Source organism: Engystomops pustulosus, chromosome 5 (genome assembly GCF_040894005.1).
Source record: "Engystomops pustulosus chromosome 5, aEngPut4.maternal, whole genome shotgun sequence".
NCBI classification, from domain to species: Eukaryota; Metazoa; Chordata; class Amphibia; order Anura; family Leptodactylidae; genus Engystomops; species Engystomops pustulosus.
Genome location: NC_092415.1, coordinates 39,776,150 through 39,848,238, shown reverse-complemented (window position 1 = coordinate 39,848,238; position 72,089 = coordinate 39,776,150). Strand labels below are relative to the sequence as shown.

The following is a 72,089-nucleotide window of genomic DNA, read 5'->3' as shown; positions in this document are numbered from 1 at the left end:
CTATGGTGATGGTAGAGTCGCCTCTCCTCTAGGTGTAGAGGAGGCCCCTGTCTATGGTGATGGTAGAACCTCCTCTCTGCTAGGTGTAGAGGAAGCCCCCTGTCTATGGTGATAGTAGAACCCCCTCTCCTCTAGGTGTAGAGGATGCCCCCTGTCTATGGTGATGGTAGAACTGTCTCTCCTCTAGGTGTAGAGGATGCTCCATGTCTGTGGTGATGGTAGAACCTCCTCTCCTCTAGGTGTAGAGGATGCCCCCTGTCTATGGTGATGGCAGAACCGCCTCTCCTCTAGGTGTAGAGGATGCCCCCTGTCTCCGGTGATGGTAGAACTGCCTCTCCTCTAGGTGTAGGTGATGCCCGCTGTCTATGGTGATGGTAGAACCGCCTCTCCTCTAGGTGTAGAGGATGTCCCCTGTCTATGGTGATGGTAGAATTACCTCTCCTCTAGGTGTAGAGGATGCCTCCTGTCTATGGTGATGGTAGAATCCCCTCTCCTCTAGGTCTAGAGGATACTCCCTGTCTATGGTGATAGTAGAACCGGCTCTCCTTTAGGTGTAGAGGATGCCCACTGTCTATGGTGATGGTAGAACCACCTCTCCTCTAGGCGTAGAGGATGCCCCCTGTCTATTGTGATCGTAGAGCCAGCTCTCCTCTAGGTGTAGAGGATGCCCCCTGTCTATGGTGATGGTAGAACTGTCTCTCCTCTAGGTGTAGAGGATACCCCCTGTCTATTGTGATCGTAGAGCCGCCTCTCTTCTAGGTGTAGAGGATGCCCCCTGTCTATGGTGATGGTAGAGTCGCCTCTCTTCTAGGTGTAGAGGATACCCCCTGTCTATGGTGATGGTAGAATTGCCTCTTCTATAGGTGTAGAGGATGCCCCCTGTCTATGGTGATTGTAGAACCTCCTCTCCTCTAGGTGTAGAGGATGTCCTCCATCTATGGTGATGGTAGAACCGCCTCTCCTCTAGGTGTAGAGGATGCCCCCTGTCTATGGTGATGGTAGAATTGCCTCTTCTATAGGTGTAGAGGATGCCCCTGTCTATGGTGATGGTGGAACCTCCTCTCCTCTAGGTGTAGGGGATGCTCCCTGTCTATGGTGATGGTAGAATCACCTCTCCTCCAGGCGTAGAGGATGCCCCCTTGTCCTGGTCAGGGGCCTTGGTATCAAAAGATCTTAAGAGAAATCCTTGTACTGTCCTTGTACATTATAATGAGGTCTCCTCAGTCGTCTTTTTGCTAAACTGAATAATCCCAAATTTTGTGATCTGTCATTGTATTTTTTTCGGCCAATTCCCTTAATAATCCAGGTTGCTCTCCTCTACTTCCATTCCATGTTCTTTTTATAAACTGGTGCCCAAAACTGTACACACTATTACATGTGTGGTCTGACCAGGGATTTTTACAAGGGCGGAACTATGTGATTTTAGTATCATCTGCAAATATTGAAATTTTAGTGTGTAAACCCACTACAATAAAAATATCAAAAAGAAGTGGCCCCAACACTGACCCCTGTGGCCTCCAATGGTAACGTCAACCCAGTCTGAGAATGCGCCATTTATGAAGACTCACCTACTATACAGAATACCTGAATACTTACACATTGTTCTATGTATATGAAGGCTCATCTACTATATAGAATACCTGAATACTTACACACTATCCCATGTACATGAGGGCTCACCTACTATACAGAATACCTGAATACTTACACACTATCCAATGTACATGAAGACTCACCTACTATACAGAATACCTGAATACTTACACACTATCCAATGTACATGAAGGCTCACCTACTATACAGAATACCTGAATACTTACACACTGTCCTATGTACATGAAGGCTCATCTACTATATAGAATACCTGAATACTTACACACTATCCCATGTACATGAGGCTCAGCTACTATACAGAATACCTGAATACTTACACACTGTCCTATGTACATGAAGACTCACCTACTGTACAGAATACCTAAATACTTACACAATATCCCATGTACATGAGGGCTCACCTACTATACAGAATACCTGAATACTTACACATTGTTCTATGTACATGAAGGCTCAGCTACTATATAGAATACCCGAATACTTACACACTATCCCATGTACAGGAGGGCTCACCTACTATACAGAATACCTGAATACTTACACACTATCCCATGTACAGGAGGGCTCACCTACTATACAGAATACCTGAATACTTACACACTGTCCCAAGTACATGAGGGCTCACCTACTGTACAGAATACCTGAATACTTACACACTATCCCATGTACATGAAGACTCACCTACTGTACAGAATACCTGAATACTTACACACTGTCCTATGTACATGAAGGCTCACCTACTATACAGAATACCTGAATACTTACACACTGTCCTATGTACATGAAGGCTCACCTACTGTACAGAATACCTGAATACTTACACACTATCCCATGTACATGAGGCTCAGATACTATACAGAATACCTGAATACTTACACACTGTCCTATGTACATGAAGGCTCACCTACTATATAGAATACCTGAATACTTACACACTATCCCATGTACATGAGGGCTCACCTACTATACAGAATACCTGAATACTTACACACTATCCTATGTACATGAAGGCTCACCTACTATACAGAATACCTGAATACTTACACACTATCCTATGTACATGAAGGCTCACCTACTATACAGAATACCTGAATACTTACACACTATCCTATGTACATGAAGGCTCATCTACTATACAGAATACCTGAATACTTATACACTATGCCATGTACATGAGGGCTCACCTACTATACAGAATACCCGAATACTTACACACTGTCCCAAGTACATGAGGGCTCACCTACTGTACAGAATACCTGAATACTTACACACTATCCTATGTACATGAGGCTCACCTACTATACAGAATACCTGAATACTTACACACTGTCCTATGTACATGAGGCTCACCTACTATACAGAATACCTGAATACTTACACATTGTTCTATGTATATGAAGGCTCACCTACTATACAGAATACCTGAATACTTACACACTGTCCCATGTACATGAGGCTCAGCTACTATACAGAATACCTGAATACTTACACACTATCCCATGTACATGAAGGCTCATCTACTATACAGAATACCTGAATACTTACACACTGTCCCAAGTACATGAGGGCTCACCTACTGTACAGAATACCTGAATACTTACACACTGTCCCAAGATAAATCTCTTCTTTTGTACTTACCTTGTCCCACAAGGGGACACTTGTATAATACACTGTAGTACTCATGTAGTGTGGTGTAGTATGCTGTCAGTCACTGACAGTCTTTCTAATTGAAATATAGTACAGAGGATTCACCGCCACAGAAACCTGGCACAGCCGATATACTTTTCATTAAGGGGTCAAAGATGGTTGTCAGGAGGTTAGATAAGAGTAGGGGGTCTTGTGAGGATAAGAGATTAATTATACCATCAGATCGGGTCATGTACTGAGGCCTACATGTCATGGTTAGTATTGAAATTCATTTCTTGTATAGTGAGGAGTCAGTGAAGGGACTGACAGAGGTGGATGAAATATGAGGAGAGATGGAGTGAAGAGGTGTTAGAGTATTAGCTAGGAGACTGCAGAGAAGAATGTTTTAGTCACCCAGGCGGGAAATGATGAGCAGATATTTTTGGTGGAGGTGGCAGAACATTCAGTAGTGAGGGCTTAAAGGAAATATACCATATATGGGAGATCTGGCCCAGTAGAGACCGTGGTAGCGGGGTGCTGTGATGCAGTTCAAGACAGTGACACCAAAGTTTAGTCCAAAACAGGTCTCGCCTGCGTTTATTGCAGCAGCAAGATAAAACAGCCTTACACTCAGGCATTAAATAAACAAAAATCCTACCCGTCAGGTTGCTAACTATACAGGTATTCCACTAACTCACCACTAAACAAAATCACTTGGCTGCTCCAGGCACAGAGGTCAGGGCTGTGTGCTCTCCAGCCTCCTTTCAGAGAGAGACCACACTCTCAGCTCTGCTAGGCAGCTTTATGCAGGCTGATTAGGCTGTTCCCACCACCTGTGTCCAAGGTGCTGGACACCACAACCTCAGCACTAAGGCCTTGCATAATAGGAAAACGTAGGGGAAACATACCGCCCATCCACAGTTAACCCCTTCAGTGTAACACATACCCTCCCCCTCTGTTTGACCCTGTGGGGGCGAACACTTTTGGCCATCAGACAGTGGGTACGCGACAGGGCATCGGCATTCCCATGCAGCTTTCCTGCTCTATGTTCTACTGTAAACTTGAAATTCTGCAACATTAGAAACCACCTTGTGACCCTGGTGTTCCTCTCTTTGGCCTGACTCATCCAGGTGAGGTAAACTGTCGCCCTATTAGGTAATATCTCAGGGATTCCAGAGCCCATTTAATCGTCAAGCACTCCCTCTCAACTATACTATAGTTCTTCTCAGGGGGTGTGAGCTTGCGGCTCAGGAATGTCACGGGATGTTCCTCACCCTCTACTACTTGGGACAGGACAGCCCCTAAGCCCACGTCAGAAGCGTCAGTCTGCACAATAAAGGTCTTGGTGAAGTTAGGGGTGATCAGTACCGGTCCCTCGCACAAAACCGTCTTAAGTCGCTGAAACGCCCCCTCAGCCTCTTCACTCCACTTTACCAATACCGATCTGCTACCCTTGGTCAGGTCAGTCAGGGGTGCCGCTATTGTCGCAAAATCGGGAATAAATCGGCGATAATAGCCCACTATGCCTAGGAAAGCCCTCACTTGCTTCTTGCTCATAGGTCGTGGCCACTGCTGTATCGCCTCCACTTTATTTACTTGGAGTTTGATGACCCCTCGCCCAATACGGTACCCCAGGTAACGGGCCTCTTCCAGACCAAGTGAACATTTTTGGGGGTTCGCTGTCAACCCTGCTGTCCTCAGAGAGTCTACCACTGCTTGTACCTTGGCTAGATGACTCTCCCAATCGTTACTATAGACTATGATGTCATCCAGGTAGGCCGAGGCATATCTCCGGTGAGGTTTTAGCACGAGATCCATTAACCTCTGGAATGTGGCGGGAGCCCCATGTAGCCCAAAGGGGAGTACCACATACTGATATAGCCCATCAGGAGTAACAAAAGCGGTCTTCTCTTTAGCCCTGTCAGTAAGGGGTACCTGCCAATACCCTTTCAACAGGTCAAGGGTGGAGAAGAACCTAGCCTGTCCAAGTCGTTCTATCAACTCGTCAACTCTGGGCATAGGATAAGAATCAAATTTGGACACCTCGTTCAACTTCCTAAAGTCATTGCAGAACCGTAGGGAACCATCAGGTTTGGGAATCAACACAATAGGACTCGACCAGTCACTTTTAGACTCCTCGATAACCCCCAGGTCTAACATCTGCCTGACTTCTTCGGATATGGCTAGCCGGGGCGCTTCAGGGACCCGGTAGGGTTTTTGGTGTACCCGGATGTGGGGTTCGGTTATGATGTCATGCTTGATGACTGAAGTACGACCCGGTAACTTAGAGAACACATCAACGTTTCGGAGCACAAACTCCTTCGCTTCCTGAATCTGGGCCCTGGAGAGGGACTCAGAGATCCGTACTTCAGGCACCTTGGCATCGGGTACACCTACCTCCGGTGTCACCTTCTTGGGAACAGGCGCTTTTTCTACTCCCACGGCCATCAGGGACTCTCTTTCCCTCCATGGCTTTAGGAGGTTCACGTGGTATATCTGTTCGGGTTTCCTCCTCCCCGGCTGAGATACCTTGTAGTTTACCTCCCCCACTTTCTCCATGACCTCATACGGACCTTGCCATATTGCCAAGAACTTACTCTCAACGGTGGGCACCAGAACTAGCACTCTGTCACCTGGGTTAAAGGTCCTGAGTCTGGCTGTTCTATTGTAGACCCTAGACTGGGCCTCTTGTGCCCTTGTCATGTGCTCCTTTACAAGGGGCATTACCGCCGCTATGCGGTCCTGCATAAGGGAGACTTTTCCAATCACACTATGGTGGGGGGTCCTCTCCTGTTCCCAGGTCTCCTTAGCTACATCCAAAAGCCCATGTGGGGAACGGCCATATAACAGCTCAAAGGGTGAGAAACCCGTGGAGGACTGGGGAACTTCACGTATGGCAAACATCAAATAAGGCAACAAACAATCCCAGTCCTTCCCATCTTTGCTGACCACCCTCTTTAGCATCCCCTTCAAGGTCTTGTTAAACCTCTCGACCAGGCCATCTGTCTGAGGATGATATACCGAGGTGCGGAGCTGTTTAACTTGGAGTAATTTACACATCTCCTTCATTACTCTAGACATGAATGGGGTTCCCTGGTCAGTCAAGATTTCCTTGGGGAGGCCTGTACGGGAGAATACCTGGAACAGTTCCCTAGCAATGTTTTTGGAGGAGGTGTTCCTTAACGGGATTGCCTCTGGATACCGGGTAGCGTAGTCCAGGATAACCAGGATGTACTGGTGCCCCCTTGTGGACTTGACTATGGGGCCAACCAAATCCATTGCAACCCGTTCAAACGGCACCTCTATGATTGGTAACGGTACCAGAGGACTCCTGAAGTGGGACACCGGGGCAGTTAGTTGGCACTCAGGGCAGGAGCTACAATACCGGTTTACCTCCTCCCACACCCCGGGCCAGAAAAATCTCTGCAGGATCCTCTCTCGGGTCTTCTCAGCACCTAAGTGCCCTCCCAGCACATGTTTATGTGCCAAATCTAGCACCAGCCTACAGTGAGATAGGGGTACTACAAGTTGCTCAACCTCCTCACCCCGTACCTGCTCAACCCTGTACAACAGTTCCCCAACAATCACCATTCGGGGGTATATTTTGTCAGCCCCTGGTATTTGGAGTACCCCATTTATCACCTTAACATTCTCCCGTGCTTTAAATAAGGTAGGGTCCTGTAGCTGTGCAGCCCCAAAATTTTCATGGGAAATCTCAAGGTCCGGCATGTCGGCCACCTCCTCGTGGCCCTCGACCTCACCAGCTAGGACCTCTAGGGGGGAGAATTCATCACATGGGGTCACCCCTACTGCTGGTGTGGGTACATTGGCCTCAAAGGGTTCAGGGGCCAAGGCCGGACACACCTGATGTCCATTATCTGCAACAGCCCCTGAGTTGGGTCTTCGTCTCCAGAGGTCCCAAAACACTGGTAAGTCTCTGCCGATAATAACCTCATGAAACAGGGTCCCCACCACCCCCACTTCATGGGTAATAGAACCACAAGGGGTATTGTAGGTTGATGACAGCAGTGGGATATTCGCGAGTGTCCCCATGTATACACAACACTCCCACTTTCCGCCCACTGTATATTCCAGGATCAACCAAAGTTCCCCGCACCAGGGTGACCAAACTCCCTGAGTCTAGCAAGGCTTCCACCGTGTGACCCCCGATTGTGACCATACACACTTGGGGTTCCGCATCCGTGACCGTCTCGGCGGCCAGAACCGGCCGGGCAAACAGTGACACTCGCCGGGTCTGGTTGCAGTCCATTGGCTCCACTGACAGTGGACAGTTGGCAGCAATATGGCCCATTTCATGGCATTGCCAGCACTGGATACGGCTATGACCTCTGTCACGAGCCTCACTGGGTTTCTGTGTATCCACGCCCCCCAACGAACCCCCTCCCAACCTGACCTGTCTCCCCTTTTCCACAGTAGCAGTCTTACCAGATGGTTTGGTGACCCTGCCACTGGCACTGCTTCGTGTGGGAGAGGTAAGTATAAGATCCTCCGTAGCCCGATATCTCTCTACTATGGACACAAGTTCCTCAGCTTTTGTGGGACCGGCCTGTCCAACCCACCGCTGGAGCCGAGAGGGCAGAGAACGGGTGAACTTGTCAAGAACCACTCTCTCTACCATCTGTGCTGGGGTGCAGTCCTCTGGTTGTAGCCACTTCCGGACAAGATGGATCAGGTCATGCATTTGGGAGCGTGGGGGTAGTCTTTCTGAGTAAGCCCACTGGTGGACCCGACTGGAACGAACTTGAACGGTGACCCCAAGACGAGCCAGAATCTCCGCCTTTAGCTGGGGGTACTCACGGGCCTCTGTTTCACTCAGGTCGAAGTAGGCCTTCTGTGATACGCCTGTCAGGAACGGCGCCAGGACATCTGCCCACTGCTCAGCTGGTAACTCCTCTCGCTCAGCTACTCGCTCGAACACAGTGAGATACGCCTCAACGTCGTCGGTAGCCATCATCTTTTGTAAAGCCTTCTGCACTGCAGCCCGTGCAGAATGCTGGACAACCGGATACCCTTGCAAACCAGTATGGGACCCCTCAGTAGTCATTGCTTGCGGTGCTGCCATAATGCCGGAAAACAGTTTTTATCTTCTTCTTGTATGAAGCCCTCTAGTTAATAAACTTTATTAATAAACTTTATTTTATTAATATGGATATTATCTGCAGAGGCTACTCGGGCTCAGTAGCTACTGCACGCACCTAGTAACCTTTGCAGATCCGCCTACCTACTTGCCCTTGCCTGGTGTGAACATGGTCGCTGTATCAGGCAGCAGGAGATTGCTGCACATTCGCAGTCGCTCCTGTTTCTCTGCTCCACATTGCTCATCAACGGTCTCCTTCATTCACGCAGAGGAACAGGGGCTACTGCACAAGCACAGAGCTCCCCTGCTGCCAGCAATGCGCCAACTACCACTGCGTCTGCATGGGTTATAGGAGCCGTGTTCATAGCAGGAAAGGACAAAAAGTTAGGTTGGACGTGGGGGCATGTAGTAGCCTTTGTGTCCGGTGCTCAAAGAGGCTACTCCACACCCGAGTAGCTCCTGCAGATAATTTGCATATTAAAATAAACTTTATTAACCAAATGGCTTCATACAAGAAGAAAATAAAAACTATTTGGGAATGGTGCAGTTAAGTGGAATCTACCATTGGAACTACTTTAGAAAGTATATTCCAGATATTCCAGTAGATTTCTTTTAAGGAACAGGCACTGTCAAAGGTTTCTCTAAGACAGAATGTTACTTGCAGGGTTAGCCTACTATAAGCAGGTCTATTATTACCCAATTTAGGCCCAGTTCACACCGGCTTTCAGACTTCTGTTATTATTTTCCATCATTCTAACATTATTACAGCATTATAGATGATAACGGAAGCCTAATGGATTTGTTCAAATGTCCATTGAATTCAATGCACTGCTTCCATGAACCCTTCCTGTATTTGTGCGGAAAATTAGATGAGAGCTGCAGCCCTATTTTTTTTGTCTCCAATAATATAAGCTGTAATGGAAGCAGGGTCGGCTCCAGGTTTTAGTGGGCCCCTGGGCGACAGAGCCTTAGTGGGCCCCTCTGTGGGCCGCCCTCCAGTGGCCACAGTGCCCCCCTTTCCACCTGCGGACACACTGACACCCCCCCCCTCCCCTGCGGACACACTGACCACCCCCCCTTCCACCTGCAAACACACTCACCCCCCCCCTTCCCCTCCGGACACACTGACCCCCCCCAACCTCCCCCTGCAGACACACTGACCCCCTCACCCCCCTGCGGACACACTGACCCCCCCCTCCTCCTGCGGACACACTGAACCCCCCCTGCTGACACAATGACCCCCCCCCCCCCTGCTGACACACTGACCCCCTCCCCCTGCGGACACACTGACCCCATCCCTCCCCCTGGGGACACACTGACCCCCTCCCTCTCCCTGCAGACACACTGAAAGCCCCCCTCCCCCCCCCTTCGGGAAAGAAAAAAGAATTCACCTTTCCTGGTTCCCCCAGAGCAGCGCCTGCAGCTGTCTTCGGCCTGGGCCTCCCATATGCGCCGGCTCTGAACCCGGCACATGTGATCCGATGACGTCATCATGTGTGCCGGCTTCAGAGCCGTCGCATACCCTGCGGAGAACCGGGACAGGCGAGTTTTAGATTCTGCCTCTATGCTGCGCTCCTGACCAGCGCAGCATAGAGGCAGAAAAGTGATCGATCCGGATGGTGATCAATTGTACCAGTGTCTTATAGCGACGCTGGTACAACTGATCCGGGGGCCCGAGTGGGCCCCTCCAGTATCCCGGGGCCCCGGCACTTGCCCGGGTTGGCCGGGTGCTGGCGCTGGGCCTGAATGGAAGTGATGTAAATGGACACTAAGAGAATGCTAAAAGAATTGTTTACTGTATAGTGTACAATGCCAAGTGTGGATGTCACAAAATGCCTATGCTTGGCACAATGGGGCAAGATTTGGGGTAAGATTTACTTACCCGGTCCTGTCGCGATCCAGCAGCACGTTCTCTGTGGAGGATTTGGGTCTTCTGGCGATTCACTAAGGTAGTGCGCCCGATGTCCACCAGGTGTCGCTGCTGCGCTGAAGTCCGTCGAAATTCACTGGAGTTCTCCGGGCCGGGTGCAGGTAAGCGCATGTCAAGTGACACTTTTTTTTTAATACGGCGGTTTTTCCGAATCTGTCAGGTTTTCTTACGGCCACGCCCCCCAATTTCCGTCGCGTGCATGCCGGCGCCGATGCGCCACAATCCGATCGCGTGCGCCAAAAAACCCGGGGCAATTCAGGGAAAATCGGCGCAAAATGGTGAAATTCAGGTAACCCGATGGAAAAGCGCGATTCGAGCCCTTAGTAAATGACCCCCAGTATGTCAAATTTGTTTCTTTTTATAACATCCTTATTGAATTTTTTTTTATTATATGTGAGTAATTAAATGGCAACAAAAAATCCATTTACTATGAGAACTGTCAATCTGTGTAATAGCCTGCCTCAGGCGCTGGTCACAGCAGGGACAGCGGAGAGCTTCACGAAGGGTCTAGACGCCTCTTTACACCTAAATATCATTGATGGCTATGTTATATAGAATTGTTTCCCATAAATCCCTTCCTCATCCAGTCCCTTCCCTTCCTTGGTTGAACTTGATAGACATGTGTCTTTTTTCAACCGTATAAACTATGTTACCAAATCAGTAGAAACACAGAACTTTATGGGGCACCTGTTGCCCACACAGACCTGTGGCAACCTCTTAATGTGGCATGTGCCAGATGTGACACTTGTACACATTCTCATGGATATCAGTTCAGTCCATAAAATTTCTGTCTTCACTACAAGTTGGTAACAGGTGCACTGTGTGACATCCATGAGAACATTTCAGAAGCAGCAAGAAATAAAAAAAAAGCTGCACAGCAATAATAGCAGATTAGTTCTTCACTATGAGAAATAGGATAGGCATTCTTTATTCCACATGACAATTTGAATTGAATCCCCCCCAAAAAAACAGTTATAGTGTAAACAGTGGGGGGAACCGACTACCCGCAACAACAGCCCAAAAAGCTCTGAGAATCAGTAAGGCAAAAGGAAGGGAAGGAAAGGAAGAGAGAAAAAAGGGGAGTAAGGACAACACTAAGGTGTGTGATGGAAAGGAAATGGAACTCCTTCACATGAGTTCCCAGGAGCTGAAATTAAAATAGGGGGACCAAATACAATGAAACCAGTCATGTACAGCAAGGTCCAAATGAGGTTCTCCATGCGGAAGATGTCACTAGCCCTACTCAACCATTTTCTTTTGGGGTGTTTGAGTATCTCTATTGCGATAGAATGCACGCTATTGCTCAGTTAAGAAGGTGTTGAGTCAAGAATTTGTATTGGGTTTGGGACATGTCAGTATGTCAGATACTGAAATCTGGGTTTTCACACAAGGTTTGTACAGTCGCACACGTAGGTCACAAATGAGTGTTCAACAACAAGGGGGAGATACAATTGAATACAGTAATAGTTCCTTCGCTACTAGGCACAAGGGACACTTCTCTGCGATGCAATTTGCTTTTATTTTTAGTTGCAGCGCAGAATGAGGCCTACATTGATTCATTTCATTCATTGACATTTTTTTTATAACCAAGGGGCACAAAGTTGTATTTTTCTTTACAAGGGGGCACTTTTTTATGTAAATCAGAAACAGGTGCGGGTATTTTTTTAAAATCAGCGGGACAGTGTGGCATTTGTTGTATTCAATTTCCCGAGTAAATAAATTAATCAAAAGTAATAAAATTATATGCACCTGATAAAGTTGTCACCCTCATAGTATCACTGATGCTGGACCCCACACTCACACGTCCGCCTGATGAAGTGGAGTCCTGTTCTGCCTTTGTCATATTCAACAATACCAGCTCTTTAAGGAACCATTAGTTCTAAAAAAATATGTAAATATTGGGAGTCTTTTAATCTATTCAGTCTTGCCTCCCATCTCAAATCTCGCGCATGTGCGATAGGATGTGCACTGTGGCTGTGCAAGCAACATTTCATGCGCAAGATTTGCAGAGATCTGGGTGACACACAGTGGGGCACATTTACTTACCCAGTCCCGTCGCGATCCCGCGGTGCGTTGTCCGACGTGGTTTCGGGTCTGGCGCTATTCACTAACATTGTGCATCCGAGTTCCTTCCTGTGTCGCTGCTGTGCCAAGGTCCGCCAGAGTTCACCTTCTTCTTCCTGGTGCAAGTAAGTGCGTGATCTTGCAACACAAATCCTTTTTTAAATTCCGAGGTTTGTCCGAATCCGTCGGGTTGTCTGATGGCCACGCCCCCCTGATTTCTGTCACGTGCAAGCCGACGCTGATGCGCCAAAATCCGATCGCGTGCGCAAAAATCGCGGGACAATTCGGCACAAAACAGAAATATTCGGGAAACCCGAAAGTGCGGCGTTCGGACCCTTAGTAAATGAGCCCCAATGACTGTGGGCAGTACGAGGTAGGAGTCAAGACGATTGGAGTGAATAAATTAAAAGACAGATATGGTTGGAGGGGCTCCAGAGAGCTCATGAAGCTAATTTACATATTTTTTAAAACTAATTTTTCTTCAAATAGTTAGAATTGTGGATATAACATAGACAGCACTGAACTCCACTTCATCAGAATGACATGTGAGTGTTAGCAGTCTACCATCAGTGATTTTGATAGTAGATGTCCTTTAAAACTCTCGGAATTTGGTAATCATGTTGAGTCTTCCAAAACTGGATATTAACGTCTTTTATGGGGGAATTTTTCCATTTTTCACTTGTTTGGTTTTCTACATGATACTGTTCAGTAACTAAAGATACCAGTATAAATGGAATAGAAACTATACAGAAACATTCTTGTGGAACACCTCTATATAGTACACATATATAACTGTATATGTAATGTGGGCACAGAGGCAAGGCTGTGCAGGATCGCCTTCTGTCATATTGGGTGTATTACAGTATAAACACATGACAGCAGCAGAACCTGTTCAGCAATGGGGGTAAAGTCCAAAAACATCCAACTGCTGTTTCCCTTTGAAAGCCAATAATGTGTATTTTAAAGACCTGGCTTTCAATAAAATCATTTATTGGATCTATTCTGGACCACAGATAGAGGACGTGAAGTTTAATGCCGTTTTTTTGCTTAATGTTTTGGTAGATATCATCCAAGTGGTTGTAGAGCTGCTATGATTCCAGCGGGAATGCTACACAAATCCTCACGTTGTAGGTGTTTCTTGTTGGTTGCAGTGAAAAAAAAATGTGTGAGTTTTTAATATGCACTGCACTTATATTTTTCACTGTAACACATGCAGTTTACTTGTATATATTGATCGACTATATATCACATTATTGTGTAATGAAAAATGTATCTGTATCAATTTATTGCACAAACAATTGTTTGACCAACCAGGAAGCAGGTTGGTCCATATATAGAAATGCTGGTCACTATGCTGTATGCTTGAAAAAGGTGGATACACCGAAACGTCACATTTGAAATAAAGATCACCCTGATTTAATCTACCTACTGGAGTGCTGCTGCCTTCCCTGAATATATCATTTGGTCCCTGCCACGGACATCCAGATTTTTGCACCCAGGCTATTTGGTTGTACTGCCTTGGACTTTTATCTATCTATCTATCTATCTATCTATCTATCTATCTATCTATCTATCTATCTATCTCATATCTATCTATCTATCTATCTATCTATCTATCTATCTATCTATCTATCTCATATCTATCTATCTATCTATCTATCTATCTATCTATCTCATATCTATCTATCTCATATCTATCTATCTATCTATCTATCTATCTATCTATCTATCTATCTATCTATCTATCTCATATCTATCTATCTCATATCTATCTATCTATCTATCTATCTATCTATCTATCTATCTATCTATCTATCTATCTCTGGCCATGTAGTTCTTTTAAAATTCTGTCTTTATTTCTTGTAATGCTCCTGAAACGTCAAGGTTTTGAGCTTTTGAATCCTGGGTGAACACATGAAAAGGAACATTGTTGGTTATCTATCTTCTATTTATTGCTGGTTAATGATTTACTGACAAGGCCACTATTTTAATTTTACTGATGCTTTATGGCTTTATTCCCATGACTGTGGGAATGAAGCAGTTTAATAAATCTATTATGTTTCCAGCCCTGAGCTACTGCTTTGTTCACTTTTAATGAGCACAGAACATGTGCACATCCACTTAATACTGTAATTATTATTATTATCACTAGAGATGAGCGAACACTAAAATGCTCGGGTACTCGTTATTCGAGACGAACTTTTCCCGATGCTCGAGTGCTCGTCTCGAATAACGAACCCCATTGAAGTCAATGGGAGACTCGAGCATTTTTCAAGGGGACCAAGGCTCTGCACAGGGAAGCTTGGCCAAACACCTGGGAACCTCAGAAAAGGATGGAAACACCACGGAAATGGACAGGAAACAGCAGGGGCAGCATGCATGGATGCCTCTGAGGCTGCTTAATCGCACCATTATGCCGAAATTATGGGCAACAGCATGGCCATGACAGAGTGACAGAATGAAGCTAGATAGCATGTAAAACATCCAATAATTGACCCTGACACTACAGGGGACGGCATGCAGAGGCAGAGGCAGCGGCAGCAGGCTAGAGAGTGGCATGGCGACATACCCTAATTGGACTCAGGCTTCAAACCAATGGGTGTCAGAGAGGAACCAAAGGAGGTGAGCAAGAAGCGCTCAAATAATATCGGTACATGATAAAAGTTTGCCAGTATATTTTGTGGATTACACAGCAGGGTGGCGACAAAGTTAACATGGAAGCCATGAAAACAACCCAAAATTCTGCCTGACACAGCTCGTTTGATAAGCTGTTCATGCCAGTCGCTGCACTGGCTGCCAGTCTCCTTTCGAATACAGTTTAAAATAATAATAACCCTCATCCATAAAGCTCTGTATAATGCTGCACCCCCCTACCTCTCCTCTCTTATCTCAGTCTATCGCCCAACCCGTGCTCTTAGATCCGCCAGTGATCTTAGATTAACCTCTACCCTAGTGCGGACCTCCCACTCGCGTCTCCAAGACTTCTCTAGAGCTGCACCAATTCTATGGAATGCTCTGCCCTGGACTATCAGACTAATACCTAACCTCCAAAGTTTCAAACGTGCTCTTAAAACCCATTTCTTTAGGCAAGCCTATAACACTCATTAACTGCATGAAGTTTTAACTCTTCTACTAACCCGTCCTGTGTCGTCCTCCCATCTGTTATCCAGCAACCAACAGGCACCAGACTTCTCTGCAGTCCCATTCACCCTGGACCTGGTATATAAGATGACGGCTGAGTGGTTCAAGCGACAGCAATTCCATTTATTATATTTTGTTCTATTCCCTAAGAAGAATGGCTTGACCGTTAAATATTCTTTTACCTCGTGTTACCCCATCATCTTCATAAACCGTAAGCTCTGGCGAGCAGGGACCTCACTCCTGTTGTTCCATACAAATGTTGTGCTCTGTTACAATACATTTGTATTTGTTTCCTATGATTTGTAAAGCGCTACGGAATATGATGGCGCTATATAAATAAAGATTATTATTATTATTATTATGGAGGCAGTGAACTAGTAGTAGATTAAAGGTGCTGCAACTATGTTAGTTGGATCTTGGGATGGAGCTGGCGCTCTGCAGCCAGGCGAGCTTTTGCCAATCCAAGCCCCTGTCTCTAGGCTACTCCCCAAACAGCACTTCTAAGAACCTTTTGTATAAGATCAAGTGTAGTAGCGTTCTTATAAGTTTAGGATATGGCGGGTGAGGGGAATGTAAACAGATGCGCAAGAAGCGCTGAAATAATATCCCTAAATGGTAAAAGTTTGCAAGTATATTTTGTGGATTACACAGCAGGGTGGCGACAAAGTTAACAACTTTGATGTGGAATGCCCTGTAATAGCTCTTGGGCGGTGTGCCTTTTATCGCCTAGGCTCAGCAGTTTCAGCACCGCCTGCTGTCGCTTAGCGACGGCACTGCTGCTGTGCCTAGAGCTACCGACTGATGGCGCCATGCCCACGGATGGTAATTCGGAGGAGGAGGAGGTGGAGGAGGGGTGGGAGGAGGTATAGTAGGCCTTTGAGACCTGGACCGAGGTAGGCCCCGCAATTCTCTGCGTCGGCAGTATATGACCAGCCCCAGGGTCAGACTCGGTCCCAGCCTGCACCAAGTTAAGTGTAGTAGCGTTCTTATAAGTTTGGGATATGGCGGGTGAGGGGAATGTAAACAGATGCGCAAGAAGCGCATGATGCGCATGGAGCTGGCGCTCCGCTGCCAGGCGAGCTTTCGCCAATTCAAGCCCCTGTCTCTAGGCTACTCCCCAAACAGCACTTCTAAGAACCTTTTGTATAAGATCAAGTGTAGTAGCGTTCTTATAAGTTTAGGATATGCCGGGTGAGGGGAATGTAAACAGATGCGCAAGAAGCGCTGAAATAATATCCCTAAATGGTAAAAGTTTGCCAGTATATTTTGTGGATAACACAGCAGGGTGGCGACAAAGTTAACAACTTTGATGTGGAATCCATGAAAACAACCCAAATTTCTGCCTGACACACCTCGTTTGATAAAGGGACGATGTATGGAGGCAGCTATATGGACGACTTTTGGAGGTAGCAATGGAGACAACGTGTGGAGGCTGCTATGGAGACAATTTAATTTGGATAGTGCCTGTATGTGGCAGTCCCAAACATTTTTCATACCAGAGGAGCAGGTAGGTGGCCCTCCAGTAAAATGGAATAGATTGAGTGCCTGTATGTGGCAGTCCCAAAAATGTTTCAAACCAGAGGAGCAGGTAGGTGGCCCTGCAGTAAAATGGAATAGATTGAGTGCCTGTATGTGGCAGTCCCAAAAATTTTTCAAACCAGAGGAGCAGGTAGGTGGCCCTCCAGTAAAATGGAATAGATTGAGTGCCTGTATGTGGCAGTCCCAAAAATGTTTCAAACCAGAGGAGCAGGTAGGTGGCCCTGCAGTAAAATGGAATAGATTGAGTGCCTGTATGTGGCAGTCCCAAAAATTTTTCAAACCAGAGGAGCAGGTAGGTGGCCCTCCAGTAAAATGGAATAGATTGAGTGCCTGTATGTGGCACTCACAAAAATTGTTTCAAACAGAGGACCGGGTAGGTGGCCCTCCAGAAAAATTAAATGCATGAAGTACTATAGCAAGAGCCAGTGGGCCCTGTCAAAAAATAGCCATTTTCCTCTGCTTTACTGTACAAAGAGGAGGAGAAGGAGGAAAATGAGGAGGAGGAGGAGTGGATCAATTATTCAGGTTGAGCTTCCTTCACCTGGTGGAGATTGGAAATTCTGAGAAATCCAGCCTTTATTCATTTTAATAAGCGTCAGCCTGTCAGCGCTGTCAGTCGACAGGCGTGTACGCTTATCGGTGATGATGCCACCAGCTGCACTGAAAACCCGCTCGGACAAGACGCTAGCGGCAGGGCAGGCAAGAACCTCCAAGGCGTACAGCGCCAGTTCGTGCCACATGTCCAGCTTTGAAACCCAGTAGTTGTAGGGAGCTGTGTGATCATTTAGGACGATGGTATGGTCAGCTACGTACTCCCTCACCATCTTTCTGTAAAGATCAGCCCTACTCTGCCGAGACTGGGGACAGGTGACAGTGTCTTGCTGGGGTGACATAAAGCTGGCAAAAGCCTTGTAAAGCGTACCCTTGCCAGTGCTGGACAAGCTGCCTGCTCGCCTACTCTCCCTCGCTACTTGTCCCGCAGAACTACGCACTCTGCCGCTAGCGCTGTCAGAAGGGAAATACTGTTTCAGCTTGTGCACCAGGGCCTGCTGGTATTCATGCATTCTCACACTCCTTTCCTCTGCAGGGATGAGAGTGGAAAGATTTTGCTTGTACCGTGGGTCCAGGAGAGTGAACACCCAGTAATCGGTGCTGGAATAAATTCTTTGAACGCGAGGGTCACGGGATAGGCAGCCTAGCATGAAATCTGCCATATGCGCCAGAGTACCAACGCGTAAGAATTCACTCCCCTCACTGGCCTGACTGTCCATTTCCTCCTCCTCCAACTCCTCCAACTCCTCTTCTTCTGCCCATACACGCTGAACAGTAAAGGACTCAACAATGGTCCCCTCTTGTGTCTCACCAACATTCTCCTCCTCTTCCTCCTCATCCTCCTCCACCTCCACCTCCTCCGATATGCGCTGAGAAACAGACCTGAGGGTGCTTTGGCTATCAACAAGGGAATATTCTTCCCCTGTCTCTTGTGACGAGCGCAAAGCTTCCGACTTCATGCTGACCAGAGAGTTTTTCAACAGGCCAAGCAGCGGGATGGTGAGGCTGATGATGGCGGCATCGCCACTGACCATCTGTGTTGACTCCTCAAAGTTACTCAGCACCTGACAGATATCAGACATCCACGTCCACTCCTCATTGTAGACTTGAGGAAGCTGACTGACCTGACTACCAGTTCTGGTGGAAGTTGACATCTGGCAGTCTACAATCGCTCTGCGCTGCTGGTAAACTCTGGATAACATGGTCAGTGTTGAATTTCACCTCGTGGGCACGTCGCACAACAGTCGGTGAGCGGGCAGTTGGAGGCGGCGCTGCGCTGCCCTGAGAGTGGCAGCATCTGGGCTGGACTTCCTGAAATGCGCACAGATGCGGCGCACCTTCGTGAGCAAATCAGACAGATTGGGGTATGTCTTGAGGAAACGCTGAACTATCAGATTTAACACATGGGCCAGGCATGGCACATGTGTCAGTCTGCCGAGTTGCAGAGCCGCCACCAGGTTACGGCCGTTGTCACACACAACCATTCCCGGCTTGAGGTTCAGCGGTGCCAGCCACAGATCAGTCTGCGCCGTGATGCCCTGTAATAGCTCTTGGGCGGTGTGCCTTTTGTCGCCTAGGCTCAGCAGTTTGAGCACCGCCTGCTGTCGCTTAGCGACGGCACTGCTGCTGTGCCTAGAGCTACCGACTGATGGCGCCGTGCCCACGGATGGTAGTTCGGAGGAGGAGGTGGAGGAGGGGTGGGAGGAGGAGGAGGCATAGTAGGCCTGAAACACCTGGACCGAGGTAGGCCCCGCAATCCTCGGCGTCGGCAGTATATGAGCAGCCCCAGTGTCAGACTCGGTCCCAGCCTCCACCAAGTTAACCCAATGTGCCGTCAGCGATATATAGTGGCCCTGCCCGGCAGCACTCGTCCACGTGTCCGTGGTCAGGTGGACCTTGTCAGAAACGGCGTTGGTCAGGGCACGGATGATGTTGTCTGACACGTGCTGGTGCAGGGCTGGGACGGCACATCGGGAAAAGTAGTGGCGGCTGGGGACCGAATACCGAGGGGCGGCCGCCGCCATGAGGTTGCGAAAGGCCTCGGTCTCTACTAGCCTATAGGGCAGCATCTCCAGGCTAAGCAATCTGGAGATGTGCACATTAAGGGCTTGGGCGTGCGGGTGGGTTGCACTATATTTGCGTTTCCGCTCCAGCGTCTGGGGTATGGAGAGCTGAACGCTGGTGGATGCTGTGGAGGATCGTGGAGGCGACGATGGGGTTTTTGTGGCAGGGTCCTGGGCAGGGGGCTGACTAGCAGCTGACACAGGGGAAGGAGCAGTGGTGTGCACGGCCGGAGGTGAACGGGCTTGTTGCCACTGAGTGGGGTGTTTAGCATTCATATGCCTGCGCATACTGGTGGTAGTTAAGCTAGTAGTGGTGGAACCCCTGCTGAGCCTGGTTTGGCAAATGTTGCACACCACAGTCCGTCGGTCATCCGGTGTTTCCTTAAAGAACCTCCAGACTTCTGAAGATCTAGCCCTCGCCGCAGGAGCCCTCGCCACGGGAGCTTCACTAGTTGACACATTTGGCGCTGATGCACCAGCTCTGGCCCTGCCTCTCCGTCTGGCCCCACCACTGCCTCTTCCAACCTGTTCTGGTCGAGGACTCTCCTCCGTCTCAGAAGCACTGTGTTCACCCGGCCTCTCAACCCAGCTTGGGTCTGTCACCTCATCATCCTCCGATCCCTCAGTCTGCTCCCCCCTCGGACTTCCTGCCCTGACAACAACTTCCCCACTGTCTGACAACCGTGTCTCCTCATCGTCGGACACCTCTTTACACACTTCCACTACGTCAAGAAGGTCATCATCACCCACAGACTGTGACTGTTGGAAAACCTGGGCATCGGAAAATTGCTCAGCAGCAACCGGACAAGTGGTTTGTGACTGTGGGAAGGGTCCAGAAAACAGTTCCTCAGAGTATGCCGGTTCAAATGCCAAATTTTCCTGGGAGGGGGCAGACTGGGGGGGAGGAGGCTGAGGTGCAGGAGCTGGAGGAGTGGCGATTTCGGTGACATGGGTGGACTGCGTGGAAGACTGACTGGTGGTGGACAAATTGCTCGAAGCATTGTCAGCAATCCACGACATCACCTGTTCGCACTGTTCTGGCCTCAACAGTGCTCTACCACGAGTCCCAGTAACTTCAGACATGAACCTAGGGAGTGTAGCTCTGCGGCGTTCCCCTGCTCCCTCATCAGCAGGTGGTGTCTCACCCCGCCCAGGACCACGGCCTCTGACCCCTGCAGTAGTTGGACGCCCACGTCCCCGCCCTCGTCCTCTACCCCTAGCCCTCGGGTTAAACATTTTTAAAATGAGAGTTATAACTTTATTTTTTTTTTTACTTTTTTTTGTTTTTTTTTGTGTTTTTTTTTTTTTTTTGTGTTTTTTGTTTTTTTTTGAGTTTTTAAAACCAAACAATGCTATCCTATTGCTATGGCTATTTTCTAGCCAAGTATCAAAGCACACTACTATGCCAGATGAGATGACACTGAGTTAGTGCCTAATTGAAATCCAACCCCTACTAAATTTTCCCACTTCGGTCTTTGCTATGGATATGTGCGTCACTAAGCGCAGAACACAGCGGTCGCAAGTCTCACTACAAATTGCTCAGAATTGGCTAGTACATGCACTGCAGAAAGTACAGCCACCAGCAGATCAACCAGAAATCAAATATATAGAACGCTACTGTATGCGTAAGTAAGCTCTTTGTATTCTCCTATGGCTATTTTCTAGCCAAGTATCAAAGCACACTACTATGCCAGATGAGATGACACTGAGTTAGTGCCTAATTGAAATCCAACCCCTACTAAATTTTCCCACTTCGGTCTTTGCTATGGATATGTGCGTCACTAAGCGCAGAACACAGCGGTCGCAAGTCTCACTACAAATTGCTCAGAATTGGCTAGTACATGCACTGCAGAAAGTACAGCCACCAGCAGATCAACCAGAAATCAAATATATAGAACGCTACTGTATGCGTAAGTAAGCTCTTTGTATTCTCCTATGGCTATTTTCTAGCCAAGTATCAAAGCACACTACTATGCCAGATGAGATGACACTGAGTTAGTGCCTAATTGAAATCCAACCCCTACTAAATTTTCCCACTTCGGTCTTTGCTATGGATATGTGCGTCACTAAGCGCAGAACACAGCGGTCGCAAGTCTCACTACAAATTGCTCAGAATTGGCTAGTACATGCACTGCAAAAAGTACAGCCACCAGCAGATCAACCAGAAATCAAATATATAGAACGCTACTGTATGCGTAAGTAAGCTCTTTGTATTCTCCTATGGCTATTTTCTAGCCAAGTATCAAAGCACACTACTATGCCAGATGAGATGACACTGAGTTAGTGCCTAATTGAAATCCAACCCCTACTAAATTTTCCCACTTCGGTCTTTGCTATGGATATGTGCGTCACTAAGCGCAGAACACAGCGGTCGCAAGTCTCACTACAAATTGCTCAGAATTGGCTAGTACATGCACTGCAGAAAGTACAGCCACCAGCAGATCAACCAGAAATCAAATATATAGAACGCTACTGTATGCGTAAGTAAGCTCTTTGTATTCTCCTATGGCTATTTTCTAGCCAAGTATCAAAGCACACTACTATGCCAGATGAGATGACACTGAGTTAGTGCCTAATTGAAATCCAACCCCTACTAAATTTTCCCACTTCGGTCTTTGCTATGGATATGTGCGTCACTAAGCGCAGAACACAGCGGTCGCAAGTCTCACTACAAATTGCTCAGAATTGGCTAGTACATGCACTGCAGAAAGTACAGCCACCAGCAGATCAACCAGAAATCAAATATATAGAACGCTACTGTATGCGTAAGTAAGCTCTTTGTATTCTCCTATGGCTATTTTCTAGCCAAGTATCAAAGCACACTACTATGCCAGATGAGATGACACTGAGTTAGTGCCTAATTGAAATCCAACCCCTACTAAATTTTCCCACTTCGGTCTTTGCTATGGATATGTGCGTCACTAAGCGCAGAACACAGCGGTCGCAAGTCTCACTACAAATTGCTCAGAATTGGCTAGTACATGCACTGCAGAAAGTACAGCCACCAGCAGATCAACCAGAAATCAAATATATAGAACGCTACTGTATGCGTAAGTAAGCTCTTTGTATTCTCCTATGGCTATTTTCTAGCCAAGTATCAAAGCACACTACTATGCCAGATGAGATGACACTGAGTTAGTGCCTAATTGAAATCCAACCCCTACTAAATTTTCCCACTTCGGTCTTTGCTATGGATATGTGCGTCACTAAGCGCAGAACACAGCGGTCGCAAGTCTCACTACAAATTGCTCAGAATTGGCTAGTACATGCACTGCAGAAAGTACAGCCACCAGCAGATCAACCAGAAATCAAATATATAGAACGCTACTGTATGCGTAAGTAAGCTCTTTGTATTCTCCTATGGCTATTTTCTAGCCAAGTATCAAAGCACACTACTATGCCAGATGAGATGACACTGAGTTAGTGCCTAATTGAAATCCAACCCCTACTAAATTTTCCCACTTCGGTCTTTGCTATGGATATGTGCGTCACTAAGCGCAGAACACAGCGGTCGCAAGTCTCACTACAAATTGCTCAGAATTGGCTAGTACATGCACTGCAGAAAGTACAGCCACCAGCAGATCAACCAGAAATCAAATATATAGAACGCTACTGTATGCGTAAGTAAGCTCTTTGTATTCTCCTATGGCTATTTTCTAGCCAAGTATCAAAGCACACTACTATGCCAGATGAGATGACACTGAGTTAGTGCCTAATTGAAATCCAACCCCTACTAAATTTTCCCACTTCGGTCTTTGCTATGGATATGTGTGCCACTAAGAGCTAAACACAACGGTAGCAAGTCCCCCTGCTAATTCCTCACAAAATGGTACTAGATGCAAATTAAAATAAAAAAAGTAGAACGTTATTGTAGCCCTAAGAAGGGCTGTTGGGTTCTTTGAGAATCACTCCTGCCTAACAGTAAGCTAATAGAACACCCTAACGCTTTCCCTGACCAGCAGCAGCTCTCTCCCTAGCGGCATCCAGACACAGAATGATCCGAGCAGCGCGGGCAGCGGCTAGTCTATCCCAGGGTCACCTGATCTGGCCAGCCAACCACTGCTATCGACGTGTAAGGGTACCACGTCATGCTGGGTGGAGTGCAGAGTCTCCTGGCTTGTGATTGGCTCTGTTTCTGGCCGCCAAAAAGCAAAACGGCGGGAGCTGCCATTTTCTCGAGCGGGCGAAGTATTCGTCCGAGCAACGAGCAGTTTCGAGTACCCTAATGCTCGACCGAGCATCAAGCTCGGACGAGCATGTTCGCTCATCTCTAATTATCACCTTTGCCAAATCAACAGCAACAGCAATCACCACTAGCTCCCTACTCAGGACTATTTCAACTCTTTGATTCTCCTACTCGCCAGGAAGGAAATATCCTTGACTTGGTCTTTGCCCGACTCTCTCTGACTTCACTAATATTACCTTTCCTCTTTCAGACTCAATTTTTACTCTCAATTGTTTTTCTCCTCTGCAGAACATGCCCGCCCATCACACATACCATAACCTATGTGCCATTAATAATCACCATCTCACAGAAACTTTGCGGTAATCACTGTCCCCCATCCCCTTTCTTTGCTGTCCTAAACTGCTAAGCATTATAATCGTCTAGACTGGTGTAAGTCCCTACTTATCGGTCTTCCAATTACTAGACCCTCTCCTTTCCAATCCATCCTTAATGCAGCAGCCAAGCTTGTCTAAACGCTACACGGATGCCTCTAGTCTGTGCTATGTACATTTGATTGGGAAAGTGGTGCCTCATAGTTACACGTCTATGTACCATCTCTTAGACGCGCCACGCTGCCAGGTAAGTACATTTATTAAATGTAATTTTTTTTATACGGCTTCTGCGTCTAGTATAACATAATTATGGCATGGGGGCACAGTAAATATATAATTACTAAGGGACTTTGTATTTTATATTGTTTGCAAGAAACCGCTGGAGGGCATCACTGTGACTACTGGCTGTTGGGGGCATTACTGTGACTACTGGCTCCTGGGGGGGGGGGGACACTGTGACTACTGGGGTCATTCCTGTGACTACTGGGGGCATTACTGTGACTACTGGCTACTAAGGGAGATCACTGTGACTACTGGCTTCTGGGGGAAACCTCTGTTACTACTGGGGGCATCACTGTGACTACTGAGGGGTCTCTGTGACTACTGTCTACCGGGGCCATCACGGTGACTACTGGCCATTGGGGGCATCACTATGACTACTGGGGGCATCGCTGTGACTAGCGGGGGCATCACTGTGACTATTGGCGACTGGGGGGATCATTGCGACTACTGGCTAGTGGGGGCATACCTATGACTACTGTTGGTATCACTGTGACTACTAGCTATTTGGGGCATCACAGTGACTACTGGAGGCATCAGTATGAGTACTGGCTACTGGAGGAATCGCTGAGCCTACTGGCTTCTGGGGGCATCCTCTGTTATTACTGGGGGCATCACTGTGACTATTGTCTACTGTGGGCATCACTGTGACTACTGGGGGCATCACTGTGATTACTGGCTATTGGGGACATCACCTTGACTACTAGGAGCATTACTATGGCTACTGGGGGCACTACTTTGACTAATGGATACTGGGGGGATCGTTGCAACTACTAAGGGCATACCTTTTACTACTGTGGACATCACTGTGACTACTGGCTACTGGGGGGAACACTTTGACTACTGGCTACTGGGGGAATCGCAGTCATTACTGGCTTCTGGGGGCATTGCTGTGACTACTCGAGGCAACACTGTGAATATCATTGTGACATCTGCGTTATGGGGGCATGCTCTGTTACTACTGGGGGCATCACTTCGACTACTGTCTACTGAGGGGATCACTGTGACTACTGGGGCGATCACTGTGGCTACCGGGGGCATCACTGTGTCTTTTGGGTGCTGAGGGCATCAATGTGACTACTGTCTACTGGGGGTATCACTGTGGCTACTGGGGGCATACCTATGACTACTGGAGGAATCGTGACTACTGACTACTGGGGCATACCTATGACTACTGGTTACTTGGGGGAACACTGTGACTACTGGCTACCAGGGGCATTACTGTAAATACTGGGGGCATCACTGACTACTGGAGGCATCACTGTGGCTACTGGGGGAACACTGTGACTACTGGCTACTGGGGGGAATACTGTGACTACTGGCCACCGAGGGCATCACTGTGGCTACTGGCGGGACTAATGTTACTACAGGCTACTGGGGGCATTCCTGTGACTACTGGGGGTATCACTGTGATTACTGGCTACTGGGGGGATCATTGTGATTACGGGGTCTTGGGGCCTGCTCTGTTACTACTTGGGGCATCACTGTACCTACTGTCTACTGTGGGCATCACTGTGACTACTAGGGGGAATACTGTAAGGCCTCTCTCACATGAACATATCTAAACCGCTGTATGCTAGCCGAACTATAAGGTTTTCATATGGGTAACATATAGCCATTAACATTTCAGTGGACAATACAACCATTCATTTACATGGGCATATTGTCCACTGTACCTTAACTGTGAGCGAGACATTAAAATATAGAGCATGTCTTATTTTTTATATGGATACAGTGACACATCTGGATGAAAAACGTCCTCACTACGCTTATGAATAATAACAGCAAAATTACAGTTATGAAATAGCAACAAAAATAATGTTATAGATGGGGGTCACTACAGTATGAGGAACTGTATTAAAGGGTTGGGGCATTAGGAAGCTTGAGAACCTCTGCTCTGCACTGAGAAGCCACATCTCAGTGAAAAACCAACAAGTAATAAGTTTTTGTCCGACATGGAGTCAATGGACTTACATGTACCCCTACACTCAATATCCCCAATAATAATAATATTTTGTGCTCCATCATGACAGTTAAAATTTAATCTTATCCTTTTGTAGCCTGCGGTAGAGAATAGATCAGTCATATGTATGCAGTTGGAAGTATTGCCACTACTAATGCAGAATTATTATTTCCTCTATGGCTAAAATACCCCAGTCAGCTTCCATAGAAATAGACAGGCAGCTGGTCCTATGATGTGGTATCTGAATGTGAGTTCACAGAGACATCTTGTGGTAGAATATATTTATTACTGGATGATTCATTTAATGGAACCTAAAATCATAACCTAAAGATACCATCACCCCATACCAAGTGTGAGGAGCCGGGAGCGGTTTGCTCTGCACTGAACTATTGCAGCTTATCTCCCATGTATATACGTTATATGATATAGTGCAGTCAGGCTGCTACACAATGTACAGAGAAAACTGCAGCAAAATAAGTTGTATATGTGCAGCCTTGGATCTGCAGCAGACAGCCATGGCTCAGCAGAAGAACAGAAATGATGGGGTACAATCTTCTCAGCAAGAAAACAGGGGTGTAAAGTACTGACCTGTGTCATGCACTGCAGTACATGAATAGCACTGTGTAATATACACTCACCGGCCACTTTATTAGGTACACCATGCTAGTAACGGGTTGGACCCCCTTTTGCCTTCACAACTGCCTCAATTCTTCATGGCATAGATTCAACAAGGTGCTGGAAGCATTCTTCAGATATTTTGGTCCATATTGACATGATGGCATCACACAGTTGCCGCAGATTTGTCGGCTGCACATCCATGATGCGAATCTCCCGTTCCACTACATCCCAAAGATGCTCTATTGGATTGAGATCTGGTGACTGTGGAAGCCATTTGAGTACAGTGAACTCATTGTCATGTTCATGAAACCAGTCTGAGATGATTCCAGCTTTATGACATGGCGCATTATCCGGCTGAAAGTAGCCATCAGATGTTGGGTACATTGTGGTCATAAAGGGATGGACATGGTCAGCAACAATACTCAGGTAGGCTGTGGCGTTGCAACGATGCTCAATTGGTACCAAGGGGCCCAAAGAGTGCCAAGAAAATATTCCCCACACCATGACACCACCACCAGCCTGAACCGTTGATACAAGGCAGGATGGATCCATGCTTTCATGTTGTTGACGCCAAATTCTGACCCTATCATCCGAATGTCGCAGCAGAAATCGAGACTCATCAGACCAGGCAACGTTTTTCCAATATTCTACTGTCCAATTTCGATGAGCTTGTGCAAATTGTAGCCTCAGTTTCCTGTTCTTAGCTGAAAGGAGTGGCACCCGGTGTGGTCTTCTGCTGCTGTAGCCCATCTGCCTCAAAGTTTGACGTACTGTGCATTCAGAGATGCTCTTCTGCCTACCTTGGTTGTAACGGGTGGCGATTTGAGTCTGTTGCCTTTCTATCAGCTCGAACCAGTCTGCCCATTCTCCTCTGACTTCTGGCATCAACAAGGCATTTCCGCCCACAGAACTGCCGCTCACTGGATGTTTTTTCTTTTTCGGACCATTCTCTGTAAACCCCAGAGATGGTTGTGCATGAAAATCCCAGTAGATCAGCAGTTTCTGAAATACTCAGACCAGCCCTTCTGGCACCAACAACCATGCCACGTTCAAAGGCACTCAAATCACCTTTCTTCCCCATACTGATGCTCAGTTTGAACTGCAGAAGATTGTCTTGACCATGTCTACATGCCTAAATGCACTGAGTTGCCGCCATGTGATTGGCTGATTAGAAATTAAGTGTTAACGAGCAGTTGGACAGGTGTACCTAATAAAGTGGCCGGTGAGTGTATATATATATACATTTATGCACTAATACATACAGTATATACACTTTTTATACACACATAGGGGGAGATTTATCGAACACCTATACGTAAAAGACCATAACCCAATAGTCATCTATATATGTATATACAGTACAGTTATTTTGTGCTTCCTATCTAGACAATAAAGAGGGTCATAAGCTGCACATGGTCTAGTCACATTCCCCTCAGATATGCCCCAGAACCAGTCATGTGGTGGACCACCATTGGTCTTCGACAACTAACCTTGAAATTCATAGGTTTTTTTAATGTTGCGCTCACAGCTCACCAAAGTCATGCCACAATAAAAACCCAGGCTTAAAGGGGTATTTCTGAACAAGTCTGTGATGTTACAATTGGTGGCCCAACAACACAGCTCATGTTGGCTCACAGACTGGTAGAGCGGCGCTGGTTTCTGTGTAGTTTCCGGGACACACACTACATTTTTCCAATTTTGAGTCTCTGTTTTTTACAGCCCACCATTTTTCCATTTTCAAAGCTGTATGAGGCCTGTTATCTGCAGGATATATTGTTTTTCCTAATGGGAAGCATTTAATATTCCATGCAATCAACTGGGAAGCTGGAAAAAAAAATCTGTGTCCGGAGAATATACAGATAGAGTTGAAAAACATGATGGTGCAGAGTGCTATTAGCTCTCTCCATCAACACTGTTCCCCTGCAGTTGGACAGGTGTACCTAATAAAGTGGCCGGTGAGTGTAGAAGCTATAAGCCCTTACTGACGCGTCACATATCTGTACGTTACACGTCAGATCACCCTCATGGGCTGAGCCCTCTCCATACAAGGAGGGCATTTGCTGCATATTGCAGCAAACACCCTAGTAACACCCACAGTAAGTGCTGCTATTGCTGGGTGCTGGGAGGCATTTAAATCCCAGCAGCTCCTGGGCGCCACCATATTAAATTTAATCTCAGCCCCCTGTGAAGTCATTGGGGTGTGGCGATCGGTTGCTATGAAAGCCTCGGGTCATACAAAGACCCAAGTCTGTCTGATTTAAAAAATTAAATCTAATCACCCCCTTTTGCTTAGAACTGATATAAATATAAATAAACAGTAACAATTATAAACATTTTAGGTATCGTCGCTTCCCAAAATGTTCGATCTATCAAAATATAATAACATTTTTGTCACGGCGTGTAACCTCATTATCAAAAATAACGCTCAAAGTCAAAAATGCCATTTGCCATTTTGAATAATATAAAAATTAAATAAAAAGCGATCAAAAGGCTGTACATTTCTTAAAATGGTAGCATTAAAAATGTCATCAAAACTTGCAAAAAACGACACCACCCACAGCTTTGTTCACCGAAGTATGAAAAGGTTATTAGCGAAATGGCAAAATGAAAAATTCTTTTTAATTTTTTTTTTTAATTTTAATTTTTGTAAATGTAAGAAAACATTATAAAACCTACATAAATTTGGTATCCTTGTTATCACACCAACCCAAAGAATACAGTAGACATGTAATTTGGGGCGCACAGTGAAAGCCGTAAAATCCAAGCCTACAAGAATACGGAGCAAATGCGTTTTTTCACCAATTTCACTGCATTCTGATTCTTTTTTCCTAATTCCCAGGACATGGCATGGAATATTAAATACCATCACTATGAAGTGCAATTTGTTGTGCAAAAAATAAGTCTTCTTTACAGCTCTTTACATGGAAAAATAAATGAAATAATTAGTTATGGATTTTTGAAGGTGGGTAGTGAAAAATGAAAATGAAAGAATGGCCTGGTCGTTAAGGGGTTAAAATTAAATACAAATTTAATTAAATATAAAAAAGATTCTACACATTCGGAAAAAATAAATAAAATAAACATATGGAGTAACGTAACATACTGTACATTGCAATCAGAAGCATAACAGAATATTTACTTATCTCCAAAGATGCTAAATTCTTTTTGTTTACAAAAAGACAGCGACACCCCCCTCCATACCCACAAACTATGAACAACACCTTTTAGATGTCTCTATACATGTTTACCTGACGGCTCTATTCCAAATCAAGTGTTTAATTCACACTCTTTGGTCAAACAACTTAAAGGTAACCTACCATTTGATTTGATGCATTATGAAACAAACATACCTCGAGAATGCTGAAGCTACACTGATGCAGGATCATATCTTGGTTAATCCCTGAGCTGAGTGGTTTTGCTGATATAACATTATGATAAGGAAGCTCTGTCCCTTCTGAGGCTGCTCCAGGGCTTCTCCTACCACATTAGTTATTCACTGCAGGAGACGATGATGTAATCCCTGGGTTTTGCCTGAAGACAGAATAATCAATTGCTGCACCATCCCCCAGCTGCTGCGTATGAGTCATCCAGCGCAGGTTGATTAGTCATGTCTTGACTCACCTCCATTTGTAATTACAAGCTCCATGTGTAATGTGTAATGTGTTTATGTTTCCCAAGGTCCTGAATGTTATAATAGTTTTTTCAGCAAAACCACTCAGCTCAGGGATTAACCAATACATGATCCTGCATCAGTGTAGCTACAGCATTCTCAAGGTATGTTTGCTTCATAATGCATCAAATCAAATGGTAGGTTTACTTTAAATTCAGCCTCGGCATAGGCATCAACAAAAACAAATCCTTCTTTTCTGAGTACTGTCTAATACAATAGCAGGTCCCTCTCTATACGTGCTCCTGGCTGCCAGGCACCAAACTGACTACTCCTGCTTACCACATGTCTACCTTAACCCTTAGGTTACTGCAGACAAAACCAGGGCTATTTCCATGCACTATTTATCTGCCTGTATGACGGATAATGGTTCTCCCATTGGTGCTATGTGTGGGAGCATAGCAAAAGTATATGCTCACCTGTCCCGATCGCCAGAGCCGGATCATCATTGGCGCTATTGGAGCGCTAGCGCCGGGCCCCCGGATCCGGATTTATTGATTGGGGGCCCCTGAGCTGGCGCTCCAATAGCGCCAATGCTAAGTCTCCTGCTGGGCCCACCGACGGACCCCGACCGTCACTTCGGCAGTCGGGCAGGGTCCTCCGTCCGGCCGGACCGGAAGCTCCTGCCCGTCACTATATAGTGCTCGATGCGGCCACAAATGGCCGCTCGAGCACTATAACTGGAGCGATGTGGCCGGAAGACAACCCCGGCGCACATCGCTCCATGAACTAGGCTGCGTGGCCGCGTGATGACGTCATCACGCGGCCTCACGCGGCCGCGCACCCCTTCCTGCCCGGGCGCGGCAAGAAGATAGAAGCCGTGGGAGCCAGAGGTGAGTATAGGGTTTTTTTTTTTAATCAAACAGCAGTAAAAACATGGTGGGGGCTTATTGTATAAAATCACTCATTGGTGGTGAGGGGTGGTCGGCGGGCAGAACATAATATCATTTATTGTGGTGGGCAGCATATAATATAATATATAATTCATTCTGAGGGCCAACATATCAAATAATTCCTTGTGGGGGACAGAATAAAAAATAATTTACCATGGGGGGAGGGGGGGCAGCATATCATATAATTCATTGTGGGGGGGGGGCAGCATATCATATAATTCATTGTGGGGGGCAGCATATCATATAATTCATTGTGGGGGGCAGCATATCATATAATTCATTGTGGGGGGCAGCATATCATTTAATTCCTTGCGGGGGGTGGGGTGGCATATCAAATAATTCATTGCGCGGGGGCAGCATATCAAATAATTCATTGTGGGGGGGGGGACATATCAAATAATTTAGTATTTGTATTCAAGTATTCATTCTAGAATATTAAATTCTTAACGCTCCGCGCTGTACCATTACGGCATGGAGTTGTTAAGCAATTATGAAGAGGGATCACAAATAGTTCACAAGGCGAGGGGGGGGGGGCAGTATATTACATAATTCATTGATCGGGGCAGTACATTAAGTAAATGGGGAGCCATATTTTAAATATTTACTTGAGGTGACCAGCATCTAAAATTCATGGGACACCACCATATATAAGAGAGGGCTATAAATAGGAAAATTAATTAAAGCTTCGGTGGATCGCGGAAAAGGTGAGAAGAAACATTACCGGCGTATAAGATGACCCCAGAGAAGACAGAAGATTTTTCTGTCTTCAAAAGTCGTCTTATACGTCGGTATATAGGGTACTCGTGTATAAGCAGAGTTTTTCCAGCACAAAAAATGTGCTGAAAAACCTCACCTTAGCTTATACACGAGTCAATAAAAAAAAAAAAAAAACTTAATGCTCACCTTCCAGCGCCCTGATCCTCAGCGCAGCTCCTCTTCTTCTCTATTTCTTCTCTATCCATCAGAGTCGCGTCCATGCGACCTGCCAGCCAGCGCACACTATGATGCGGCAGTGTTGCCGCTGATGACATCATCAGTGGTGACACCGCCGCATCATAGTGTGTGCCGGCCAGCAGATCACATGGACGCGACTCTGCCAGCTGGCTGTATACTAAAGGGGGCTGGCTGTATACTACATGGGGCTGGCTGGTTGTAGACGACATGGGGCAGGCTTGCTGGCTGTAGACTTCATGGGGGCTGGCTGTATACTACATGGGGGCTGACTGGCTGGCTGTATACTACATGGGGGCAGACTGGCTGTATACTACATGGGGGCAGGCTGGCTGTATACTACATGGGGGCAGGCTGGCTGTATACTACATGGGGGCTGGCTGGCTATATACTACATGGGGGCTGGCTGGCTATATACTACATGGGGGCTGGCTGACTGTGTACTTCATGGGGGCTGGCTGTATACTACACCCTCGACTTCTACTCGGGTCAATAGGTTTTCCCATTTTTTTGGTGGTAAAATTAGGGGTCTCGGCTTATACTCGGGTCGGGTTATACTCGCGTATATACGGTAATTAGGGGTACAGTATTATTTATTCAAGGGCTGTAGTATAGTAATATATTGGGGGTTGCAATGTATTCTTTGATATATGCAGGAGCCACAGATTGGTTTTATTATGGGGTATATTTGGGGGGGCATATTTCTGTTATCCAGGTTATGTAGATTCTGGCCCTGAAGGAGAAGACAAGTCACCTGTGAGGTACTAGAAACCACTTCTGCAGTATTGTATTCACAGATTAACCTTCTAGTGTGAGACAGCTCTCAGCTTGTACTGTACATGTACTGTTATATTCATAGTGTCCATAGTGAGCCAGCAATGTGGTGTGATTGTTATCAGTAATTGTTATACATTCTCTAACGATAACGTTGGTGCTGTGAACACACTTTGTGTATTTGCCCCCTGTGCTGTGACATCACTGTGTGTGTTAACACCCTGTGCTGTGACATCACTGTGTGATAACCCCCTGTGCTGTGACATCACTGTGTGTGTATCAACCCCCTGTGCTATCACTGTGTGTGTATCAGCCCCCTGTGCTGGGACATCACTATTTGTGTATATTAAGCCCCTGTTCTATAACTGTGTGTGTATGTGTGTATTAACTCCCTGTGCTATGACATCACTGTGTGTGTATTAACCCTGTGCCTAATACATTCCTAAGGGGGGCTTACCTAATGATTTATTAAAGGAGAGTCCTGCCTAATAAATTACTAAGGGAGAGACCTACCTAATGAAGTACTATGGGGGACACTTCATTAAGCATTACGGGTGCACTGTGTGGTCAGTTGTGTTGTGAGCAGTATATATGTGGAGGCACGGTGTGGACAGTTGTGGTGTGAGGATTATATAGGTGAGAGCACATTGTGGTCAGTTGTGGTGTGAGGGGTATCTATGATATATATGTGGGGGCACAGTGTGGTCAGTTGTGGTGTGAGGTGTATATATGATATATGTGGGGCACAGTGTGGTCAGTTGTGGTGTGAGGTGTATATATGATATATGTGGGGGCACATTGTGGTCAGTTGTGTTGTGAGCAGTATATATGTGTGGGCACAGTGTGGTCAGTTGTGGTGTGAGGATTATATAGGTGAGAGCACATTGTGGTCAGTTGTGGTGTGAGGGGTATCTATGATATATATGTGGGGGCACAGTGTGGTCAGTTGTGGTGTGAGGTGTATATATGATATATGTGGGGCACAGTGTGGTCAGTTGTGGTGTGAGGGGTATATATGATATATGTGGGGGCACATTGTGGTCAGTTGTGTTGTGAGCAGTATATATGTGTGGGCACAGTGTGGTCAGTTGTGGTGTGAGGATTATATAGGTGAGAGCACATTGTGGTCAGTTGTGGTGTGAGGGGTATCTATGATATATGTGGGGGAAGTGTGTCAGTTGTGGTGTGAGGAGTATATATGATATATGTGTGGGCACAGTGTGGTCAGTTGTGTTGTGAGGGTTGTATATGATATATGTGGGGGCACAGTGTGGTCAGTTGTGGTGTGAGGGGTATATATGATATATGTGGGGGCACAGTGTGATCAGTTGTGGTGTGAGGGGTATATATGATATATGTGGGGCACAGTGTGATCAGTTGTGGTGTGAGGGGTATATATGATATATGTGGGGGCACAGTGTGGTCAGTTGTGGTGTGAGGGTTGTATATGATATATGTGGGGGCACAGTGTGGTCAGTTGTGGTGTGAGGGGTATATATGATATATTTGGGGCACAGTGTGGTCAGTTTTGCATGTGAGGGTCAGGTGTGAGGATTATATAGGGTGAAGTCAACCATGTCCGTTTTATAAACCAGCAGAGATGAGTCATGACTCGAAGAAATCTCCTGGAAGATCAGAAAGAAGGGAAGAGACAACATGAGGGACGTCACCTGTAAGTCATTTGATCACACTGCAGCCTGTGTATAGGACTGGTATCTATTACTATATGGTAACTATATGCTGGTCCATACTGGTCTGTGTGAGGTTATCATATAGTATTGCAGTATTATCCAGTCATTATGTAGTGGTGATAATCAGGATGTAATGTTATTATTTGGGCCTAGTACAGAGGTGTCACTAGTGATATTGCCCGCTGCTCGGTGGTGTTTGTATAATAACAATACGGCAGTAAAGATCATCAGTAAATTGAGTTTATATTTGGTAAATTATTGGTAATTCTGGTCTGTGTATAGATTCTTGTGCTCATTATCAGGATGTTGGTATTTTCTTTATGTTGCAGTGATGCTGTGTGCTGCATTTTGGAGGAATCATTTATAAATTGTAGCGCTATTGTTTGGAATACTGGTCTTATGGAAGTTTTAATAGTATGGCGGGAGTATTTGTTGGTTTCTAATATCTCTAGAGCTTTGAAACTATGTGGTATCTTTTTACTTATATTGTTGTGGGAGGGGGGCCCCGCTTTGGCTGCAGAGCTGGGGGGGCCCCATCCCAAATGAGGTGCTCCATACCGCTGGGACCCTTAATCTGGCCCTGCCGATCGCGGCTGTGCATAGATAGTCAGTGCAGAGCAGCTGCCAAAGAGAAGGGGCTGCAGGGATATAAAGAGGCTACTGGGGCGTAGTACTACTAGCCGTAGCTCCTGCCCCACATCACAGTAGCCTCTTAAGAAAATTTCCACTCTTCCTCTTTTCCTCGTGCTTTATATATTGCCTTTCTTGGTGGTGTACGCCTGTGAGTGCTCTACATATCAGTATTTATTCTCTTTTACTGATTTATTAATGTCCGTAATACTTGCTACACCAATTACACCCATGGAAAGTCACAGCATAGGAGACACTCTTAAAGAGCGATACACGAAACAATAAACGCATATACAAAATTTGTTTCAGTCGGCCAGTACAGAAGAAGAAAGTGATAGTGATAGGATATTGAGGAAATTTAAAGATCTTTCTGTGAGAAAGGTAAAGGAATGGCGGACAAAAACATAAAAAGCATAATCCTAATATATATAAATTTGGGCAATCACACATATCCACATGAACATTAGAGGGGGGGGGGGGGTTTGGACAATACCCTCCTAAGAACAGAGAGCCAATGGATCGATACACTACAATCTCTGAAACCAAATGGACTAAATTATAAATTTAATTTTGGCTGCTTCTTCTAATGATATTCCAATAGCGTTTGCTTATAATAATTCTGTATGATATTAGCTTTCTCTTCTCTCTGTCCCACATGAGAATTGTATTTTTATCCTAATATAACCGTCTAGTTCAATACTGGACAAAAACTCTTCCGTTGATGTGACATTCTAATTGTAGGATTAACAGATATTATGGGAAGATCCAATTATGTGACATTACACACATTACTGACACCATATAAGAAATAAAGTAAATTAAACATCATCTTTTGTCTTCCTTTTTCATAACGACTATATAGCCAACACAGTAGCGGGTCTTTTAAAATCCTGGGCTGAGATTGCTGTGGTTGAAAGGGTAGGAAGGCTCTTTTTTCATGCAGACATTATTCCGCTGCTTATTGGCTATAATATCTGTCAATCTGGAAAGATAGAATAAGGATGCTGCCATCCCCAGAAGAAGCTGAGTCGCCTTGGAGAAACACGTATTGGGACATTGTCTTTATCCCACTATAGGCTAGGGACAGCTGTGATTCACTACCAGGGATAGTGTGAGCCGAAATATCCATCTCCACTTAATATATGCAGCAGTAGCAGTGTTGGGAAGCAGAAGGGAGCAAGTCCCTCCTCTGTGATCTGTGTTGATTGGATCTCGCTCTGTACTTTTGCACAGCCGCCTGGATTAACTCCCTGTTGGCTGTAAGAAATTGCAGCAGCTGTGTGTGGAAGCAGAGGGGGAGCAGATCCCTCCGCTGCTGTCTTTGTAAATAAAATCGCTCTCTATACACTTCCACAGCCGCCTGTATTAACTCCTTGATGGCAGTGGTGCGATTAGTAGGCTTGGAATGCAGAAAGAAACATTGTTGCATTATTCAATTGTATATTTATTTCTCTTGGAAGTCTAAATATTTGGCAACCGAAGTGTCAACAAATAATAAAAACAGACGGTTTGTTTTCCCATTTACTTCCCTAGAGTAGTTTTCTCCCTCTATACAAAGTAATTGGGAGTATCAGTAGTAATGATGGGAAATTGTATAGTATTTAGTGGGGACGTCCCTCATTACTAAGTCGCAGTGTGGCGTCACACAAAGCTACAGTGGTGATCTGTGAGAGTAAAGAAAAATACAAAAATAAAGAAGGGGCGCAATAATCCATTCCTTTTTACACGAGTATAATAAAAGTTACGTTCACACCTTTTCCACCCTTCCCCTTTTCCCTGTACTTTATAAATGAGCTGGTGATGGACCCTGCCATCTCTATCACAGCGCACGAACAGCAGCTGCTGCCTCCCTGACTACACCAGTGCCTGCCTTCCCACAATGCTTTGCTGCTGCCTCTGTTGCTGATACACCCGGAGCCACATCCCCGGCAGAGATGAGCGAGGACCCGGGCAGTGTCCGGCCGCCCCCCGGGGAGCAGCTGATCCTCTACCACTGGACTCACTCATTCACATCACAGAAGGTGAGGCTGGGGATCAGCACTGGACAGCTCCGGGCCTGGTGCTGCCCCTTCACTGCAGAGACCCCAGACTGGGGGATCTCACCCCTCATCCTGGACTTGTGGGGGAATTTTCTTGTTTTTTATTGCTACAGACTCTTGTAAATGATATTTTTAGGGTATGGACTATAGTATAACCCTATAGTATGCAGTGTATGTACGAGCAGGCCCAATGTCACTGATGTCACAGGAGTAATCTTGGAAGTCGGTGTCTATTCCCTAAAGATGACCTGGTATCACTGGATACATTGCAGCTAATGGAAGGGACTGTAAATTTTGTTTAGTGATCTAAAGTAATAGGTTGTGCTTGGGGCATTTACAGCTATAGATGGCAACGTGTGTAATCTTAGAGTAAGCCCTTATTCATATTTACATGGTTTATTAATGGGGATATGAATTTTGTCCTGTGTCACATCTTTGCTCCCCCCTCTGCATTAGGTAAATCACAGTGCAGATCCCTCAGGGTGCAAACCAATATAGAAATCCACAGCAGAAATCCAAGGATCAGCCTGTGGGTAAATTAGCTGTGTGAACACGCCCTTACATATACTAGAGGTTAAACTGTTGTAGTTGCCCATGAAACCAATCAGAACTCAGCTTAGTTCGGCTGTGGGAGAGTTAAAGCTGCACTCTGATTGGTCACCATGAGCAACAAGAACAGTTCTGCTGTCAGACACTTCTGATAAATCTCCACCACTGTTTTATATACAGCAAGGGAAATTTATCATACACTGGCGCTCCTGCTCCAGTATATGATCGGGGCCGTGCCCCCCACGTCCCGCCAGATACATCAAAAGGCTTAGGTCACTGGGCAAAACTGTGCAAGGGCATAATTTTGCATGAAACTGCACAGGAATTTGCAATTCTTCGACTGCATCCCTGCCAGTAAAGTGATAGATCTCCCCAAATATCTTTAACCCTAGAATGCATACCTGGGGCCTCGCAGGCCCGCTCTGTTAGTTGTTTTCTTTTTACTGCAAGATTACTTTAGTTAGAATTCTGAAACTCTAGGTATTCCTCAGTTATATAGTTGTTAGTCATTTCCAGTTGTTCATATATTTTTATGTTACCGGCATTTCGGTATAATAACTCTTTTTTGTGAATACCTCATATTTACATACCTGTGGCCTTTTAGGCCCGTACTAGGTTTACATGTGATCCTAAGTCTTTTTGTCTTTTCTGTTGCTGGGGAAAACTTTGACTTAGGCTGCAATCACACTGCCATTGCCCGCCATACTGTACCGTAGCGGGCAACGGCAGTGCACGGGGAGAGGAGGAGGAGTTGAGCGCAGCTCACCCCCGCCCCTCTCATAGGAATACATGGCGCACGGTGCCGTATTACGGGAAAATATGGGACATGTCCCATCTTTTTCCCGTACGGAGCGGTACGGTGCCGCACATTGCCATCTATGGGGGACGTATATACGTCCCCCATACGGTCGTGTGAATGTACCCTTAGTCTTTATGACTCTGCTGTTACTGCGCAGAGTGTGGATTGTGCCTGACTACATGGTCATGTGATCTTGGGAAGGAGGCTACCTCATGATGTCATGCGTCTCTGACATCATCATAGTTCCTGAACAGGAAGGAGTCAGCTTTCTTGTTTCTTGAAAAAGAAACTCTGAGCTCCAAAAATCCAAAGATTTCCACTTCACCTAAAAGAAAGTGGTGGCCTGCTGAAGGTGAGAGGAGGGGGCTGTACAGACACTAACAAAGAGTCTACAACCCTTATTGTAATCATTTACAATGGTTACAATGTCACAATCTACATCCAGGGGGTTGACTGACCAAGAAATCAAAGCAATAATTTTTGATAGTGATGAAGATAGTGAACTTTCTTTGTCTGATGAAGAGTACATGCCACCAGCTAATGTCCCTACTTCATCATTGAGTGATTCTTCAGATGATGAAGAAGAAATGGATCCAGCAGAACGTACAACCAGAACATCCAAAACAAATGTTTTTTGGGACAGTACTCCTAGGGTTCTTGGATGCACCCCACCACATAATATTGTAAGAGTTACTCAAGGAACTGTAGGAATTCCACAATTCTTGTCCAAAAGAGAGATTTTCTGTAAGCTATGATCAGATGTGGTATACGTTTTCAAGAACATCCAGAGCCAAGAGATAAAAAAAGAAAGCGATGTTACATTTGTCCAGCAAGGAAGGACAGGAAATCGGAGCGTGTCTGTAGCACTTGTGGACAAAATGCCTGCAAGGATCATTCTTCCGAACAGATAACATGTGAAAGATTTTGCAGTCATTCGTAAATTCGAAAAGGAAACTTTGAAAAGGGAAATTCCTGCAGCATGTTTACTGCAACTTTTATATAAAAAAAAAACTTTTAGACAAAAAAACATTATTATAAAGAGTTATATCGAATGAGTATATTGGGCGTTTTAAGCCCGTTCAGTTACTTTGGGTTTTTTTTTGCACAAAATGTTTTGAATTATTCACATCTTAGGATGTGCTGGTGTCTGCCAGGATCCATAATGAATATGATCTCTTGGTAACTCCAGTAAAGGCTGCCGGAATGCCCGGATTCTACCAGCCTTAGATGGGGACACCAGGAGGTCAGATCCATTACAGGTCCCCTCCTGGCAGACACCAGCACTAGTAGGAATGCATCCTTACTTTGCATTTTTCAAATAAACTTTGAAAAGTATTTTTATTTGAGTTATTCCATGTTATTTGTACACGGGCCTAAAAGGCCAAAGGTATGTAAAAGTGTAGATTTCTATGGTCATGCATTCTAGGGTTAAACTTCAGGTTTACATTAAGTGCATGTTTCAGTGTATAATTAACCCCCTAATAAGGTCTAGAAACCATGGTACATATTAAGATGGTTAATGTGGCACATTTATTAAAAACAGTACAAACTGTATTATGTGTAGTTTGCCTGTGTAGTGTGCAGAGGGCGCCAGATTCATGATTTCTGTTTCTGCATGAATATGGCGCCCCTGCACTGCTCCGACAGAGAGTATCAATTTTTTTTGGTGCACCTTTAACATGGGGCATGCAACATACTTCTGACAAACTTTGCAGGTTAAATGTGGCACAGGGTGTGACTGTGCCCTGTAACGCCCATTTCAGTGCCGAAATTTGTGTTGTGTGCTACCTCTACACAAAAGGGTCACGTGCCACACACATGTGGCAATCACACTTCTTAAATACCTGTGCAAGCAGTTTGCACGTAAAATAATGTGAAAAGTCCGCCAGAAAACTGGCGCAAGGTCCACAGTAAATGTGTGCCAATGGGTTTGCATAATATACAAAATAATTTAAACGATATGTGAAAACATGGCATCAAATTACATAATAAAAGATGGATTAGATTTTTTTTTACTTATAAAGTGCTTTGTTTTAAAACCTAACAACACATGGTTTAGTGATACTACTTTATCCTCTCCTGGACATAGTGGACTTCAGCACGTTCCATACATTCCTGGTTTTCCTGTGTTCTGTAGGACCATGGGTTTTAGCATCCAGGATATTATCAACTATATTAGATGTTAGTATTGTTTCTAGGGTGCACTATTCCTGTACACATGGCACCCCATGGATATGTAGGGCAGCACATGCTGGCATCCTTCTCTATACCTCGGTACCGGCTTTGTCAGCATGATGCTTTGCTCTGATCCGGCTTCCAATGTGTGGTACCAGAGCCCACATCACCTCTACATGTTTAATGGGATTTACCTGCCCATTTCTTTATTAGGTGCGGCTTGTCATAGCAGAAAAGGCCTTGAAATGTGAAGAGCATGATGTGAGCCTACCCCTGAGCGAGCACAATGAGCCTTGGTTTATGCGCCTCAACCCCTCAGGAGAAGTCCCAGTTCTGGTCCATGGAGAAAATATTATCTGTGAAGCCACACAAATCATTGATTATCTGGAGCAGACATTTACTGATGGTAAGAATATTGGTATGGCCCCTGATTAAAAGGAATTTGTCAACAATTTTGCACATATGAAGACAGTGTAGCGATCCTGGAGCAGGACTGTGAAAAATGCATCTATATTTCAGGTATGTAGCTGTATTCCCAGCACTCTGGTGCACTTGTGTGTGACATCTCTTCACTGTACTGCTGCACAGTGCCTTCTCCCGCCGCTTCTGTTTACATACTACAGCAGTTACTCGAATGGTGGTGCTGTGCTGTGTTCAGTGAAGAGATCCAAGAGTATCTGACACAGCTTTGTGAGGTGCCTTTGCCAATGAGAATGGCATAAGAGTAGAACTTTAAAAGGAAGATTCATATTCTGACCTGATGGCTTTGGATCCAATGAAGAGAAGTATTTTCCTATGATCTACTTACCTATTTACCTTTTCTATGATCTACTCCATGCCAATGAATCCTGCATGTGATAATCCAGAAATATAATGTGGAATTTTATTAGAATATGAAGCAAAAACTAGACAAATGGCAGAACAAACCAATGCGTTTAGTTAAAATACACAGTTTGGGTATAATCACATGTATATTTGTATTTATGGCAGAAATTTCTTTGACTGATTGATCTTAATAATCACCGTAACATCTCGGGACAAGTCGTCATTTTCTAAAATTTTTCCTTCAAGTGAATAGACCTTTATGATATTATCTTTTGTGGAAACTCCTTGAAACTTTTACTCAAAGGTTCACTGTAAAATTTTTTATATACCTGATATATTTCCTATAATATATCATCAGTCGGGTCTCATTTCACTCTGCTAGTATTACCTGAATTGTCCTCTTTGGGAGTGAGATGTCACTAGTCTCTACACTGTATAATCCTGAATATATATTGCAGAGAAAACACCAAGACTCGTACCAGATGAAGGAAGCGTCTACCATATCCGAGTGCAGCACTACAGGGAACTGCTGGATTCATTGCCTATGGACGCATATACTCATGGATGTATCCTGCACCCAGAGCTGACCGTAGACTCGATGATACCAGCATATGCAACGTCCAGAATTCGAAGTATGTACAGTATATAAAGGGGCAGATGTATCTTATACTTGCAATTTGCGCCAGCATGTTTTTTTTGTTGTTGAGATGTTCTGCTCTTTGACTTATCTATGGGCAATTTTCCTTCAGTAAAATCGTGTGGGTTTTTTTGTGCAGTTATTGGTGCAACCTTTACCAAGCAGTTTCCTACGCTTGGTGGGGACTGGAGTGTTATTGCACATTTTTTGTGACTATTAAGGCACAAATCTGTGACAAATCATAAGTCAACATCTGTCAGCAGGTGCAGGTCAAAGATTAATTTGACACTAGGCAGGAAAACCTGTGCGCCACGAGTTTCATAAAGTTGCAAAAAAATGGCCAAATGTGAAAAAAAAAATGCAAAAAGGAATTAATATAATCCTAAAAATGCAGAAAACAAGTCATATAATAGCCAAAAATAGTTTTATTCCTTGTATGCAAACTCAGTCTTCTAATGCATGGATGTATGATGCATTTGTGACCTTTGTCTAACAAGAAATATTGAAGACTGTCTGTTTTTGCAACTGGAAATCCATTAGCATAATAAATTCGGTTCATGACCTCAGTAATCAAGTAATGTGATTTGGTTAATACTAAACTATAATTATTCGGAGATAATTTCCTGTTATTTTTCTAAAGCCCCCAGATACTTGATAATTGTCTTTCATCATGATGAATCTCTCATTGATATTAATCATTTAGGTCAGATTGGCAGTACTGAGTCCGAACTCAAGAAACTTGCGCAAGAAAATCCTGACCTTGAAGATGCCTACATTGCAAAACAAAAACGCTTGAAAGTAAGTGTTGCGAATATTGCTATATATATATACAGACGGTCCCCTACTTAAAAACACCCGACTTACAGACGACCCCTAGTTACAAACGGACCTCTGGATGTTGGTGATTCACAGTACTTTAGCCTTTGGCTACAATGATGAGCTATAACAGTTATCAGAGGTGTCTGTAATGAAGCTTTATTGATAATCATGGTTCTTATGACAATCCAACATTTTTAAAATCCAATTGTCACAGAGATCAAAAAATTGTTGTCTGGTGTTACAATTATAAAATATACAGTTCCGACTTACATACAAATTCAACTTAAGAACAAACCTACAGAACCTATCTTGTACATAGCCCGGGGTCTGCCTGTAATGAATTTTAGCGCAAGTAGGATCTATGTCAAAGTGACTTTGCACTGTCGTATGTTTTTTTTGGCGCTACGGAAAATCGCAAAACAGCATTTGTACAACAATTGCTTCAAAACAATGAAAAACATAGACAAAAACCCCAATGATAAATTTCCCACAACTAGTGAAATGATCCAGTTTTTTAAAATCCAATTATCACAATGACCCAAAAATTTGGGCTGGAGTTACAATTATAAAACATACAGTTTCGACTTACATACAAATTCAACTTAAGAACAAACCTACAGAACCTATCCTGTACATAACCCAGGGATTGCCTGTATGAGATAGATACATGAATCTGTCAGTGGCAGAGTTCTGGAATAATTTGAACCTGAAATGCTTTGTACCACATTTATTAAAAAGTAACCATCTTTTAAAAACAAATTTTGATATGTTGTAGGGCAGGCAATTTTAAGCGCTTCTGCAATTGGATTAGTTACCAGAATCTTGCTTCTTTCACTGCTTCAGGGCCTGATTCAGCAGCCTCCCCCCTGTTGTCAGCCTCTGTCAGTGATGCCTCAAACGGCCATTTCTAGGCACTTCCCGTCCACACTGGGCTGAATATGGAGAATGTACATATGAGAAACTCCACTCTCCCTGCACTCATGTGCTGCCAGGAGGCCTAACTAATGTAATAACCAAACATGTTCACTCTTATCTCTCCCTGTACAGCCTCAGCTTTCCCTACAGCACTACATAAACAAATAATACACAGTCTTCCCTCCACCCTGGGGTAGCAGGAGATAGCAGTCTGGATAGAGAGAGAGGAGTCTTCAATCTGTCCCATATGCTGTGCTGCAGTGTTATATAGATAGATAGATATGAGAGGGATAGATAGATGATTGAGAAGATAGAAGGTGTTATGGATGGAGGGGAGTGACGTTTCGTTATTACACTCTTTTCTAGCTACACCATGAAAAAAGGAAACAAACCAAAATGTAGAAAATAAAATAAGACTTAATTAGATCAATTAAAACAAATCCAAGATAAAATAGACAGAAAAAGTCCACCAATGGTGATAAATATACATGACAAATAGATCACAATAACCTATACAAAGGTATAGAATGTATAGTCATAAGAACAAGTTAAGGTATTAGCTTACAAACAAGTATTGCACATTACCACAGGGAATAACAGAGGACAAGGGGACACATTTACAGGGATACACAGACCAAGGGTTGACACCACCCAACACATGGTTCTTCTTCCTTCATCAGGGTAATGTGTGTATGTAGACCTGTGTATGTGCCCCCTGCCCTCTGTTATTCCTCTAGGTAATGTGTGATACTTGTTAGTACGCAAATACCTTGACTTTCTCTGAGGACTAGACCTTTTATATAGGTTATTATGATCTATTTCTCATGTATATTTAGTTATCTGACCTTTGGTGGACTTTTTCTGTGTATGTTGTCTTTTTAAATGGATTTGTTTTAATTGATCTAATAAAGTGTTATTTTATGCTTTCTATTTTTTGTGTTTTGTTTCCTTTTATCTTTCCTATTTTTAGGAACTATTTAAGGAATCTATTTCATCTAAAGGGGGTACATTGTGTCTGTGCCCCCTATTATTTCTATCGGTGTCACTCTAGTTGCAAAAGTTATAATACTGAAACATTTCCTTGTTGTTATATCCCTGGTCATGTGATGTCACACAGGCGCACGGTTTATTAAATAACAGAAGGTTACCAGAGCTGCGTAATATAACGAGCCATGCACCTGTGTGACATCACATGACCAGAACCAGATTTTTATCCACAGAATGTAAACAATGAGGCTTCCTATTGAATGACAGAAAGCAGAGATCTAGAAAATTGTGAGGAATTGATACAGAAAGTATATTGGAAAATTGTATAACTTTCCATTGCACAAATATTTGTTAAAAGTGGACAACCCTTTTAAGATATACCTAGTCATATCTGCACAGGCAAAAGATTGGCTAGATGACTGGTTAAGTGGATTTCTGGGATGTTGATGTCTTCACAGACTAAACTGATGGAGCATGATAACCTAAAATACTTGAAGAAAATACTGGATGAGCTGGAAAAAGTGCTGGACCAGGTTGAAACTGAATTGCAAAGACGTAGTGAAGAAACCCCAGGTAATAACTACACATTATAATCTTTCCTGATTTGTGAGTAATTTACTGTGACAGGCAAAAATCTACAACTATAGAATAAATTCTAGGTGTTCTTCTAGCGCAAGTTTTTTCCAATAGGAAGTGGGTCAAGTATTAAAGAAGTATTAAAGAATTATTTTAGAAATCAACCACCACTATAATAATTATAATATTTCTTGGATATGGTACATTACCACCTTCCCATTGGAAAAATTCCAATATGGCAGATATCTAGATTGCAGCCATATTCCAGATTAAAGGGAACCTGTCAGCAGAAATCGTGTTTCTTTCATGATCCAGTGAAGCATCAACCAGAAAATCAACTTTGAAGTGAGATTTAAATTGGCTGTATAGTCAAGGAGGTGGAGATTTTAGCACTTAAGTCAAGCTCTCTTTTCCTCAGAACCCCCCCCCCCTCCTTCACTGTAATTTGATGGTCCTGCACCCAGAGACATCACTAACCAGATCTCCTGAAGTCCGTTGCATGATGTCTGTCACAGAGGAGGAGGCGTCCAGAGCTCCCCATCTTGACTACAGTGTCAAACTCTCCGCCTCCTTGACTGTATAAAACCAATTTACAACTCACTTCACAGTTACTTTTCTGCATGATGCACACTGCACCATGAAGGAAACAAAAATTAGAAGGCGTTAAGCTTCTTGACAATATTCTGATAGTGGTTTATTAGATCAATTGCTGATGACAGTTCCCCTTTAAGTCTTTAAGATGGGAGCCCTCACCCTTTACTTGCTGGGATCTTCAGATATGTCATATTAGCTTTCATTTCTGAAACTGAAGGGTCCTGGGACTTTTGATGGTGATGTTTTTGTCTTGTATACAGAAGAAGGGTCAGGCAGTGAGTCTTGGCTATGTGGACAGTTCTTCAGCCTGGCAGATGTATCATTAGCTGTCACTCTTCACCGATTGAAGTTCCTTGGATTTGCAAGAAGAAACTGGGGGAATGGAAAACGTCCTAATTTGGAGGCATACTATGAAAGGATCCTGCAGAGGAAGACGTTCAGTCAAGTTCTGGGGAATGTCAATAACATACTCATCTCTGCTGTGTTGCCGACTGCTTTCCGTGTGGCCAAGAAACGAGCACCTTCCATTCTCGGCACCACCGTCATGATGGGCTTGCTGGCCGGAGCAGGTTACATTTTTTTCCTCTGTGTTAGAAAAAGACTTTTCAACGCGTTCTCATCTTTTAGGTCTAAACACTTTTTTTAGTTAATCTAAAACTGTTTTAAAATGGTTTTACAAGCTGAAAATATTGAACCACACCCATAAAATGGATAATCAGATGGTGGGGGTCTAACACTAAACACAGGAAGTAGACAGCATCATTTTCAGTGTAGTGGCTAAATCAAGTCATTGCATATTTGATTATCTCTGATACAAATGAAAGGGAGCTGACCTGCAGTAACCTAGTCTGACCACTGCTCTTAGAATGGAGCTGTCTTCTTATTGTTCCATGCTCTATATGTCAGCTGCTGAAAATGAATGTTTGGAGATGGGCCCCCACCAATCTGATATTGAGGATCTATCCTTAAAAGAAGGCCATCAATATTTTTAACTTGGGAAACCTATTTCAATGGTAGTTAAACAAATTCAGCTATAGAGACACAAGAAAATATGAGAAAGATAAAATATGATATGTTATTAAGGATTGTCAGAATAAAGTCATTCTCATTCTATACATGTCTCAAACCAACATGGAGCCAACACAATAAAGTATATGTAAAATGGTGTATATTGTTACATGTGTGTCTTTAAGACTTACAGTTTTGCAAAGGGATATCCATCCCCTTCCTGCACAAAGACTTCTGTAATGATAACACAGACATATTGGGGTTTATTTACTAAGGGTCCGCGTACGCACTTTCGTCGGATTTTGACCTGAGTGGCGAAACGACACATGCAGGATATCGGGCGCACGATCTTAGTGAATTGCGGCAGATGTGCATGATCGTCGGACAATGCACTTTCTTGGAACGCGACAGGATGGGTAAGAAACGTGCCCTATCATTACATCACTACTGACAATAGATGATGTCACAGCTTATCTGCTCCCCCTCCCTGTACAATGATCTCTATATAGATAACACTGACCCATCATTACATCACTACTGACAATATATGATGTCACAGCTTATCTCCTCCTCCTCCCTGTACAATGACCTGTATATATATAACACTGACCCATCATTACATCACTACTGACAATAGATGATGTCACAGCTTATCTCCTCCCCCTCCCTGTACAATGACCTCTATATAAATAATAATGACCCATCATTACATCACTACTAACAATAGATGATGTCACAGCTTTTCTCCTCCCCCTCCCTGTATAATGTCCTCTATATAGATAACACTGACCCATCATTACATCACTACTGACAATAGATGATGTCACAGATTATCTCCTCCCCCTCCCTGTACAATGTCCTCTATATAGATAACACTGACCCATCATTACATCACTACTGACAACAGATGATGTCACAGCTTATCTCCTCCCCCTCCCTGTACAATGACCTCTATATAGATAACACTGACCCATCATTACATCACTACTGACAATAGATGATGTCACAGCTTATCTTCCCCTCCCTGTACAATGACCTCTATATAGATAACACTGACCCATCATTACATCACTACTGACAATAGATGTCACAGATTATCTCCTCCCCTCCCTGTACAATGTTCTCTATATAGATAACACTGACCCATCATTACATCACTACTGACAATAGATGATGTCACAGATTATCTCCTCCCCCTCCCTGTACAATGACCTCTATATAGATAGCAGTGACCCATCATTACATCACTACTGACAATAGATGATGTCACAGCTTATCTCCTCCCCCTCCTTGTACAATGATCTCTATATAGATAACACTGACCCATCATTACATCACTACTGACAATAGATGATGTCACAGCTTATCTCCTTCCCCTGTACAATGACCTCTATATAGATAACACTGACCCATCATTACATCACTACTGACAATAGATGATGTCATGGCTCATCTCCTCCCTCTCCCTGTACAATGACCTCTATATAGATAACACTGACCCATCGTTACATCACTACTGAGAATAGATGATGTCACAGCTTATCTTCCCCTCCCTGTACAATGACCTCTATATAGATAACAGTGATCCATCATTACATCACTACTGACAATCGATGATGTCACAGCTTATAACCTCCCCCTCCCTGTACAATGTCCTCTATATAGATAACTCTGACCCATCATTACATCACTACTGACAATAGATGTCACAGATTATCTCCTCCCCCTCCCTGTACAATGTCCTCTATATAGATAACACTGACCCATCATTACATCACTACTGACAATAGATGATGTCACAGTTTATCTCCTCCCCCTCCCTGTACAATGACCTCTATATAGATAACACTGACCCATCATTACATCACTACTGACAATAGATGATGTCACATCTTATCTCCTCCTCCTCTCTGTACTATGAGCTCTATATAGATAACACTGACCCATCATTACATCACTACTGACAATAGATGATGTCACAGCTTATCTCCTCCCCCTCCTTGTACAATGATCTCTATATAGATAACACTGACCCATCATTACATCACTACTGACAATAGATGATGTCACAGCTTATCTCCTCCCCCTCCTTGCACAATGATCTCTATATAGATAACACTGACCCATCATTACATCACTACTGACAATAGATGATGTCACAGCTTGTCTCCTCCCCCTGTACAATGACCTCTATATAGATAACACTAAGCCACCATTACATCACTACTGACAATAGATGATGTCACGGCTCATCTCCTCCCTCTCCCTGTACAATGACCTCTATATAGATAACACTGACCCATCATTACATCACTACTGACAATAGATGATGTCACAGCTTATCTTCTCCTCCCTGTACAATGACCTCTATATAGATAACAGTGATCCATCATTACATCACTACTGACAATAGATGATGTCACAGCTTATAACCTCCCTCTCCCTGTACAATGACCTCTATATAGATAACACTGACCCATCATTACATCACTACTGACAATAGATGTCACAGATTATCTCCTCCCCCTCCCTGTACAATGTCCTCTATATAGATAACATTGACCCATCATTACATCACTACTGATAATAGATGTCACAGATTATCTCCTCCTCCTCCCTGTACAATGACCTCTATATAGATAACACTGACCCATCATTACATCACTACTGACAATAGATGATGTCACAGCTTATCTCCTCCCCCTCCTTGTTCAATGATCTCTATATAGATAACACTGACCCATCATTACATCACTACTGACAATAGATGATGTCACAGTTTATCTCCTCCCCCTCCCTGTACAATGACTTCTATATAGATAACACTGACCCATCATTACATCACTACTGACAATAGATGATGTCACGGCTCATCTCCTCCCTCTCCCTGTACAATGACCTCTATATAGATAACACTGACCCATCATTACATCACTACCGACAATAGATGATGTCACAGCTTATCTCCTCCCCCTCCCTGTACAATGACCTCTATATAGATAACACCACTGACCCATCCGGTGAAAGCCTGGATGAAAAGCTATGTTATCAGTTTTTTACATGTGGATTTAAAAGTACTACATTGCTCTGCTGTTATCCATAGTCATCATCATAGTCCTGCACAGCCGTTCCATCAGCTCACTGTGACGCAGTCATTGTACCCCTCACCCAGCTTACTACTGGTAGCAGCTACAGGCACAGTAGCAGGTAGTGACTGACGGGTGATAGCAGCAGTCCTAGTGTTAACCCCTAAGATGGAGCAGTCACAACAACAATAGACGCTTCTAAAGAGTTTGAAGCTTGTCCTGTCACCTGTATCTGGGCGATGATGGGTTTGCGTTAAAGTTTTGACTATGATCTATAGAACCATGCTGGATCCCGTGGGAAGCCTATCCATTCCAATGAAGTTCAGGCTGGTGAGCTCACTGAGCATTGTCTGGGCACAATTCTAAACACTTCTTTAAAATTGCATTCATTGACAAACATCCAAAACTTATATCTTCAAAGTTGTGAGACACAAAGTACACGAGAAAACTGTGGAACTTTCAGTTTCTATAGTCATTGGGGCATATTTACTTACCCGTCCACGTTGCGATCCCCACTGTGCGTTGTCCGACAATCATGGACTCGGGCACTAAGATCATGCGCCTGTTTGTCTCGCTTCCCCACTCAGGTCCCCCAATTTCTGTCGCATGAAAGCCAGGGCCGCTGCGCCACAATCTGATTGCTTGCGATACAATCCCCTTATAAATCCCTGTCCCTGCGGCGTGATCCCCGAAAAGTCGGAAAACCCGATGGAAATGTGGCCACGGGACCCTTAGTAAATAAGGCCCATTAAGTCTTATTTACATGTTTGACGTCTACAGTCCCGTATTTCGGTGCCATATGAGACCGTATATATGTGACGGTTTCCATCTGTATGCAGCATGTATTTAACCCGTATTTATACGTCCCCATAGACTTCTAAGGACATACGGCACCAAAATACAGGAGGAAATAGAAAATGCTTTATATTTTTAAACGGCTTGTATACGGTACGGTGTAAACAACAGCAATGTAAGTGGTTGGATGTTTTTTCCATTGAAATGAATGTGGCCGTATGTAACTCCTTAAAAAAACAGTACGGTACGAGTAGCATACGGCCATTTTCATGTTTGTGTGTGTAGCTAATCATACTATCTTCTACCACCAGGTGTCAGCAGTGTACCACAGCTCCCATCCAAATACGGTAGATTCTAGAATACTTTGTATTACTATTATTGTTTTTTTTAATGTACAGTATGAATGTGATTGATATTCCTCAGTATAAAATACTGCCAATAGGAACAAAACAAAAATCAAATAATTTATTGTATTTTAACCTCCGACCCTTCACCTGTAGTGTTGATAATAACCACTTACTAAGCGGGCTCGTTTCCATTTGTGACAAAGCTATACAAGCTAATGAGCTGTATTTCCCATTACAACCATTTTATATTCTGTTTTGTTTTAATCAAAACAAAAAGTTTCTGTCATTAACCCCTTCAGTACTCTGGATCCCCATTTTTCAAATTTGCCCTGTGTCACTATGAGTGCTTATAGCTTTGTAAGGCTATAATATATCCAGGGGATTTTGAGATTGTTTTCTCGTGACACATTGTACTTCAAATTAGTTTAAAAGAATTCAATGATATCTTTCGTGTTTAGTTATTAAAAAAATGGAAATTTGGCAAAAATTTTGAAAAATTCGTAATTTTCAAAGTTCGAAATTCTCTACTTTTGAAGCAGATAGTCATAGCACCCAAATAAATTCATAACTTACATTTCCCAAATGCCTGCTTTATGTTGGCATGGTTTTTTTTTAACATCCATCACAGTTTACTAGAATGTTATAAAGGCTTTGAATTTGGGGGCCATTTTTCACATTTTTTGGAAAATCACCAAACCCCGTATTTAGAGGGACCTGCTCGACTTTCAATTCACTGTGAGAGGCCTAAATAATAGCAAAATTAGTAAATTACCCCATTATGGAAGCTACACACTGTATAAAACTTTTAAGAAGTTTGTTAAACCTTTAGGTGTTTTATAGGGGTTAAAACAAAATGGAAGTGCAGTCTACAAATTGTGATATTTTTGGATAACACATTCATTTTGGGTAGAAAATTAAACATTTGCAATGAACCAAATGACAAAAGGCGCCACAAAGTTTGATACCCAATTTTTCCAGAGTATACTGATACCCCATATGCCAGTGATGGCGAACCTTTTAGAGACAGAGTGCCCAAAGTACAACCAAAATCCACTTAGTGCCAACATTTTAAGCAGTAACTTATTTTTACCTGTTCTTCCACATCTTTCAATCGTATCGGCCGCCTGAGGCCACAATACAGTTGGAAGTAGGAGAGCACATCCAGACTATCATAATAGTTTCTCTCCAGGGTCTCTTTATAGATGAAGAACGGTGGGTCCAGCAGGAGAACCTCCAAAAATATTGCAGTTGAGTCCACACCTTCTAATTTTTCTCGCAGTTCCAAACAGTCATTGAAGTGTGGCTTTAAAATAATGCAGAGAGCAGAGTCTGTTAAAGGACACCTGTCATCAGGTCTCTGTCACTAATTCTGTCACCTCCCATTCCAGCCTTTATCTGCACAATTTATACATTGATCATTATAAAATCATCTTTTCTATTATATAAATAAGGCTGGTCACATGGTCAGAGGCAGCGATGTCACCCCTGGTACCCCTCCCCGCTCCTCCCCCTGCTCATGTCTGTGTGTAATGTATAGTAAAGCATTGCTAGTGTCTGTGCTGTATCTGCTGACATGCTCTGTCCTCCCATACACGTGTGAGACACAGACATCAGCTACACAAGTACCTGACATGTTCTGTTATACACGTGTGTGATACACAGACATCAGCTACACATGTACCTGACATGCTCTGCTATAACATGGCTGCCTGGAACTGTTGTCCTACACACACACAGGCTGCAGAGGGCACCAGCACCAGGAAGCACATGGAGGAGCCATTACACCATTATACCTCACACCATTATACAGACATTGTCAGTCATGTGTATAGGAGTATCTCATACACACAGGCTGCAGGGGGCATGGCCTCCAGCACCAGAAAGCACTTGGAGGAGCCAGTACCAGGAGTGTCACACCATTATGCAGGTGTATACACCATCATACACACAGGCTGCAGGGGGCACCAGCAACAGGAAGCACATAGAGGAGCCGTTACATCATTATACCTCACATCATTATACAGACTGTCAGTGAAGTACAGGGGGGTGTGGCTGTGCCTCCCACTCATGAATAAGCTGGACTCCTGAATATGATAATGATTCATTGGACATCTCTCAGGTCATTTGCATACAGCTTTAGGACTTGATTGCTTAGGTTTACAGGCAAGTATGGGGACAATGAAGGGATAGAGGCAATGCTTTCTAATGGCAGTTTATAAATATACATTAAGTTTTGGGGGATGGGTTCTCTTTAAGTTGCCTGGGGCAGCAGCAAGATTTGTTGGATTTGGTCCTGTTTGGTGAACTCTGTCCTAGGGCGATGACCTGAGTGCCCAAAGAAAGGGCTTCGAGTGTCACCTCTGGTACCCGTGCCATAGGTTCGCCATCACTGCCATATGTGGTGGTAAACTGTTGTATGGGCTCACAGCGGGGCATAGAATGGAAGGAGGCGCCATCCAGAGCAGATTTGCATTTTCAAATCGTACAGGCTATAATTTTTTTCTTTTTTTATGTGGACATACAGGGGCTTATTTTTTTTGCTACGAGAGATGCTTTATTCAGGTACATAATTTTGGGGTATCTAAAGCTAATTGATAAGATTTTATTAGCTCTTTGTTGGTGGAGAAAATAAAAATCATCAATTTATTTATTTATTTTTTCCGCTGTTCACCATACCATAAAAATAGTGGGTTGCCACAATTACAAAAATACCTCATTTATATAGATTTTTAAATTTTTTCCCAATTCTACTGAATAAAAAGTAATTTGGCGAAAAAGTTGTTAATTTCGGCATCACCGTCTTTTCATATGCATAACGTTTTTATTTTTTGGCTGATGAGTCTGGTTAAGGTCTTATTTTTTGCGGGAAGAGTTGTTCTTTTAAGTGGTCTTATTTTAGAGTGTTTTTAAAATCACTTTTTAGAGCATTTTTTAAAGGCTGTTTAATTAAAAATTATCTTTTTTTTAGAAGTAACGGGTACAGTAACGATTCTGATTTATTGTACAGATTGCCAGAAGCGGTAATACCAATTATGTGGGGTTTCTTTTGTGTATTTGTGTTTTTATACTTTATTAAGTGTTTGTATGAGAAAGTGATATTTTAGGGGCTTATATTTTTATTTATTTATTTTTTATTTATTCTAATGTTTTAAACTTTCCTTTTTTACTTATACAAACTCAAACTTGAAGCAGTAATGCTCTGATGATGGTTCAAGTCCAATACTACACTGCTCTTATACAATACAATACTTATTCATTGTAGGGTAGTGTAAACTAACTGTCATGTTACCGGAAGGGGTCTCACTGCTAAGGACATCGAGCAGCCCTGGGGCACTTGGCAGACCTTGGGGCTGCCCTGAAGAGGATCCGATTTCCCGGTAAGCAGCACAGGGGATTTGATCCATAGGGGAAAGACCTTTACACGCTGCGGTCACGCTTGAATGCGTTATGGCGTTTAGGGGATGGGACAATTGTTTCCCAACTTTGATAGATTGGGTATTTTGTGTTACCAGGATATCTAACATGTTTATGATTTTTTGGTGAATGACAACAAATGACTTCTGATCTATGCCCCTCCGATGACATCACCATTGATTAGGTTACATAGGTTCAACCATAAGACTTAATAAATCTTATGGGGAGTGAAGTTTTCTGTGTCCCAGCACTTTTTGTACTTCACAGTGTCAAATCTGGTAAGTTGGCATGGTCTTGCATCAGGCTTGGATAATTACATTTCCAAAAGTTTCTAGTGTCATTTTCTTGCTACCTGAATCCAATGATCTGTTCTGTACAGCATGCATACATGATTCTTTTGTCTTTGTCTGCTTCAGTCAGAGATCCAATCAGAAATATTGGAGGCCCATAGAGTCACCATTTATGCAGCCTTCCATCAGAATTTCTCATCCTTTGCCCTATATAATATATAAGGATAAATCATTTTTTACCCTATAGTTACCCTATAGTTTTTACCCTATACTCTTGTCATATCTCGATACAAATAGCATACTGTGAACGTTAGTAATACCTCATGGCATCCTGGCCCTGGCATTGGCTCAGCCCAGACTTGGTTTATTGACACTGTGTGACTTACATTACACATGCTAAGAGTTTTCTTACACACTAGAAGATTAGTTGTTGACTAAGATTGTGCGCCCGCTATCCTGCAGGTCCGCCGGAGTGCACCTTCTTCTTCCTGGTATATGTAAGTGCTTGATCTTGCGGCACAATTTGAAAGTTAAATCCAGCGCTCAGTCTGAATCAGTCAGATCGTCCTATGATCCCCCCCCTGATTTCTGTTGCATGGAAGCCGGTGCAGCTGTACCACAATCCCATCGCGTGTGACACAATCTCCAGTTAAATACCTGTCCCAGCGGCGCAAATCCCAAAAATGTTGGAAAAACCGGCGAAAGTGCGGCCGCGGAACCTTAGTAAATAAGCCCCAAAATCTTTATAGCAGAGGAAGGAGACATGTAGCAGAATTAACAGTGTGTGTTATAGATGAGTTAGCAGAGAGTCATTTTGTTTATGTCCATCTCATGGATCTCATCATCTCTCAGATCTGATCTGTCTCCTCTGTTTATTCTATGTGTCAGATACTGGTACAATGTTAAGAAGCAAAATAAAAGTGTATATAAACCTGGACAAGGATAATTCAAGCACATTGTCAGCACACAGGGGTCATAATGTGTCTGCTTAGAGAGTCTCCGCCGAATCTTACATTGGAATCTTACACTGATCATCAATTATATGAGCTAAAACAGCAATAAAACTGGGTAAAATTGTAAAGTAAAGTTTCAAAGCTTCAAGTTTCAAAATTATCTTATAAGACAATGTAAACGTCACTAGGGAGTTATAATTTGAGAACTTTCTTTCATGGGCTAACCCCTTTAACTCAGTTTCTAATGTTTGTAACCCTTAATATATAGAGCAGTCTTGTTTTGGTCCTGTTGTTTATTGGGCTTGTTTTTTAAAGTGTTTGTTACATGAGTCGACAGCTTTTTAAAGCAGTACATTTTTAAAGCAGTTAAGCTAAATTGGTGCTAGGTCTGTATGAAGGAATGTAGAGGTTTAGTCTACATTGATTTATGACCAAGGCTACATAATGGAAAAGAGGGGTCTCCAAAAATAACTCAAATGTGTGTGAAAAAAACAAGTCTGCTGTAAATTTCCTTACGATTTTGTCATCTGAGCACCATCAAGTGAAGTAAAACCTTAAATATTCAGTTTGATTTGGCAAATGTGCGGCACACAATACTATTAATTGCATTCTTTGAACCACTGTCTTTACCTCAGTGTTTTTCTATTGAAAGATCACGGTCTAGTGGCCTAAATTGTAAATGCAACATTTGTTTTGGAGAATAGTGAGTGGAACTGGGTCATTTGAGAACATATTGTATTCAGTTCAGCTAAACGTATTCCAGAAATTGACAATAGTTACTACAAGCAAAAGTTGTACAAAATTTTTGCGTTAGTGACATAACAGGGGCCTATGGACATACATTAAAAAATATTCGATTCTTTCCAGGTATAGGTGTAATTAGTTATATAAGTTATCGTCTTCCCATCATTTTTTGCTCCACATTTTGTATTCCTTTTTAGTACCCCAAGTGTTATGTCCTAAAGCCATTATTATTTTGACTTGGCGTTCAGGCAAGTGAACCCAGATGGGACTGATCCCCCACTGGTCCCAGCAACTCAGGTGTTTTCCGACTACTATCAGGAATATAACTACATGTGTAACTACATATATGTCTCCTAGGTGAACTGCATTGGCTTTCCAATTTCCCATGTATTGCCATTACTGTTCTCCACTTGTGATACAACACCACTACCAAATGGAGACAGTTAGTACAGTTCTGTATAGATGTGTACTATCTTGAAATATGTAAGGAATAAATTATCTTATATTGATAAAATGTCTGCAGAAATCTGTTCAGTTGGCAGAATGCATGGTTTTCATTGGCTGGTTCCCATAAAATGAACCCAAGTGTATATAAGCCAAGCCCAGTCTGTGATTTTTGGTTAGTATGTGAGTGTCTTTCCACTCACCACCTGTCAGGTTGGGTTTGAGCTTCTGTTTGGAGACACGGTTCTTCTCTCATGACCTGTCAGGATACATATTGGAGTCACTGCTAAAAGGATTAATCCTGGCACCCACACACCTGCAGCAAATTCAGCTGCCCATGCATCAGAGCCTGGCTGGCTCCTCTTCAAAAAGGACATTGATTTCTTCCACACTGACCACTGGTCCTGGGTCCTGAAGATATATCACTACCACAGCCATTAAATTGACAGACTGCTGCTCTTAAGGATTGTATTACCATTCTGTTACCCTGTTGCTGTTGTTGGAGTTCTTTGCAATAAACCAAACATATAGGGGCTTATTTACTGAGGGTCGCGGTCACACTTGCTTCGGTCTGTTCGCCGTTTTTGGGATTTGCATAGCCTTGACAGGTATTTAACAGGGATTTTCCCTGGGATTGTGTCTCACGCAATCGGATTGTGGCACAGCTGCGCCGGCTTTCATGCGTCAGTAATGCGTGTCATCGGATAATCTGACTGATTCTGACTAAGCGTGGGATTTAACGTTCAAGTTGTGTCGCAAGACAATGCACTTACATACACCGGGAAGAAGAAGGTGAACTCCAACGGACCTGAGCGGGGAAGCGACACATGCAGGATATCGGGCGCACAATCTTAGTGAATCGCAGCACACTGCGTTATCGTCGGACAATGCACTTTCAGGGAACTGACTGGACTGGTAATGTAAATGTGCCCGATAATGGCATGTTTTCTACAGCACAAATTTTACATTATAGTGGCACCATTTCTGTGCAATGTGCTGGTAAGCTGGAAAAGAACTTCAAATGTGAGGAAATTGACTAGAAAACACAGTTGCACTATGTTCCATGGGCTTAGTTTTTAGGTTAGTGCAGTCCCAGAGAAACTTATTTACATAATATAGTTTTTATTATGTCTTTTGAAAAAATTCCTTATTTTGCCACCTGTAACCTTTTACGTTGATGTATGTCAAGCAGAGGGGTGGGTTCAAGAAGAGCTCTAATACATGAGTGCACCACAGTTCTCTGAATCCAGCTACAATCCTGAAATATAAATGGCTTTTTATCACAGTCCTGCTGCTACTAACAGCACACACAAAGGAATGGTTACCTCCAGGGCCAGTACCTAACAGTCTACAGCTTTGGTCAAAACTGCTGACAGATTACTTTTAAAAAGTGCATATCCATGTATCGGGTTGCAGGCGCACCTGTGTGGCTCTGTGTTCCGCTAAGTGCCAACTGCAGCCTCACTTACCTCTCTGCGCTCCAGCGGCACCTCCCATGGCTCGGCGCCCGAGTCCCCATCTTCTAGAGTGTCCGTGCGCCAGTGTGCCGCCAAATGGCGCTGGCCAGCTGCTGCGCTGTTAAAATGCAGGCCTCTTCCTGTGACCTCTGCTGGATCTTCATGCCTTGTGCCTCAGAGAAAGCTTGTCTCCAGTTCCTAGTGCATTTAGTGTGATTTCCTTTTGTGACTCTGTCCATGACTTTGTCTCAGCCTTACGATTCTGTACCTCGTCTTGGCCACCACTGCAAGCAAATTTGCAACTGGTGGTATCCCGACGTAGCAAGTCCAACCCGCTTTGCGGGGGGCGCTGGTGAAAAGCGGGTGTCACTTAGACTCTTGCCCCCAGTTATGTCATTGCTCCGGGTGGTACAGTGAGTCCACTACTCCTGATCCTGACATCTACTGAACGCTAACACTTAACACATACACTTTTTATTACATTTATATTGAATAAAGATACTATTAATGTCCTTACATTATGAAGCAGAAGTTATCTCTCTATTAAGTGACTTCCCTTGCTACCACAAAATGCTTTACCGTATGTATAAAGTGGTATTCCATGAGTTTTAGTTCCATTGTAAGTGAGAACATTGTCTAATGTTCTGTTGCTTTCTTACTTACTTTGGCATATTTTATGACTAATTTATAAAACAGTCTGATGTTTCCACTCTCAACTCCGGTGGTATGCAAAAATGCAGGAAAGCCATAATTTCTGCTACAGAACTAGGTAAATTGGAAGAGAAAAATTCTGACCACAGTGGAGTAGATTGGCCAAAAGGCAAATGCTTGTATCTGGTCCTACCTCCTACATGTATTGATAATACTGATATCCTGTTATGTAACAGCCCTGAAGACTATCAGGGTCATCACACATGAGGGCCTAGGTGCTACTGCTGCAGCCATATCTCAGTTTGAGCAGATTTACTAGACTTGGTTACCATAGGACAGTGGTGGCGAACCTATGGCACGGGTGCTGTAGGTGGCACTCAGAGCCCTTTCTGTGGGCACCTGGGATATCGCCCCATAACATCAGATAGGATTTAAAGAATCTTCCTACAGTTCCAAGCAACTTAAAAGATGCTGCTTTCAGTCATATTTTGATACTTACATCGGTAGTTGGGACTGTAGGAAGAGGGAGAATGAGTAGACAGGGCTGAATTATCTTTGGAGGACCTCCTGCTGGCCCCACGATTCTCTGTGTACAGAGGGACACTGGAAAGAAGCTAAAATGATGCAAATTTTCCATCTTTCTACTGTGTTGCTGTCCTTAGTAGGCCAATATAATTGTTGACTAACAGGAGGCAATGAGTTACTGCTTTAATTTTTGGTTGGCACCTCGCAATAAATAAGGGGGGTTTTGGAATGCTTTTTGGGCACTCGGCCGCTAAAAGGTTTGCCATCACTGCCATAAGAGGTGTTGATCCATAATAATAATAATAATAATAATAATAATAATTAATAATAACAATAATAATAATATTCAAAACTGTAAAACCCCATTGTGCTGAGTCATAGAAGCTACTGTACTGTCATGAAAAATTACACACGGCCAAATTACACTACCAAATATTCCTAATGTGCTGGAATTGTTTCCGATATGTAAGTGATGAATAAACCATAATAACAGGTTACAGAAAAAGCTGTCGGCAGTTTAACCCTAGAATGCATACCTGGGGCCTCGCAGGCCCGCTCTGTTAGTTGTTTTCTTTTTACTACAAGATTACTTTAGTTAGAATTCTGAAACTCTAGGTATTCCTCAGTTATATAGTTGTTAGTCATTTGCAATTGTTCATATATTTTTATGTTACAGTCATTTCGGTATAATAACTGTTTTTTGTGAATACCCCATATTTACATACCTGGGGCCTTTTAGGCCCGTACTAGGTTTACATGTGATCCTAAGTTTTTTTGTCTTTTCTGTTGCTGGGGAAAACTTTGACTTAGGCTGCATTCACACTGCCGTTGCCCGCCGTACCTTACCGTAGCAGGGCAACGGCAGCGTGCAGAGGGAAGAGGTGAGCGCAACTCACTCCCGCCCCTCTCCATAGGGATACATGGCGCACGGTGCCGTATTACGGGAAATGATAGGACATGTCCTATCTTTTTCCCGGGTATGGAGTGGTACGGTGCCACACGCTCCCATAGCGCGCCATGCGCCCATTGCCATCTATGGGGGGACGTATATCGGTCGTGTAAATGTAGCCTTAGTCTTTATGACTCCGCTGTTGCTGCGCAGAGTGTGGATTGTGCCTGACTACATGGTCATGTGATCTTGGGAAGAAGGCTACCTCATGATGTCATGCGTCTCTGACATCATCATAGTTCCTGAGCAGGAAGGAGGAAGGAGGAAGGAGTCAGCTTTCTTGTTTCTTGAAAAAGAAACTCTGAGCTCCAAAAATCCAAAGATTTCCACTTCACCTAAAAGAAAGTGGTGACCTGCTGCAGGTGAGACAGGTGAAGTGCACAGACACTAACAAAGAGTCTACAACCCCTATTGTAATAATTTTTTTTCATTATAGTTTACTGACTTCTAAGGTTACAATGGCACAGTCTACATCCAGGGGTTTGACTGACCAAGAAATCAAAGCAATCATTTTTGATAGTGATAAAGATAGTGAACTTTCTTTGTCTGATGAAGAGTACATGCCACCAGCTAATGTCTCTACCTCATCATTGAGTGATTCTTCAGATGATGAAGAAGAAATGGATCCAGCAGAACATACAACCAGAACATCGAAAACAAATGTTTTTTGGTACAGTACTCCTAGGGTTCTTGGATGCACCCCATCACATAATATTGTAAGAGTTGCTCAAGGAACTGTAGGAATTCCACAATTCTTGTACAAAAGAGAGATTTTCTGTAAGCTATGATCAGATCTGGTATACGTTTTCAGGAACATCCAGAGCCAAGAGACAAAAAAAGAAAGCGATGTTACATTTGTCCAGCAAAGAAGGACAGGAAATCGGAGCGTGTCTGTACCACTTGTGGACAAAATGCCTGCAAGGATCATTCTTCCGAACAGATAACATGTGAAAGATTTTGCGGTCATTAGTAAATTCGAAAAGGAAACTTTGAAAAGGGAAATTCCTGCAGCATGTTTACTGCAACTTTTAAATAAAAAAAACCTTTTAGACAAAAAAACATTATTATACAGAGTTATATCGAATGAGTATATTGGGCGTTTTAAGCCCGTTCAGTTACTTTGGGTTTTTTTTGCACAAAATGTTTTGAAATATTCACATATTAGGATGTGTTGGTGTCTGCCAGGAGGTGATCCATAATGGATATGATCTCTTGGTAACTCCAGTTAAGGTTGCCGGAATGCCCGGATTCTACCAGCCTTAGCTGGGGACACCAGGAGGTCAGATCCATTACAGATCCCCTCCCGGCAGACACCAGCGCTAGTAGGAATGCATCCTTACTTTGCATTTTTCAAATAAACTTTGAAAAGTATTTTTATTTGAGTTATTCCATGTTATTTGCACACGGGCCTGAAAGGCCCCAGGTATGTAAAAGTGTAGATTTTTATGGTCATGCATTCTAGGGTTAACTTTTAACTTCTTGTGACTTTGTAATCATCTCATGGCACCAAAGACTAAATCTGAAGCAAATTGTCCTATGGTTGAATATGAATTGTGTACATGTATAAGTCACCCTGTTAAAGTATTGATGGGGTTTTCCGGGTAAAAATATTGATGACCTATCATAAGATTCTACTATCCAATCTTAAGAGCTATCCTTAGAAACAAAGCATCACTCTGTTCTCTTTGACATCAGTGGAATGTCTTTGCAGTGGCTCCTGCTTTAAATAAGAAGGGGCATAACTACAGCTGGCAGCTGCTATGGGGACCACAGTGTCAGGGGGCCCTGGAATCTAGCCTGACACACTAAGGTATGGAGGCTGCTCACCGTTAATAACCTAATATGCTACACATTGTACAGCATGATATGTATATAACAGTGCACATCTTCCACAGCACACAGCATGATTCGGCAGATCAGATAAGAAATGTCCTGCCATGTAACTCCCCCTTGTGATCAGCAGCTACTGTGACATATCGGTTTAAATATATAAATATATATATCAGGGCATAAATGTGTCAGTATATAAGTATGTAGGAGGCCCCATACAGAAGTCTTGAATGGGGTCCTGCCTCTCCTAGTTGCACCCCCCAGGGTATTTGAAGCCAGAAGAAAATAGCTCAGTCTGTAGTGCATCAGCTGTCTGACTGGTCTGCAGACAGACCTCATTGAAGAACTAAATGTTTGTATAAATCAATAGTACAATTAGTGTATGTGGCGAATAACATTATTTCTGGATATCATTTGACTTGTATTCTATGGTTTCTATGTGTTATCTTCAGTTTTCCTTCAACTGATCTGAGCAGAGACCAAAATGTTGTTAACCCTAACACCCCTCTCCAAAGAGCTACCATGTCACCTCTTGTCCACCATCCTAGCAAGAAGAGAATTCAAGGAAATCTACCATCAAATTCAAGCCTGTTAGACCAGGGGCACTCATTCATAGATCCAGGCATCAGGACTGTGCGTTTTACAGATTATGGGTAACATATACAAATAAAATAAGACATTACGGAGTAATAACAGTCATAATCCAGCAGAATCCATGACAGGAAGCCGAGTCTCTCCGGCTGAACGAGATGCCCAGCTCTACCCTTCTTCTTCAGGTGACTCGTTTTCTATAATTTTTGGATTTTTACCGACTTGTAGCAGTCTGTCTCTCAGTTGCATGTCCTCAGATTTCCCTGGAAGGCTATTATTACACCATCACATCAGTAAGGTTTATGTTTCTCTGCCTTCTCTATTCTGAGGTCTGACATCATTCAACTGGCTGTGGACCACTCGCGTCCCCTTCCATTATCAACATTAGTGGTGATATAGGTAAAACATTCAGTTCTCCGACACTTTCTTTTTTTGGGGGTTGTTGACAAATCCAATGTGTTAATTTGAAAACTAATAATGCAAGTAAAGACTGAGCGGAGGGAAATTTTAGTTTATTTCCTGGCCAGCGTTATAGGACTGCATCATTAGGCCGATGGCATTGGCCTCCTCTCAGGAACACTCACTAGCACATATTGTTACCATATGGCTTAAAATTGTGAGATTTGTAGGACTAGACTTCTTATCCTTAAAGAAAGTTTCATTTTTAGGTGGAAATTTTGCTATTTCAGGTAAGATTTTTTTTTCCCAATTCCTTTGTAAGAGAGTCAGAAATCCTAAACAATGATCAAAATAGTGTGACAGGATATGAATTCTCATAAACATATGAAGGCTATGAAGACTTTCAATTAACCAGCTAATTGTCAACAATTAAAAATACTTTGAACCTTCTTGTCTCAAAGGGGAAAAATAAAGAACCCACGATTTTGTATGTTTTTTTTTCCCCTTTTTCATATATACTCACTCAGATGATAACATCATATTAGTACTTAAATGGGGATGTGCTGTAATGAAGAAATCTCAAGTCAAGCTACAACCCTGGAATATAAATGCATTTTTCACAGTCCCGTTGCTACTAATATGGCTTCACAGATCTCCAGGGCTCTTACTTGTCTATAGCTATGTATGTTCAAAACTGCTGACAGATTCCCTTTAAGACCATATTCACGAGGTTGGCAGAGTGTATTCTTACAATTTATAGATTGCGCTTTTTTTTTGGGCACACACGCAATGGGACAAATGATTAACCTTAATTTCCTTACTGGATATGTCTTATAACTTAGCACTGAATGAATTCTTTCTTCCCATACACACTATAAACCAAACATCCATTTGTTTATACCATGGAACACTTAACAATGTAACTCTACCTCTTACAGGTTTTAGTCAAAAATTTCCATTTAAACTTTTCTTGTTCTATTGCTAATCCCACAAAACCAATGAGTAGTTGCCAATCTTTAACTCTATTACCCAGACCGTTGGTCCATGTAGTTTCACTTTGTAATTTGAGCTCTATCATTTCTGTTTTTTCTCTCTCTCTCTTATTCTTATTTTTTATTAGATACCAAGTACAGATCTCCAGTTTATGATTATTGGTATTATTTTTTATTATTTTTCACTTTACCTGATGAGCAACTACTTATAGATGTACAGTATTTCCAGGGCCAGCTCTAGGTCTAACAAGGGCCCTGGGTGACAGAGCCTCAATGGGCCCCGGAGAAAACTAGATATTGGGGAACATTCATCACAGAAAATGGAGAGGTGCAGCAGTGTTTTGTTGTGCAGGGTAAGGTGGGGGTAGCACCAGAATCAAGATTACTGCATAGATATGATACCAGAATCAAGATTACTGCATAGATATGATACCAGAATCAAGATTACTGCATAGATATGATACCAGAATCAAGATTACTGCATAGATATTATACCAGAATCAAGATTACTGCATAGATATGATACCAGAATCAAGATTACTGCATAGATATGATACCAGAATCAAGATTACTGCATAGATATGATACCAGAACTGATAAGCTTATTACATAGTTAGAGGACCCCAATCAATATTACAATATACAAAGAGGACCAAAACCAAGCATCCAAAGTATGAGCCAATTTTCTAAATATATCCAAAGGATTTGCAAAGATAATATTTGCCTAGACAAGGCCCTTCTGTAGCCAATGGATAATCTCTATTTCAGATTGCAGATTTCTTGAACTCCTTAACGACCTGGGCTTTTTTTTTGTTTTATTCATTTCCATTTTTCACTCCCCACCTTCAAAAATCTGTTACTTTTTTTATAAGTAAAGAGCTTTATGATGGCTTGTTTTCTGCGTAACAAATTGCACTTCATAGTTATGGTATTTAATATTCCATGCCGTGTACTGGGAAGCGAGAAAAAAAATTCCAAACACAGTGAAAATGGTGAAAAAACATATTTACACCGTATTCTTGTGGGCTTGGATTTTATAGCTTTCACTGTACACCCAAAATGGCATGTCTACTTTATTCTTTAGGTCTGTACAATCACGGGGATACCAAATTTGTATAGGTTTCATAATGTTTTCATACATTTGCAAAAATTAAAACCCCCTGTGCAAAAATTTTTTTTTTTTAAAGTTAGCTATTTTCTTTGACTTTTTATACTCCGTTGTACGGAGCTGTTGGTGGTGTCATTTGTTGTGACATTTGATGATATTTTCAATGCTATAACTTTTCAAACTGTATGACCGTTTGATCACCCGTTACGAGGTTAAACGCAGATAAAAAAAAGTTATCATATTTTGATCGGATGTGGCGATACCTGATGTGTTTATGATTTTTACTGTTTATTTATATTTATATGACTTCCAGGGAAAGGGGGGTGATTTGAATTTTAATGTTTTTTTATTATAATTTTTTAAAACTTTTTTTTTATTTTACTATTTTTCAGACTCCCTAGGGTACTTTAACCCTAGGTTGTCTGATCGATCCTACCATATACTGCCATACTGTAGTATGGCAGTATATGGGGATTTTCTTCCTCATTTATTACAATGTGCAATAAGCACTTTTTAATGAATGGGTTAAAACAAGACAGCCTCGGGTTGTCATAGCAACGAATCGCCGCTCCCCGATGACGTCACGGGGAGCGACGATCTTTGGCAAGATGGCAGCGTCCATGTGCTGCCATCTTTTTGAAGCTGGGGGCAGCTTTGCCGGCTATGGAGAGGGCTCAGACCGTGAGCCCTCTCCATGTACTCACACACGACACACTCTGTACTATTACGGCGCGTGTCGGTAAGGGGTTAACCTTATTTGGTCTCACCAGAACCCTCCTACAATTATTGTAATGCATCGCTTTTTTTTAAAGGACAAAGGCTGGACAATACATTGGCCTACATTTACTAAGGGCTTTAGGCCAGTTTTCTGTCAGACTTTGCCTATTCTTTTCAGTGCAAACTGCTTGCACATGTATTGTGGCGCACACTGCACTAGGCATCATAATTTGGGGGTGTTGCAGTTCTCAATCGGACCATGCACCAGATTTAACATGCAAAGTCTGTCGCACACCCTATGTTAAATGTGCACCAAAAAAAAGTTGGTGAACTCTGTCGGGCCAGTGCAGGGAATGTCCAGATTCACGATTTCTTGCGCACGTGCGCACTTGTGTACTTGTGAATCTGGCGCATCCAACATTTTTAGTTCATTTTCCCCGCATTCTTAATAAATGTGCCCCATTGGGGCACATTTACTTACCTGGTCCTGTCGCGTTCCCGATCCGGACGGTCCGATGAAGATGAAGTCCAGCGTGATTCACATAGCTCGTGTGGCCGAGTTCCTGCATCTGTCACTTCCCCACGAGGTCCGCCGGAGTTCACCTGCTTCTTTCCGGTGCATGTAAGTGCGTGTATTGCGAATTTGAAATGTTAAATCCTGCGCCCAGTCCGAATCCGTCTGGTTGTCTGAGGGCCCCCTGATTTGTGTTGCGTGCAAGCCGGCGCAATCCCTGGCGCGAAGAGGCGTGGAACGGAAATCGTCGGAATATCCGACCAAAGTGCAGCCGCAGGACCCTTAGTAAATGAGCCCTTGTGTTCAACCTTAAATGAAGAATTGAGCAAATGGAAAATAAGTGCATTGTCCCTAAAATATTTTTTTCCATCTAGACTATGTGATAAAGGAAAGATTTATGTCCATTAATTCACAGATTTTACTACTGTTTTCATTGTTACAAGCTTTCACAATGCTTTTTACTGATACAACATAAAACAGAATGTCAGACAATTAACACTTTATACAATAATTAGACTCTTCTTATCTTTCTTAATTCTAATTATTACTTGATAAAACATACATTTTGGCCCATTGTATAAAGAGCACTCTGGCATATTTACGATCGCTTATTTTATCACACTTTGGCTTGTTCATCCAAGAGCACTTTGGCATGTTCTTTACGCTCTGTCTGGTTCAGATCAGAGAGTCCTGGCAAACAATAAATAGGATTAAGTAATCTAAGGCCTTTCAAATTAGACATTTCTGCATTAGCAACATCTGAGCACGTTAAGGTTCTGAGAAATGGATTATGCTTTTCAGGGTCTCACCTATTTTATATAGTAACAGCCTTATAGGCTACATGGAGATATATTTATAATGTAAAACGCTAACTGGCTTTATAAACTTTGTCTTCTAACAGTTATTTCAGATGAGACAACTCATTTTATTTAAAGAGACTGAATGACTCTAAGAAAGAGATTATTCAACAGCAGATGTCATAGTTTCTACAAATTTCTAGACCCTTCTGGAGTTAAATAGACTCTATGAGGTTCCAAATGCCCACAAATTAAAATTGAGTTGTACAGGAACTTTTTATTATGAGTATGCAAAATAGTCTTCAAGTATATGTGGTGGGGGTAGGGCGTTGATATACCTCCAAGTGCATAGCTTTGTGCGCCATACACACAGGTCGATATGTAGTAGCTACAGTAGCAGTTATATGCTGTAGCAGGGTCACAGATGTCGAGGCCATGTCACCAACAACCTCTGTATACAAAGAGAACCCGACAGTGACGGAACGCAAGGCAGTGGCTGAACGATTGTTACTTGTTACAAGGCCCGAGCAATATATAAAAATACATTTTGTGAGAACAAAAGCGCTTTAATGTGTAGACCTTTTAAAATTATAAATATTTAAAATTTTGTCAGACATACTTTTTCTGTTGTGCAACACGTTATAGAAACAGAGTTCTGCTGCCCAAATAGGGTTCCCACAAGCCAAACGCCTTTGGATTGGTTATTGAACACCTTGTTATCCCAGGTGGATTCCTAGGTTTATGTTTCCCCCGTCTTAGTAGCGCATTCCAAGTAAAAAATCTCAGTTTTCATTCACTTTAAAAAAACATAGCTTATCAATAAAAATTTGCGTTTCAAGTCTAGAACGGACTCCTCGTCGGTTGCTCTGTAGATAAGTAACTGAAAGAGTCCATTCCAGACTTTGAATGCACATTGCATTTAAACAGTAATTTTTACCGATAAACTAAATAAAAACACTGAATTTTCACAGGAGAAACCATCTACCTAAAATTCCACCTGGACTTATAAGCGAAAAAATAAATTTTAATCTCTGACATCTCCATTAAGGTCATATGTAGGCTGGTCATAAAGTGTTTAAACAAAAATGTATGTTTTTAAGCTTTTTTGAAGAGAACCTGTCAGAAGAAATGAACATTATAAACTACCAGTTTGTTGTCAAGCAGCTTAACACCTTCCAGATCATGTTTCTTTCATGTCCCAGCGTGGTGGCATCATCCAGAAAATCCACTTTGAAGAGAGACAGAGAGATCAGCACTGAAGGCAAGCTTTATCTGCCCTTGAACACCCCACATAATGTGATTGAAATCATTCACCAGACCTCCTTGACAGGTTCCCTTAAAATTCTTTATTGTCAAAAAGTTCCATCAAGGCAAACAGTAAATTAAAGTCTCATTAATACATGTGATTTCTGCATCTCCATGTAAGGAAATCATAAACTATTACTGTGCAAGATGACTTTGTTTTAAAGCATATGAATATTGCAGATTATAGTGAATAAAATATTCATATGAAACATGTAGCCAGTAAACCAATTTTTCTCTTTTCAAATATCTAAATAAATTGACGGTTCTGTTATATAGAATTGTTTCCCTTAAAGGGGTATTCCCATGAAGAGAAGATTCTTAAATATACTTAGGATAATAAAATAACACATTCTCTAATTCACTGTTATTAACAAAAATACAGCATTTCACAAATATAATTCCAACCTGTCTCTATTAGTCCTGGTGTACACGATTTCAGTTTCCCCTGGTTTACGACCCTGGATCTTCTGACTTTAGGTTGCCAGCCATTTTGCCTGACCCTGTGGTCAGAGAGGGAGGCACAACATGTGTTTGAGCAGAGATGTAGCAGTGCTGACTGTGTCATTGTTTGTAATATGCATCTCATCATCCCATCTCTGTTCTGTCTCTTTTTCTGTGTCAGATACTAGTGAATGTTCAGAAGGTAAATGAAAGTCTATATAAACCTTGTACCCTGATAATCTAACCACATTGTTAGCACATAGAACTAGATGGATAATAGTGTGTCTAATTAGACAGGCCCCAACCACACCCTGGAATCTTACAATTACCATCGCAGGGTGATAGGAGCTAAAACAGCAATAAAACTAGAGTAAAATTGTAAAGTAAGGGGTTAAAATGATCTTTATTGTGTAAACATCACTAGGTAATTGAAATTTGCGAATTTTCTTTCATGGGCAAACCCCTTTAAATCCCTTTCTCATCCAATCCCTTCCCTTCCTTGATTGAACTTGATGGACACGTGTCTTTTCTCAACTGTATAAACCATGTAACTATGTAACCAAACATGCTATATCTTAATCCTCTTGAGTTTATAGGTTTTTATGGAAATGGAAATCATTATGCTGGTTTCTTTGTCCTGGTGGTGATTAGGTATCTCATGTATGCAGACCCTTCACATATTCTCAATATGACAACACTCAGCATCACAATTCTCCTTATTTTGTGGAATGGTTCTGGGTGGTCACCCACACCAAAGCAAACATAATTATCTCTTTGTCACTTATGCCAGGCTAGACCCTTGTAATGTTGATGACTCATGTTCCCATGAATTGGGCCAAATGGGCAAAGGCTACACAAAGACCAATGACAAATAATTTTGACTTTCCACATAAAGAAATTGTCTTCTCTGTTTCTTTTAAATTGGTCCATTAGGTATAGACTTACAGGGCTATAGCACATTGTTCTACATTTTAGTATGATCATTTCATTTGGGAAAGTTGTCAAATGATATTTATTACATTCACTTGCTAAATGCAGTTGCTTCAATAGGGTAAAACATATTTAACAAGTATATTTTGCTAAGAGCAAAATGTAACACTTGTAATGAGTATGGGACACTTTAGCAAACTTCCCTTCCAAAGCTCAATTATATATTTTTTTCCAGTGATCTCAGGAAACAACACATGGAACCATACTTTGTACAAGACTCATCAAATACGCCAAATCTCAGTTGACACATGAATATGTCTGGAAGAATTGAGTAGTTTCAATTGTTTGGCTCTAGAAGGAGTCGAAGAGTTAGAGAAGCTTATCCCGAATTTTCCTAATGCCTATAAGTCAGATATGGTTTCAGTAGGTGATCACTTTGTATGTAGAGGTTTGCACATTTTGTAATGTACATCGAAAAAGAACAATAGAAATAAAAAAAAAAGATGGTGGAAAAGGGATTAGTAGGTAGTTTGTCATCATCACTGTGTGGTACACATGGTCAACAGCCATAGCTCCATGTCTCGCAACCTTGTTGCAGTTGATACGAGACTGGAGGATATTATAAGAACATTGGGGGAAATTTATTAAGACTGATGACTTTAATGCCAGTCTTAAACATACATCCCCTTGGCATGTTGTGCCCTGGAACTACTAAGAAGCTCTGTTCTTTTACTAGATCCAGAAAGGATCTTTGCCAGGTGGAACCTATTCAGATCTGGTCTAACTTGGCATAGATTTCAGCTATAGCCTCTACCAGTTTTCCGCCAGATACTACAGTCATCGCCAAAAGTTTTGAGAAATATACAAAAGTTAATTTTTACAAAGTCTACTGCATCAGGTTTTATCATGGCAATTTGCATATACTCCAGAATGTTATAAATAGTGTTCAGCTTAACAGCAATTAATTGCAAATTCAATATTTGCCTAGAAAATGAACTTTTCCCCTCAAAACACATTTCAACTTCATTGCAGGCCTGCCTTAAGAGGAGCAGCTAACATCATTTCAGTGATTGCTCCAGTAACACAGGTGTGGGTGTTGATGAGGACAGGGCTGGAGATCAATCTGTCATGATTAAAGGAAACTTACCACTTAAAATGGTAGGTGTAAGATGCAAATACTGAGCACCAGCTCAGGGTGAGCTGGTGCCGGAGCTTATTTTCGTTATTGTCCTAAACC

General features: G+C 43.1%; 1 protein-coding gene across 2 annotated transcripts; it reads left to right on the top strand.

Annotated features, from left to right (window-relative positions):
• The first annotated feature begins 37,462 nt into the window (after positions 1-37,462).
• On the top strand, positions 37,463-47,732 carry GDAP1 (ganglioside induced differentiation associated protein 1). 2 transcript variants are annotated; one of them, XM_072151695.1, is made up of 6 exons: positions 37,463-37,671; positions 41,426-41,618; positions 42,496-42,669; positions 43,378-43,472; positions 45,854-45,968; positions 46,829-47,732. In XM_072151695.1, the coding sequence occupies exons 1-6, from the start codon at positions 37,585-37,587 to the stop codon at positions 47,209-47,211; spliced, it is 1,047 nt and encodes a 348-aa protein (XP_072007796.1). In that variant the 5' UTR covers positions 37,463-37,584; the 3' UTR covers positions 47,212-47,732. The 2 variants fall into 2 exon arrangements, with proteins under 2 accessions (XP_072007796.1, XP_072007795.1); XM_072151694.1 differs by having other exon boundaries at positions 37,467-37,671; positions 46,826-47,732.
• The last annotated feature ends 24,357 nt before the right edge of the window (positions 47,733-72,089 follow it).

Bases quoted from the DNA above. Each gene is read 5' to 3' on its own strand.
- GDAP1 (XM_072151694.1), top strand. From the start codon at position 37,585: ATGAGCGAGGACCCGGGCAGTGTCCGGCCGCCCCCCGGGGAGCAGCTG. The intron at 43,473-45,853 runs GTAAGTGTTGCG...ATGTCTTCACAG, and splicing joins CAAAACAAAAACGCTTGAAA to ACTAAACTGATGGAGCATGA. The intron at 45,969-46,825 runs GTAATAACTACA...TCTTGTATACAG, and splicing joins ACGTAGTGAAGAAACCCCAG to AAGAAGGGTCAGGCAGTGAG.